Genomic DNA, 60,948 nt, shown 5'->3' on the forward strand with positions numbered 1-60,948 from the left:
AAGTCCTAAAACAGATCCAAGTGTATTTGGGAAACTTCGTAGATGACAAACTAGCATTTCAACTCAGAATGAATAAGGTGGTTTATTTGCTAAAACATGTTGGCATAACTGGCTATACATCTGGAAGGAAAACAGGTTAGATTCCCTGCCTCACCTCCCTCCTCTACAAACACACCACAGACAAACACACACTCACACACACACACACCCCTCCACGAATACCACACACCACATACATGCATACACCTCCGCCCCACACACATTTCATTTGAATTAAATATCTGAATATAAAAATTAACACAATAGAAAGCTAGAAGAAAATTCGGAGGACAGCTATCTGTATTTTATTTTATTTTATATTTTATTTTTTCCTTATTGCCTTTGTTGTTCTTTTTCTCACAGTGTTACCCCATATCACTCTCTTTCCTACAGCCATATGAAGGCTGGCAGCCCCTGGGATCTTTTCCCAAATAAATACTGATTAGTTACTGGGCTGTAAACTACCATTAATCTCACTTTTGTCCTGAGTGTGTTCGTTCATAGTTTGATATTTCTTTGATGATGCAGGAGTTGTATCAGGAATTTGCAGTGCCTTATACTTGCTCTCATGACTATCTGTTGTGGTGCATTAAGATGTACTTAAGCCCAGGTTAAAAATTTTAGGGACTTCCCTGGTGGTTCAGTGGTTAAGACTTCATATTCCAATGCAGGGAGTACAGGTTTGATACTTGGTTGGGGAGCTAAGATCCCGCGTGCCTCACAGCCCCCCAAAAAACCCTAAAGCATAAAACAGAAGCAATATTGTAAAAAAAATTCAATAAAGACTTTAAAAATGGTCCACATCAAAAAAAAGAAAACTTAAAAAAAATTTTTTTAAAAAGTGTCTTTCGGAAGAATGCTAGTGACAGCATCACTTCCTAATATTATTCTGTAGCTTTTAATATTTCCATTTCTGTTATATTTTTGCTTTTCCTTCCCCATCACATCATTACCATTTCATTTAGGCTAAGGCCCTATCTATCATCTATCTATCCATCTATTTCTGTTTATCATCTACCTATCATCCACTATCTATTCTATCAATCATCTATCATCTATTATATCTATCATCTATCTATATGTATCTATCTCTAACTCTATATCTATCTATCTGTCTACCTTCTGTTTATCTATTATCCATTATGTATTGTACCTATCACCTATATTACCTATCTATCTGACATCTGTCTGTCTATATCTAACTATGCCCAATCTACACTAGGCAATATTGGGGCATGTAATACACAACAGACATCTACCTAAGGATTTTTTTATTTTAATTTTTATTTTTTGTTGAAGTATAGTTGATTTACAATATTATGCTAGCTTCAGGTGTATAGCATAGTGATACAGTATTTTTTTTAACTGTCTATATTTTAGTGAGAGGAAGACATTCTTAAGCAAGACAGCAAACCTAGAAACTATAAAAGAAAAGATAAACTTCACTACAGAAAAGTTTCTAAGAGCCTCCACAATCAAAGGTAAAAGACATAGGACAGCTTGGTAAAAACATTTGCAACACACATAGGATCATGTCATTTATTTAAAGAGCGCCTATACATTGGTAGAAAAAAAGGATGCATTGTAAATCAACTATACTTCAATTTAAAAAAAGGATGAATAACCCAATAGAGTGAGCAAACAATGTGAATAAGCAAGTCACAGAAAAGGAAACTTTATTTAATGAATAGCTGAAAACAATAAACAGGCAAGGAGATTAAGGGAGCAAAATGTCATTTTCATCCACCAGAGTGGCAAAAATTCAAAAGGACAACAACATCCAGCCTGATGGTCACATAGGAATTGGGTTTTCCCAGACAGTGGGAGTTGCTACTGCCTTTTGGGGAAATCATCAGCCTGTATATATTAACATTAAGACGACACATTCTCTTTCACCCTACCATGTCAATTTAAGAATCTCTTATACCAATAAAGACACCAACATATTAGGATATATGCAGAAGTCTGTTTATTGCGGCACAGCTATATAGTGACAGATAAAGTTGGAATGGGAGAATGGCTGAATAAAATATGTAGCTACTGAAAAGATCTATCTATGCATTGACTTGGAGGGCTAGCCATAATATTTTATTAAGTTGAAAGAACATGTGGCAAAGCAACATATACAATCTGATTTTATATTTATTTTAAGGAGAAAAGAAAAAAGTTCCTTATACATTTATGTGTGTAATGTACGTTATGCATATATATTATATATACACACACTTTCCAAATATAAATGTAAATAGACATCCATTATTTTAGAAGCATGAGATTTAGAGAGGAACTGAAAAAAGACAGGAAGAGAAAAGAAAGAAAAAAAGAGAGAAGGAAGATGGATTACTCACTAAATATAAACTTTTCTCTCTAAATCTTTGAGTAAAACTAGAATCACTTGCTTCTGTGTCTTTGTGTACAGCCAGCACACCATAGCCTGCCTGGGCTGGGGTCAGTGTAAAACAGTTTGAGAAGCACAGTTTGTTAAAATGTAACATAGAAGTAAGCAGAGAGTGCCTTGGGGGTGGCCGGGAACTTCATATCAAATCACATGCAGTGGGAGTCTTGCTGGCTGCACCCTCAGCTGGCCAACCAAAGCTGGTGTCTTCCGTTTGTTCCTAAAACCAGGCTAGGGGACATTGACAGGATGGAATGCCCTAGGGGCAAGGACAAGCAGAGCGAGGGCCTGGTGACCTCACTCTATGAGAAGGAAGTACATTTAAGTTAAGATAGAATATTTGTTTTCAAATACTTAGAGGGCCGTCTTGCAGAGGACAGAGAAGTTGCAAGGAGACAGATTGCAACTCAGTGTAAAAAGCTAAGATTCCTTTGACCCCCAGTTTTCTATTCTATAAAATGAGAGTAATACCACACACTCTGGGACTTTCCTGGTGGCACAGTGGTTGAGGATCCGCCTGCCAGTGCAGGGGACAAGGGTTCAATCCCTGGTCTGGGAAGATCCCATGTGCCGTGGAGCAACTAAACCCATGTGCCACAACTACTGACCCTGCACTCTAGAGCCAGCGAGCCACAACTACTGAGCCCATGCGCCTAGGGCCCGTGCTCCACAACAACAGAAGCCACGGCAATGAGTAGCCCACGCACCACAACAAAGAGTGGCCCACCCCCGCTCACCACAACTAGAGAAAGCCAGTGTGCAGCAACAAAGACCCAGTGCAGCCAAGAAAAACAAAAAACCACACTCTCTAATGATGACATAGAGATGCAGTAAGGATCAGATGGGGCAAATTGTACGCCAAAATTCATTAACTGGAAAGCAGCAGTCCTCAACATTGGCTGTGCATTAAAATGACCTGGAGGCTTTAGGAAATCCTGCTGCAGTCTCGGGCTGCACCCAGATTACTTCAGTCATGACCTCTGGAGGTGGAATTTAGGTGTGGTTAATTTTTAAAGCTCCCAGGTAATTATATTGTACAGCTCCATTGAGAACCACTGACCTAAAATAATTATCTGTTGGATTCCAGGTGGCTGCGGAAAAAGTACATTTGATCAGAAGCAGATATGGGGGCCAATATTGAAAAATGCCCATTAGTCTAAATTGGAACTAAAGGTTAGCGTTGACCAATGCTGGAGTGAGATGCCGTTGGCCCTCAGTATCTGTAGATTCCAAATCTGTAAATTCGACCAACCAGGGATGGAAAAAAAAAAAATTCCAGAAAGTCTCAAAGAGCAAAGCTTGAATTTATTGAGATTCTGACAGCTATTTACATAGCATTTACATTATATTTACAAGTATTTACATATCATTACAGTGTATTACATATTATAAGCAATCTAGAGATGATTGCTTATATTATAAGCTGTAAGTATATGGATGTGAATAGATCATATGCAAATACGATGCCATTTTCTATATGGGACTTGAGCATCCTCGGATTTTGGTCAATAGCATGATTAACAGTGAAGATAGTTTAAGTAATATTTGTCTACTTATATGTCCATGATAAGCAACTCAGGAGAGATTAGCCTCAGGTCTTTTCCCAAAGAGATCCTATTTGGGAAGACAAAGGAAACACATCTAATGGAGTGAATGTTTCTGGGCTTTAGGGAAGCCCTGAAAAAGCAGTCAGGATGCCTCTGCATCAGCTGTAGCCTAAATTTATCTCACATGATTTTATTATCCATGATTTTTTATGAGCCTGTAATTGATGGAATACACACAAATAATAATTAGAGTCTGGAGAGTGAGTCTTAATTACAGGCCATGGGGTACTTACTGCTCTTGTTCATTTCTAGTCTGTTCCACTGCTATCAGTGGTGGTTAAGCTGCCACGTTGGTGGTGCAGAGCTGGACCATGGTGGTGGCGGTGGAGGTGGTAGGCAAGGCATAAAGAGATGAACAGATAAATGTGAAGCTCTTTACTTTCCTCCCTCCCCCTCCCTGATGGTCCCCCACTTCAAGAAAGAAATTCAAGCCCAAAACCCCAAACTCGGCCACCTAAATCCATGATGGGAGAAAAATGATTAAACAGCAACCTCTGCCAAAATGATTTTGAATTCTATATGAATCAGCCAAGTGACTCAGCAGCTAAATAAAAGCTCATCTCAAGTGTTTGGGCAAGGGAGCAGGTGGTCCTGCTCTGCCCTGTGGTCAGTCCTCAATACCTCACTGGTATTGGCAGCCTCGGGGTTCAAGAGAGGTCAGGTCCTGAAGCCCAAAGGATGGGGAAGAATCTTGCAAACAATGACAGAGCAGGCAGCAACAAGCCTGGGGAACCACTGGGAGAAGTGACTAGCTGCCTTCAAATATCTAAAGGGCTAGCAGTGGAAAGGTGGATTGGGTTTTCTCTGGGTGATTATAGGGGACAGAGCTGGGCTTGGGGCTGTCCCTTGCAGGAACCAGAGTCTGACTCAACAAACTCTACAGACAGCTGACTCTAAAGACAGTTTTATTAGACAATTGCTTGCATGGAGGTAGTGAACTCCCAGTTATTGAGGGCATTCAAACAGAGGCAGGATGACCACCTGATGGGAATGTGGCCATGGTCAGGAAGGGCACTTGAGAATCAAGTAGTAGAATCTAAAAAGCAGGTATAAATGAACTTATCTACAAAACGGAAATAGAGTTACAGATGTAGACAACAAACTCCTGGTTACTGGGGGGAAAGTGGGGGAGGGATAAATTGCGAGATTGGGATTGACATATACACACTACTATATATAAAATAAAGACCTAATAAGGACCTACTGTATAGCACAGGGAACTCTGCTCAATACACTGTCATGACCTATATGGAAAAAGAATCTTTAAAAGAGTGGATATATGTATATGTATAACTGATTTTCTTTGCTGTACACCTGAAACTAACACAACATTGTAAATCAACTAGACTCCAATTAAAAAAAAAAAGAATTAAGTATTGGGTGAGAGCTGTACAAATTGTCCTCTATGATCTACTTATACTATTTAAAATCCAGTGATGCATTTATGGAGCACTCTTTTCCTTAAAGTTTAATCTTCTGAGCCTTGTGTGTTTAGCAGCGAGCTGGAGTCATCAAGTAATCGTTCCCAGAGGACCGCAGTCATGGCTGCGAATCATGTTATTTTCTCCCCATCCCTTCTTCCTCTCCTCCCTTCCCCTCCTTCAGCTTACTAAGGCAGATCTCCTTGCCTTGTCCTCCAAAGTCCGATTTTTAAAAATATAATTATTACAGATTTGTGCCTCCTGTGCCGGATGCTGGGGGAGCCACAGAACAGAAAAGTTACAAGGAACACGCTCAGAAAGAATTCTTCTGGCCTTGGGCATTGATATGATGCTAAGGAGGAGGCAGTTTCCATAGCAAATGTAGCTGTGACTGATAATTCAATTTTCTAAGGGAGATAAAATGAAGCCTCGGGGAGAAATATTGTTCCCAATTCTCTCTGGATTTTTTTTTTCCCTGCTGAGCTGATGATCTTTTCACACTCACTTGGCATTACCTTGGGTTAAGTTAAAGGGGACCTCAGACATGACACATTCCAGATTCCTCATTGTTCAGAAGGAAGAAACTGAGAAACGAGGAGCTGGGGATGGGGCATAGGGCTTAAAGTTTTTGGTCCATCCAAGGTCACCCAGAGCCTGGGGACAGAGCTGAGACTGAGGTCAGAATTCCATGCACCCAGCTCTGGTCCCCTCCTCCCCAGTTTTTCACAGGCCTAGAAGTGCCCTCTGTGCTCTTTCCTGGAAAGGGTGTGGTCCTAGTTGCCCCTGGACCTTGGGGGACCAGGGACTGGGCCTTAAGCTCTAACTCAAAAGTTGTGAGCAGGAAAGCTCAGCCCATGGCCATACAGCTCTCCTCTGAGCCGTTCATCTTGCTGGTTTTCAGTCGGCTAGCAAACCAAGGTGCCTACCTGCCCTCCCCACCCATCTCCCCCAAACCAGCCTGAAAACCACCCTCCAGACCCTGGACCTTTCTCCTGGGGCTCAAACATCCTGGGGTTCAGAATGTGTGACCCTGTTTCTTCCCCAAGAAGTAGCTATGTCCGAGGGGCTTCTGGGTTGGTCCCCTCCCCACCAGGGGATGGTGTGCTGGGTCCCATTCCTCTGCCACATCAAAGCCCCCTGCCAAAGGGTGTCCTCTGGCAAGGTTCCTCCTGCGGAAAGAGGGAATTTGGGGTTGGTGAGGATCAGCGAGCCCCCTTGCAAAAAGGAGCAGCAGCATAATTTGGGTGGCCCCGTGCACAATGAAAATGCAGGGCCCCTTATTCAAAAACTCTTAAGAATTTCAAGACTTGGGCAGTAGCTCATCAAACCAAGTGTGGGGTGATAGGGGCCGTGTTCTCGAAGCCCACCCTGCTTGGCTCGGTCCAAAATGCATGGGAACAATTCTTGCTTAAAGTCCAGGAATCAAGGAGCCAGGGAGGCCTTCCAGTTCCCCAAATGGATGCTTTGTTCATCCCTAAAAACACATTTCTGTTTCCTCCTGGCCAGCAGGTCTGCCAAGGAACCACCAGGTCACTGTGGTGGTTTGGGAAGCCGGCATTTTGTACTTCCTGTGTTTTAGCAAGACATCCGTCTCCATCACACCCTCGTTATTTCTGATGCTGTTCTACTTAAATGGCGTCAGAGGAGTGGCGCACATCAAATATGAAAGATTAACTGGGCAGCGGAACTGTGAGGTTTTACCGGGGACTAGGCACAAGCCAGGGGCGCAGAGCATCCCTCCACCTCTGCGGAGGAGCCGGGCGCCAGCTGTGCATGCTAATTCAGGCTCTCCCCTCCTGAGGGCGCCGTACTCCAGCCCTGAGCCCCCGGGGAGCAGGGAGCGAGCAGCGGTGCGCGGCTGCACCCCAGGGTCTGTCTCCGCTGGAGCCTTTCGCGGTGCCCAGGCGCCCCCCGCCGGGTGCTGCACCGCACATCCCCCCGCCCCCCCTCCCGCGCCGGCTTCCAGAAAGCTCCCGGTGCTTTCTACGGCATTCTTTGCGCGTGAGTCATGCAGGTTTGCAGCCAGCCCCAAAGTGGGTGTATACGCAGCAGAACGCTATAAATACGGGCGCCTCACCACGCTCTGCACGCGGCGTCGGCAGGAGGAGCGCGCGGGCACCGCTGACCGGTGAGATGTCCCCACCTTTCCTGCCTCTGCGCAGAAGAGCCCCTCCAGGACCCGATGAGCGGGCCGGGGGTGGCAGCCAGGCGAGGAGAAGACGATCGCTAGTAGTTACAGGGCTGTCAGAGGGGCGCTTTAGATGGAGTCGGGGATCCAGGGAAGGGAGGTGGCCGGAGCCCCATCACCAGGCAGCCGAGCCGGGGACCGAATTGCTGGGGCGGCCCACAGGCCCCTAGGGATTCAGGAGGCCCTTTGCTCATTAGCTCCAACCACAATTCTGTGGGTAAACAGGATAGGAGTAATGATCCTCCTTTTGTAGAGATGTGGAAATTGACACCTGGAGGCTGATGCTGTTGCCAGAGGCCAAGCTAGTTAGAATGGCAGAGCTGGCCTGCACTTAGTCTTCCTGCAGTATCTTCCTCGGAAAGATACTGGTCTCCAGGGGTGGTTGTCAGCTTGTGTATGAGTCATCTTGTTTGTCCCCAAATTTTCTAGTTCTTTGGATAGTGTGTTTATAAGTAATGATGTTTTGATTTAAGTATATGTCGCAACCACTCAAATCCTACTCTTCCTGCTTCCTAATGCACCAGGGTACATCCGAGAAACATCACACAACCTCTGCCAGATTTCAGACATCTGATTCAGCTGTCTCATTTTATAGATCATAATCTGGAGAGGTTTAGGACTGTCTCCAAAGATAAACAGCAAATAGGTATCAGAATTGGGATTAGAACCCAAGCCTTGACCTGCCAGAATTTCTGGACCTAATGAAAAAAAGAAGCTGATCATTATTTTTTTTAAGAGCGAGGTTAGGAGTTTAAGAGTAAGTACCGATACTATAAAAGGATGCTCGCAAGAGTGTTCATTATAATAATAGTGGGAAATTGCAGACAATTTTAATGCCCAGCCTTGTAGGATGGCAAAATAAAATACATCAGAAAAAGGCCTATTACACAGCCACAAAAGTGTGCTTTTAGAGAATATTTGAAGACAGTGAATGTAAAGGATCCAAAGGTATGCAAATGCATAGAAAAGGGGAAATATACCACAGTGCTAATGTTTGCCTCTTGATGGTGTGAATTACAGGTGAATTATTTTCTCGTTTTTGTTTTTGGTTGAGATTTCTGCATTTGGGGAGGCAGTAGGAGAGGAGCGTGAGCTTTGGGCTTTAAACCCTGCAGCTTACTAGCTGCTTGACCATGTCCTCCCCATGGCGTCCTCTGGGGAAAGGAGGGCCTTGAAGTGGCTTGTTCAGTCAGAGCAGTTGGTAACCAGGCGCCCTGGCCAGGAGATGGGAGGGGAGGGGAGTCAGTGCAAAGGAAGGGCAGTTTGGCTGCACAGCGGCTGTTCTGGTACTGTCCTTGAACTAGTATCAGTAGCACCTATAAGGCTTATTAGGAAAGCAGTCTCTGAATCAGAATCGGAATTATAATAAGACTCCCGGGTAATTCCTAGGTATTTCAGAGGCACCGATCACTTCACTAAGTCAAAGCCTGCAGTCAGGGAGGGACCACAGGTGGCCTCTGTGTACCTGCCTCAGTTCCTCTGTACCTCTCCCAACATGCCACCCCCTCCCACTTCCCCGATAGATACTGCCAATGCCCATGATTGATTTCCTATGATTACATAAGATCCTTGTGTTTACAGAACACGTTCCCATCTCTGAGATCTACATTGTGTCCATTTCACATATGGAGAAACTGAGGTTCAGAGATTTAAGTGACTTGGCATCAAGGAAAGAACACTGGACTGGGGGTTGGGAGGGCCAGGTTCTCATTCTGGGGTTGCCACCTGCTTGCTGCAGACCTTGGGGAGCCCCATCCTGTCTCTGGGATTGGGCAGGAGATGGGTCTCTCTCCCAGCTCTGAGCTCGCTGGCTCCCGTGGTCCCCAGACTCCTGGTGGGAGATCCTGTACCGACCACTGGGTTTCCAGACTCCTCATCCAGTGCCCTTGCCTTTAGCTGCCCCGCCTCCCTTTTCCTCAGGACCCAATGCCCTGTCTTCTGGTCCCAACCTATTTCAGAGGCTTGTGTATGGATTTCTCAGAAGTCTTTGCTGTCGGGGGCCTCTGCTGGAGGGGTGTTTCTCACTGGCTTTCTCTTTCTGGCGTGACAAAGGCTCTGTCCCTGCTTGAGGCGTTTCAGGCCTCAGTGAGCAGCTAGGGCAGAGTCTGGCAGACCTGAAATAGTGCCCTGGCTCAGCTGCCCGCTCACCACCTCTGGGGAAGGCGCTGACCCACTCTCTTCTCCCACGCTGCTCGGGAACCACAGCCCGGCCGCCTTACTAATTATGTCTCAGGAGAGGCTTGCCTTAATAATGTTCTCCCGAGGGTCCAGGTGGGCCTGCTGAGCAGACGGCAGCTTCTGGAGGTGCATCATTTCAGGAAGGGGAGAGCCCTTTCCCATTCTGTTGTGGGAAGTGGATGAGATCAGTGGAGCGGTTGGGCAGGGGGTGGGGGGGAGGTGGGGTGCGTGGGGTGGGGTAGTGGGGGCGGGAGGTGCATGGGGAAGGGTTTCTGTGTTGCAACAACTTCAGCTTCTGGGAAAGGGTCCATTGTGTAAGACCAGCTGGTCTAGGGCTCAGGGCAGCCAGCCAGGTGGTGGTGGGAGGACCTTGGCAGACACCCTGCTGTGGGCTTAGAGGGACTGGCCCTGTGAAAGGGACCTCCTGCAGGGAGGGCCTCCCACAAGGACTTTTCCTGGGGAGACTCCTTGCCCTGTCCCCCTGCATTAATCCTTTGTCTTTGCCCCTCCCTCTCTACTCCGTGAAGACAGCTGTCCTCCCCACCTCGCTCTACTCCCATCCACGCATCCTGCCTCAAGTCTCACACTAGGGATGACAAATGGACTTATTTCCCTGTAGCGACCCAGAGGGTCTGAGGCTGTCACTGCCTCAGACCCTGGAAAAACAGTTTCAGGAGGTGTCAAGGCTTGGTGGGGGACAGTGCTGTGATTGATTGGTGATGCCTGCTGTAGACAGTATTGGTGATGCAGACAGCACCAGGCTGTCTGTGCTCTGGGCTTCAGTCTCCACTTTACAGGGGACAGGAGAGGCTGGATGAGTGACCTAAGAGAGGTGTCTTCAGGGTTTGTTTGATGTGAGGAGGTATCATCAGATAGATGCCCTTTCTGGATGCAGAAAGCACATGCGCCTTTTTCAGGCATAGTTAGCTATTGTGGGGGAGGAGGAGAAGGAAGAGAAGGAGAAGGAGAGGGAGGAGGAGATGGAAGATAAGGAGGAGAAGGAGGAGGGGGGAGGAGGAGAAGGAAGATAAGGAGGAGGAGGGGGAAGAGGGGGGAGGAGGAGAAGGAAGAGAAGGAGGAGGGGGAGGAGGAGATGGAAGATAAGGAGGAGGAGGAGGAGGTGGGGAGGAGGAGAAGGAAGAGAAGGAGGAGGAGGGGGAGGAGGAGGAGGAGAAGGAGGGCAGCTTGGACCTGAGCCCAGTGGCTCTGACTCGAGTTTCTTGTTTCTTCTGTACTAGGTTGCTGTCCTGTGGTTCCTCCCCATACCCACTTCCTCCACTTCCTTTTGAAGGTGCCCAGTGGCAAGTTTGATCCTTTCTTGTCACTTCCCCGGGATAAAAAGGCGGTGATGCCAGCTGAGGGGAGAGAGGAGGGCAAGGCCTCAGCAGGGCTCCTGGGAAGCTTGCAGGCAGCAGGCTGGGCCAGAAACCAGCAGGCTGTCTAGCTGTTACCATGACAGTTCCCTGTTCTCTACAAACAGAGACGTGCTAGGATTCCAGAACTGGGGAAGGAGGTGAGATGAAGACTCTGCTGCTGCTGGTGGGGCTGCTGCTGAGCTGGGAGGATGGCAGGGCAGTCTCGGACAAAGAGCTGCAGGGTAAGTGACCAGGCGTGCCCTCCTGGTGCTCTTTCCCTCTGTCAGGGCCCCAAGGGTTGGAGACCATCTTTGTCCCGTGCGTCAGGTCTGGTTTGCTCTGCCCAGACCCCTCTCTGAGCCCTCTCTCGCCGGCCTAGGCTCTTTGTGGTCAGGTCGGCTTCCAGGCAGTTTCAGGTGGACCCCAAGCCCTTTCTGGCTGCTGCATCTCGTCTGGCTGTTCCCCTTCCCATCTGCTCGGCCCGGCGTCCACACCTCCTCCGTGATGCTCCATGAAGCCTGGACCATTGGAGCCTTTGTGAATTTCCCCTTGAGTTTCCACAGCACTTACAACCTTTCCACCTAGAAAAGCGATGCTCTGCATTCAGGAAAGGGGAAATATCATTCACTACAAGAGCTTGTCATCCTTCAGAGCCTATCTGGTAGTTCCCCTCTTCTGCCAGGTCTTTCCTGAACCTGTCTTCCCTCTGCCCCACTCTTGTCCTGTGATGTGACCAACCCTCCAGGGTAGAGTTAACAACCCAAACGTTGAGGTCAGAGCTGGTGGGAGTCTGGCTCTGCCCTCCCCAGCTGTATAACCCTGGGTGAGTATCTTGATGTCACTGCTATTCTTTATCCTCTTTTGTGCAACGTGGTGAAGATGGCGTTAAGAGTACTAAATAAAATGCACAGGAAGTGTCCAGCTCAGTGCTGGCCCAGGATAAGCACAACAGAAGTGCTGGCTGTTGCTTTTGGTACTTCGGTGACATTGTCTCATTGTACTTGTCACACGGTGTGGTGTCTGATCACAGTCTCCTTGAGGGATGGTGCTGTTAAGTCACTTCTGTGTCCCTGTCACCTGACACCATGCATTGGAACAAAGAGGAAGAGCAGGTGTTTGCTTAAACTGCATTGCAGAAAAGACTTGTATCCAGAATAATACTATTTTATATTTTGATGTTTAAACAGTTATGCTTCCAGGATTTTTTTTTTCCCCTTGAAAATTTTCTTCTGCAGCTGGATAGGCTGCTTCCCCAGAGCCCCAGGGGCGGACTGGGCTGTCCCTCTGGGGCATGTCCGCATTGATGGTTTGTGTTTCTGAGCAGCTGGGTGTAATTGATTCTTGGGCCCTGGGTCTACAGTGAGCCCTGGGATGGAACCTGTGTCAGGGCAAAGCTGGGGCCCGAAGGCTGCCTGCCAGGGGGATCCCAGCCGTGGCAGCCCCTAGACCCACTGGCCTTTCTGAGCCTTCTAGCTGGTTCCAGTGTTACATCCCTAGCACCATCCCTTCCTCTTACCTCATATACCTCCCTGCCCTTTTCTTGCAGAAATGTCCACCGAGGGGAGTAAGTACGTTAATAAAGAAATCAAAAATGCCCTCAAGGAAGTGAAACAGATAAAGACCCAAATAGAACAAACCAACGAAGAGCGCAAATTGCTGCTTGGCTCCTTAGAGGAGGCCAAGAAGAAGAAAGAGGTAAGGAAGAGCCTGGTGACCCGTGCCTTGATCCTGTGTGCCGGAGGGAGGGAGTGGCCATCGCTCTTCCGAGTGTCCTGCCAGGTTACCATGGTGACCCGCAGTCCTTCCCTGGTTGTGTCAGCTGGTACTGGGGCTGTGGTTAACAAATAGGGAAGGTTTATTTGCTTTTGAAAGCTTCAAGGGGTGAGATCTTGGATCTGGTTTTGTTACAAGCCTGGCGCAGGGCCTGCTGCCCGGATTCACTTCAAAAGATTTTTCTAAACCGCAACTAGTGCAAGCTCCAAGGCAGGTTTTGGGTAGGGTCTGTCACTGTCACAGGTTAGGAGAGGGATGGCACCCTACCTTTGAGAAGCTTAACTAGTACGGGCAATACCTTTCGGGGTGCGGCAGCCACACACTGCGTTGCCCGAGTCTTTCTAGTGTTCCGGACTACATAGTAAAGAGACACCTAGGTCCAATGGTGAACATACAAAACTAAAACACTGTACTTCAATAAACAGCTTATTTAAAAAATCAGCAGTCTCCTTCAGGGTATCCTTAAATCCTGTTCCCATTGCCACCCTACCCCTGACGACAGAGATGCTCAGATGGGGCCCCTGCCACCTTCATGATCTCTAATGCATAGAGTAAAAGCAGAATGAAGACTCAGAGAAGTTCTGCAGTAAAGAAACATGTGTAACTTCATTTAACCCAAGTGTTTTCCAAATTGAATTGACCAGGGAATCCATTTATTTTTTCCCCCCGATAGCTTGTAACAATTCCATGGAAACCACTTAAGGAGACGTTGGTCTGGATGCAGCTGTAACTCTCTTTGAAACCTAATGCCCTTTCTTGGCATCAGTATTAGTTCTTGCCGTACAACGAGGAACCTCCTAGAGCCCACGTAGAAGGGGCACGTTTTGTTCTCGAATTTTTGCGCTTCTCATTGGAGTTTGCATTGGCATTTGCATCTCTTGGCATTTGGCAGTCTAGGTTCTGTGATAAAGCACATCAAGTTAGGAAAAGACTCCATGACTTCTTAGTTGAGGAATATGCAAACCGGAAAGAAAGGCGTTGATTGGCCCAGTAGGAGGTGTGGTGGCCTTCCCCATCTCGGAGCGGCGGGGCGGGGGGGGGGGGGGGGGGGGGCAGGGGACACGGGCTGGGGGGGCAGGGGACATGCTGCAGGAGAAGATCTCACATACCTCCTCCTGGTCAGATATTCATAGTGTAGTTTTGCTTTGGGGAATAGATGGTCTGCTTAATTCTTTGAAGAGTAGTACACTCATTTATCAAGATTTTAAAATAGAAAGGCAGAAGAGGAAAAGTTTTTCCATAACCCTTTTACCTAAGGACAAATCACTTAAGGTTTGATCTATTTCTTTCTACTCTTTCTCCTCTATACTTTTTGGACAGTGGCTATACTCAAACTCATGAATTTTTAACATAAAAATGCTTATTACAATATTTAAAATATATTACAAGCATCCCTTGTAATGCCGTCCTATCTACCTTTTGTAGGTACCACAGTTTCCTTAACTTGTCCCCTTAGTTTTGAGCATCTTGGTTGATTCCAGTATTTTTTTTTTTGCCATCCGTGAATATTGTAACAAGTATTTTCAGGCCTATAGATTTTTCCTTTATTGCAGGAATTCCTTGGGATGGATTCTTGTAGAATTACTAGGTCAAATGTCATGGGCATGTTTGAGAGTTTTGGTAGTAGTTGTGACTTTAATTTCGGAAGCTTACCTATTCCCGTGACATGCCAGGGACCATGGTTGCAAAAGAGAAATAAGATTCAGGGTAGCTTTGGAAGATGACATTTAAATTCCAGAAGTTGAGACTAGAAAGTGGGTATTAGTGAGAGGGAAGTCCTGGGGTAAAGACTGTAAGTTCAGTGGCAGAGAAAGGAGGTGTCCAGATGGGCTCTAGTGGCCGGAAAGGACAAGGGGATGTTTAAAGCCAGATGGGGAGGCACTTCCAGGAGGACAAATGTGGGAACGCGTGAGCCAGAGCAGGGATGGAAATAAGCACCCCTTGTGGCCAGGTTGGGCAAGGGCGAGGAGTGGGGTGGCACCACCGGGCCTGCTTGGGGAAGGGGAAGCTGTGGCGTCTGTGTCTAACCCAACCTGTGTCCTCCTGTAGGATGCCCTGAACGACACCAGGGATTCTGAAATAAAGCTGAAGGCGTCCCAGGGGGTGTGCAATGAGACCATGACGGCCCTCTGGGAGGAGTGTAAGCCCTGCCTGAAACAGACCTGCATGAAGTTCTATGCGCGCGTCTGCAGAAGCGGCTCGGGACTGGTTGGCCAACAGGTGACAAGGGGCCCCACTCCTTCAGCACAGCCTAGGCTCTGGTTGGGCAGTGAGAAGAACTGAATATGCTTCTTTGATTCTGCCCAATTCCAAGCGTGGGGGTTTCCCCATTGAGCATTTCTCCCACACCAGCTGAGTGTCCCGCAGTTCAACTCAGTTCTGACACTGTCTACCCGGAGACAGCGTCAGACCCCACAGGTTCAGGGCTCAGTCCCACAAGATGCCACCCCTCCCCCACCCCCAACTTCAGCCACCAATCACAAGTCCAGGTGGTTACCTGCGCTTCTGGCCAAGTGGCTGTAGGTTGGAAGGTGCCATGGCTGGGTTCAATTAATTTGCTGGAGAAACTCATAGAACTCGGAGAAACATTTTACCTACTAGGTTATTGGTTTGCTATAAAAGGATATAACTCAGGAACAGCCAGATGGAAGAGATGCACAGGGCGAGGGATGGGGAAAGGATGGGGAGCTTCCATGCCCTCTTCGAGTGCAACAGTCTCCTGCATCTCACTGGCATAGGTGTTCACCAACCCAGGAGCTCCCCAAGTCCATCCTTTTGGGTTTAAGGGAGGCATGATTACGTAGGTATGGTTGATTAAATCATTGGCCATTGGTGATTGATTGAACATCCAACCCCTCTCCCCTCCCTGGAAATCTGGGGGTGGGGCTGAAAGTTCCAAACCTCTAATCCTAGGGTTGACTCTCCTGGTGACCAGCTCCCATCTTTTGGTGCTTTCCAAAGGTCACCTCACTAACGTAAGACACCTTTATTGCTCTTATCACAGGAAATGCCAAGGACTTTAGGCCTCTTTGTCAAGAACCAGACCAAATATATATTTCTTATTATAAATCATGATATCACAGCTTCATTTCACACACCAGATGCAATTGATTAGTTCTGGCTACATTTGGGCCCAGAGCACTGTGATCAATTGGTAATGTCTGCTATGAGTGCAGTAATGCAGAGTCATGAAGAGCACCTATGCCAGGTATTTCCCATCTTAGAAGACTCATCCAGCAATTATTAGCTGCATAACGTAACAAATGGCTCCATGGTATGGCAGAGCCCTGTGTCCACTTAAACAGAAGGAATTAAGAATTTTTTTTTTTTTTTTGGTTGTGTTGGGTCTTTGTTCCTGCGCACAGGCTTTCTCTAGTTGTGGAGAGTAAGGGCTACTCTTTGTTGCCTTTGTTGTGGTGTGTAGGCTTCTCAGTGCAGTGGCTTCTCTTGTTGCAGAGCACAGGCTCTAGGCTAGTGGGCTTCAGTCATTGTGGCTCACGGGCTCTAGAGCACAGGTTCAGTAGTTGCGGTGCACAGGCTTCAGTAGTCGTGGCACGTGGGCTCATTATTTGTGGCTCACAGGCTCTAGAGCACAGGCTCAGTAGTTGTGGCGCACAGGCTTAGTTGCTCCGCAGCATGTGGGATCTTCCCAGACCAGGGATCAAACCTGTGTCCCCTGCATTGGCAGGCAGATTCTTAACCACTGCACCACCAGGGAAGTCCAGAAGGAATTCAGAATTTTTAGTATTCTAATATTGATCCGCCCTCCTCTGCAGGCTTTGCTCAGTTAGGATTCATGAATTTTGCCCTTCCCTGGAATCCTGTCAGTTGACCCTTGGCTGAAACAGGTGTGAGGATCATCGGTGGCCAAAGAGGACAGCAGACTGGTCTCATGTGACGGGCCTTGTGACTCTCTTGTCCTTGCAGGGCTTCCTAAACTCTTCCCTGTCGGGGTAGGTAGGATGGAAGGGCATTGGCCTGGACAGTTCAGAGGCAGGGAGCTAGTCCCAGCTGGGCCTTCTGCCACCTGCTGCAACTCTGAGTTGCCCCTGATGCAGCCAGGAGGGGCCGGACCTAGCCCATCTTGACAAGGGGGAGGTGCCCTGACTGTCCCCCGTCTCCTGTCGCAGCTCGAGGAGTTTCTGAACCAGAGCTCCCCCTTCTACTTGTGGATCAACGGTGACCGCATCGACTCCCTGCTGGAGAACGACCGACAGCAGAGCCACGTGATGGACGTCATGGAGGACAGCTTCACTCGGGCGTCCAGCATCATGGACGAGCTCTTCCAGGACCGGTTCTTTCCCCGCAAGTTCCAGGACACTCAGTACTACTCGCCCTTCGGCTCATTTCCGAGGGGATCGCTCTTCTTCAATCCCAAATCCCGCTTCGCCCGGAATGTCATGCCCTTCCCCATGTTGGAGCCCCTGAACGTCCACGACATGTTTCAGCCCTTCTTCGACATGATCCGCCAGGCCCAGCAGGCCATGGATGCCCACATGCATAGAACTCCCTACCGCTTCCCGATGCTGGAATTCCCAGGAGGTTAGAAGGACGGGATGGGAATCCACAGGTCATTGAGACGCTAGTCCTTTAGGTGCTCAGAACTGTGCCCGGGGATGGTGTGTGTCATCTGAATTCCCCCCCAGCAGCCTGGGGAGGGCGCTATCACCCCGGTTTGATGGGGACAAAACTATGACAGGGCAGTAAAGGAGCGTGTCCAAGGGTTCACAGCTGATAAAGTGGGAGCCGGTCCAATCTAGCCCTACGGGACTTGGAACCTGGATTCTTTTGAGCGTGCCAGTCTCCTTCCAGCAACTGGTGGGCATGACATGGACTGTTTCCTCCAGAGAACTAGATCCCTTTGTCTTGGGAACTCAGGTGGCTTTATGTGGACGCCATGCATATATTGGTGACAGATTGTATAAGCTCATGGTACAGTGAAGAAAGCTGTTCGTGGCTGTAACCTTAGGGTCTGGTAGAGAATGGGCACACAATGAATATCTTTTGAATGAATGAACTTCAGTGGGGACACAAAAACCCAAAACTTTGAGAAGTGATTTCCTCCTGTTGAATCAATAGACACTTGTTGGCCAATCCCATCTCCTAAATGCTACCGTTTGACCAGCACCGGGTTTGGCTCGAAATCGATTGGAAATACAGGAGCATGTTGAATTGAACGAGCAGTTACTGCATATCCATAATTGGGGGGCAGTGGGGGGTGCCTGCATTATCAGGACGTTCTAAGGTGGACCCTGTTCCTGCTTTCAAGGGGCTTGCTGCCTGGCCAGGGGAGAGAAGTGAGTCAGACAGAAGGAAGAGCAAAACAGGTTACGACACCGAAGAACAGCACGAACAGCGAGGGGAGTGTGGAGGCAGGAGGCGTGTCAGCAGGTGGGGGTGGGGGAGGGGGGCCGTAGCCAGCTCAGGGACCCCTGGGAGCCACCTCCTGGTCCTGCGGCAGGGAGCCCTGATCCGAGCCTGTGTCTGCAGGCAAACAGCCAGATTCTGCTTTGCCCGCAGAACCATCTCCAAGGGCCAGACAGTAGTGTGAAGGGCTCAGAGATCGGGGTGGCCCATCTCTGTGCGGCTTTGTGTGACTTTCCCTCCTGTGTCTCCAGGAAACAACAACGACCGCACTGTGTGCAAGGAAATCCGCCACAACTCCACGGGATGCCTGAGGATGAAGGACCAGTGTGAAAAGTGCCAGGAGATCTTGTCAGTGGGTGAGTCGGGGGGGGGGGGGGGGGGGGCGTGGTCTCCTGTGACTTCGGGTCACTGTGCCTCACTGGGGCTGCCTTAGGGGGTCAGAGGGATGGGAGTTCAAATGCCAGCTCTGCTGCCTTCCAGCGGGGTCTCTGGGGGAGGGGGGTCCTTTGCCCGGCTCTGCCTGGGTCCCCACCTGGGGTTGAGGGTTAAGATGTGGGGCTGTCTCTGATGTCAGGACATAGAATACCAAGTGCTTACCACATCATCCAGCTCACGGTTAACAGGCCGAGTGTGGGAGGGGCTGCTGTGCTTTTCTAAAAAGCTGTCATCCTTTGACTTGTCCCAGTTAGTCTGTTCCCAAGGGCCAAACCTAGTAGACATCCTCATGTTTTGCTGCAGACGATGAGAGTTTAGACAGTGTGGATTCTGTTAAACAGATCCTTACCATGTGTTTGTTACTAAACACTCTTCTAAACACTTTCCAGACATTTACTTTCTTCCCCAGAATAACCGGGGTGGCTACAGTTATCTTCCCTGTCTTACAGAGGAGGAAACTGAGTCAGGGAAGGTTCGGTGACCTGCCCAAGATTATATGACACCCCCTCCCTGGGGGTGTTTGCGATGTGTTCCCAACCAGTGCTGCTGTGTTCTCTCTCCTGAACACCCGGGTCTCTCCTAGTGGTACCTTAGCTTCCCAGCAACTTTACCTTTGGTCCCTGAGGCAAAGGAAATACCTCCCTTGCACTGTTTCCCTCTGTTTTATCAGGGGGACTAAATTCTTCCTCCTTGGAGATAACAGCTATAAAAGCAACAAAACGCTTCCTGGCCACAACAGTCTATGCTGAGAAAGAGTTAATTGTGTCCCTTGTACCGAGTGGATCAATCTGTGGCTTTGCTCTTTCTTAATACTTTTGGGTTTGCCCAGGCAGGCCTTTAGAGTCTAGTTAAATATTCCTAGTTTCATTTCTGTGATTTTAGAAGCCACTGCAAAAAAAATACAAATACGGTAAGAGGCTGAGCTGTGAAGAAGTGAGGTGAGAACACAACCAAGCCTCCTAGGTTTATCTCATAAAATATCATAATTAGAAGCGTGTAAATCACACAGCACCTCACTGTGAGGAAGTCATGTTAGGGCCATAAGAAGAGACCTGCAAATGCCCAGGCTCAGATTGGCATCCCTGGCACTGATCTTAACAGTCACTGATCACAACTTCCTGAAACAGTGGTTTTCTTCTCTACATTGAGGAAGACTTATGATCTCTTATCTAAGGTGCTTGCAACCATTTGAGTGTGTGCTGCCTGGGACCTCCAGGCTGGAACTTCGCAGTCTACTGGCATTTTGGACCAGGTCGTTCTTTGTGGTGGGGGGCCGCCCTGTGCACTGTGGGATGTTTAGCAACATCCCTGGCCTTTACCCGTTGGATGCCAGTAGCCTCCCACCCCCCACCCCAGGTGTGACACCAAAAATGTTTTCAGACCTTGTCAATATCCCTGGGGATAGCACCACCCCAGGTGAGAACCACTGCTTCTAGACTGCATCCAGGTTCTCAGTGACTGTCCTTATTTTCAATTATTCCCTGATAAGAAGCGTTAAGTTTAGTCATCATATATCTTTTTCAACCCAGCTTATTGTTAGTAATCCTATGTCTTGCCCCACCTGACATTTTATTTTACTTTAATAGAAATGATTACAGCCACATGGTGATGTGTACAGAGAGCTCCTCCTTTCCCCTGACTTGCTGGGGTTTGATGTGCTCCTTTGGGGATATTTTTCAAAAATCAGGGGAGAGAAAAACAGTAGTTTTTAAAGAGAGAGTGGGTCGTTTCCAGCTCTTACCCACCTGACAACCTGCAGTGGGGAGTTGGGGACCAAAAACAATGAACTCCCTGCTCTCTGGTGAACTTGGTGACCAGCCATGGTGGCAGCTGGGCTAGCCCGGCCCCCCAGCCCCAGGCTACTGTGCTTTGTGGCCTGAGGGCTCTGATTGGCTCTTCTGCCACCCAGGCTCTTGTGGCCAGAATTTCAAACTCTACAGCTACAGGCAAGCTTGCAGAATTTTCCAGAGCCACAGACTCAGAGTAGGGAGAGCTCACGTTTAGGAGTTAAAGCCCTGGGTTCAGCATCCTGGCCTCACAAATCGTTCATCCTATGACTTTAGGCAAGTGACTTACCTCCATGGTTCTCTGTTTCATTATTAGTAATATTTACATCAGAACACATCTGACTATTAGAGGTCACAGCTCTCCAAAGCACTTGGTGGTACCTGGTACACAGCAGGTACCACACAAATGGCAACTACAAGTAACATCCACTGTTTCTGGAAATGACTCATGGGGGGATGAGGGCAGTGAGAGGAGCTCCACGTGTGAGCACACGGAACACAGAGGTCCGTGCTTCCTGAGGTGTGGGCAGTGCCCTTCATTGCTGGTCTCCAAGGAGACAGGGTCTTGCTCCTAAAGAGAGATGAGTGATGTCACTAAGACAGTTTCGTTCAGCTGACACGGTCATCCAGAACAAGACTTTCTCGATGAAGGAAGCACATGCTGACTGACACTCGGAGCGAGCTCTCTGCTTTGTCTTGGGCTGACAGCAAACGCTTGGTGGACCGGCGCTTGGAGTAGCTCTGCCTTAGGTCCCGGCTGTGTGAACCAGTTGCCATTTGTTTTCATCCCTTTTTCGCTCTCCCTTCACATTTCTGTTGTTCGTTTTTGTTTTTCATCCCCGGGGCAGACTGTTCGGCCAACAACTCCTCTCAGATGCTGCTGCGCCAGCAGCTGAACATGTCCTTGCAGCTGGCAGAGAGGTTCAGCAAGCTGTACGACCAGCTGCTCCAGTCCTACCAGCAGAAGATGCTCAACACGTCCTCCCTGCTGAAGCAGCTGAACGAGCAGTTCAACTGGGTGTCCCAGCTGGCCAACCTCACGCAGGGTGATGACCAGTACTATCTCCAGGTCTCCACGGTGAGTCTGTCCTGGCCACACAGTGAAGCTGGGCTCAGGGTGCTGTCTGGAGGTCATGTGATCCTCCCCTGGGGGTGAAACAGGGTGAAGATGTTCAAGAGGGCACATCTGCTTTTCACTGAGCGTTTGTCATACGGCAGGAAACAGATTCAAGCACAGTGGTGCATGGAAACCTCATCACTCAGTGAGGCGGAATGGCATGACCCCATTTTACAGATGAGGAAACTTGAGAGGTTCAGCGGCTTACGCAAGGTCTCCTACCTGAGGGGTGATCACCTGGGCGTTTGTTTGAACCTGTCTGCCTGGCTGCAGAGCTTGTGCTGTTTCTGGGGAGCTGCCTTCCTGCCCTGTCCCATGTGGGATGGCTCATGAATTGGCCCAATGTTCTCCTCCCGTGATAAGAAGCTTCTCTCTAACTCTGGGAACCTTGACTTTTTCTTTCCCTGATTCCTCTTCTGCCATCGCGTGGCCAGTGGCTGCTCAAAGGAAACGTGGTGGCTTGGAAACCATGTTTTACACAGTGGGGCTTCCCCAGGCTGGTCCTTTGTGAATGACATTTACACCTACAAACGAGTGTCTCTGAATTAGGGTATTTCTGTTCATCGAATTGTACAGAAGCCCGAGGTTAGTAAAAAGCAAAGGGTTCAGAAAAAAAAAAAGAAAAGCGAAGGGGTCAACTGATCTGCAGTAAGCTTGACTCTAGCTGCCAGATGAGTCCGTGTTGACCATTGTTTCTGCCCCATCTTACCTTTTCTCCTTCTAGGTGAATTCCCACAGTTCTGACCCCAGCGTTCCCTCCGGCCTCACTAAGGTGGTTGTGAAGCTATTCGATTCCTTCCCCATCACTGTGACGGTCCCACAAGAAGTCTCCAATCCTAAGTTTATGGAGACCGTGGCAGAGAAAGCGCTACAACAATACCGCCAGAAGAGCCGGTGAGTGTGTGGGCCTCGCCTCTGGGCCCAACAGGTCCCTGGGGACTGAGAAAAGGGCAGAGGACCCGGCCTGGAAATCGCTGCTCCCAAAGCCAGAGCCCAGGCAGGAAGCCAGAAAATTACTGGGAATTTTCTTCTTCCTTTGGAGGATGTTCTTTCTGGTTGATAAGAATCAGAGCATTGGCTGCTGCCTCTCAGTGAATATCAGGCCTCACCTTCCCCTCCCTGCCTTCTTTTTCAGTGAGGAGTGAGATGTGAACGTTGCTCTTCCACGTATGGGGGTGTCTGCGTCCAGTCGCCGCTGAGATGAGCCACAGGCCCCCTCTAGAGAGCTCTGCACGTCACCAGCTGACCAGGCCCTGGGCTTGAGGCCCTCCTGACCCCACCCAGCTTCTCCTCCCTCTGGATTTGCACTCTAATGCCTGCGTTTGCTGATCACGGGAAGAACTTCCCCGCATGCCACTAACTCAATAAACCGCCTTGTAATCTGAATGCTCCGCTGTGTCCTCTTTATGCTGTTTTGTTGTTTTGTTTTGTTTTATGTCTCTCACACACCTTCATTTGGGTATGGGGGGAAAAGGAGAAAAGAAAGAGCAGTGGCTAAGATGGTATATTCTCATGTAGTTGAGAATAAAAGGAGTTGGACAATGAGGTTGACCCAGTTCAAGGATCTCTTGCTTTTAGGAAGAGAGATGTGTCTCTACAGCCAGCTAAAATACATTTCTGAAAAATGAATCTTTTCCACTCCATTATAAAGCAGATACATATTCTGATTTGGGGAGGGGGAGGGTGATATCCTGAAGGGACACATTGAAAATTAGGGTGCAGAAGGGGTAAAGATAAGGCATGCCAGTTATTTTAATACATAGTTGATATATTTCTTATGGAAAATGTAGTCCCCCCAGATCAAAATGAGCTAATTTCCTTTTAGTAGTAAGAGCTTAGAATCCCTGTGGTATCTTCTTGACTGTGGCATTGTTTGGCCACTGTCAGTCTCTGCAACCTTTACCTTATTCCCTCCAGCGCAGGAATTTCTCCTCTGTCTGGGTTTTTGCTGGCCTGCAGTACCCTGTGTTGCCAGCAGGTGGCACTGACTAATTGTGGTACTTGTCTCTATATTAAGAAGCCTTTCCAGTTATGAATCTTCTCTACAGAATTCTGTTCATCAAATACACTTCAAATGGAAATAAAAGCCATATGAATGCACCCCTGGTTTGTAACAAAGTCCACAGGTGAATTAAAAGCTTAAAATATTCTTAGTTTACCATTCCTTGTCTTTCCTTTCTAAGTTATAAGCACCCTTGCCACACAAACAACAAACTCTACAATTTAGCTTATGTCCACAGAAGCTAGTATTTTAGTACTGCTATCAAGGGAATGCAGAATAAAGTTAGTGTGAGTCACTTAAAGATATACATTAATTAGGGTTATGGGTTCAGAAGGCAATTACTAAAATGACCACAATTGTAAATTGTATATTACATTAATGTCACAGATTATGTTTCAAAAATTATTTTCTGTTTTCCATTATATTGCTGGATGGTGGCAGTCACTAGACCCAGTTGTTGCCTCTTTTGATGCAACCTCCTTTAAGCTTTCCTAGACCTGCCCCTTAAAAGTCAGAGCCTAAAGCTGACTCTGAGTTTCGCTGGGCCCCCTTTTCCCCATCCTATTCCCCTCTGCGCAGTGGCCTGGTTTGAGGGTCCTTGGATGTCCCTCATTCCTAACAGAAGTTCCAGCCTGAGGCCCTAGGAGGTCTGAGGCAGGAAAAGAGGCAGGAAATTCTGGCTGGAGGAGTGTGTGGATAATGAGCCCTTGATTTCCGGCTTCTAGGATCCTTGTGGCAGAGTGGGAGTGGAGCTTGATGTTCTGAGAAGATGGGGCTTGTCCTCCGCTTGGCAAGGGGGGATGGCACAAACCCTACTGCCAGGCTCTGTGTTGACACTTGACAGCCCTCTGTCAGAAAACTGTAATTAGATATCATTGTTGATGACTACCAGGTGAAATGACACCAGAGTTGTGCAGTGTGCAACCTGGGCAACTGTAATCAGGAGCCCTGAGCCAACCACAGTGCTCTAACCCCTGGGCCTACTGCTTTGTGTAATCCCACCGGGTCCCCACAATTACCCTCAGGACATGGGTTATTTCCCTGCACAGCACAAAGCTTCCAGGAGTAGCCTTCATTAGAGGAGTGCCCTGTGACTGGGAAGGCCTAGAGGAGAAAAGACCCCACCCCAGTTCCTTGTGGTCCACAGAGGCTGTAAAGAGAACCCCGGGTTGCGATCCTGCCCTGTCAAGTAATGGGGAATAGGGGAGCGGTGGGAGCCAGGAAGCCCCCCAGGAGTATGTGGAGCAGAGCTCGCCACCTAGTGGTAGGGGTGGGGGTGACAGGGGCCACTTGGCTCAGGTTTCCCTTTCCCAAAGGGCCTCCAGTTAGGCTCCTGGCATCATCTCCCCTGGGGTTACACAGTCACACAGGCAGAGTGACAAGGCTGGAGGAAGATGCTCACCATGTAAGAGAATCTTTGTCCCACCTGAGGGTGCTGAGGCTTGAATGCTGGCAGGGGTCTAGGGAGGACACAGGTGACAAGTTCAAGGCTGGCCCTAGGACACTGTCCACTTGTCTAGGAGGAGAGGAGACCACTTGGCAGTAGCAGCCCAGGTCAATAGACCAAGTAAGACCCCAGCCCACCTCAGAGGAGCTTGACCAGGAGAAAGGAGGAGGAGGGAGCCCAGCGCAGGGCCAGGCCCCTCCCTACTCTGCTCTGGGTTCTCAGACCAGGAGGAGGGCAGCCTGTGTGCCCCTCACCTCCTCCACCCCTCCTCTTCTGATGGGGGAGGGGAAGAGTGTTGCTTTGGATGGGAGGGTGACGTTCCAAAGTAAACTGATCGTTTTATTAACTGTGACCTTTTCAGGAAGGAGAAAACCCAATCCGATAGAGCTGTTAAGAGATGGGAACTGTGGTCAGAGTGCATCAAACTGTTTCATGTTTGTGTCTCCAAAGGAATAGAAACTCCACAGTAAACAGATTCCCTGTGTTACACCCACAGTTGAGCATGAGGTTCAGACAGGGAGTGGATTGGGGAGAGGAAACTGGGAGTGCGAGTGTAGACACAATAAGGACAATTTATTTGCAGTCATGCAGAATTGGGATCAAACCCAGGTCTGATTCCGGGGTCCATGGGGCCCTCGCTCCCAGGCTCCCATCTCCGTATCCTCTCCAGACCCATCATTTGCCCGGGGTTTTTCCTCTGTGACAGGATAACTTGGCAAACCCAGGAAGCATGAAATAGACCTAAAGACGACTTGAGAAGGACTTGGGTCTGCAGAATTTATTAATAGCACTGACGATTACCAAATCAGACGATATGGTAGCAGGTAAACGCCAGGCCACACATTTACAAGGCTGATAACGAACTCTCGTTTGCCTCCGACATATCTCAACCCCTTGATCAGAATCTTCCCAGAGGGTGACGTTGCTCAGGGTGGGGTGAGGGGCAGGCGATGGCAGTTTGTGCAGCGCCTCCTGCCCCACCCCCACCTCTCTGAGGCCTCTCTCACCAGTGGTCCACAGTGGCCTTCAGTCAGGTCACGTCCACTCCATGGCTGGGGAGGGGGTCTCAGGCCAGGAAAGGGAAAGGAGACAGGACAGCACCTGCCTCCAGCACCAAAGGAGTAACGATAGTGACCTTCGACTGGTACCAGACAGTCTCCAACAACCTCCTCTTGATCTCCAGACCCTTCAGTGCCCAATTCAATACAAACGAGCACCTGACCCAGCCTGACCGCCAAGCAGGCACATCCCGGCGGTGGGGGTGACAGGTGGACCGCTTACACCAGCCTCAGGTCCTTAAAGAGACTTTGCCCTCTTTGTGAAGGACTTCGTGTACGCACATAAAATCACAGAGATGCACTCACAGCATCAAAGAAGGTGTTCATTCCCCAAATTCAGGCCTGCGACCCCTCTCCAGCTCACCTGCCCAGAGTGCACAAGGTATCATTCTTTCTTTTTTTTAATTAAAAAAAAATTTTTTTTGGCTATGCCCCGTGGCATGTGGGATCTTAGTTCCCTGACCAGGGATAGAAACTGTACCCCCTTCAGTGTGTCTGGGCCTCTGTCGACCCTGCCACGTTGGGGAAGAAACCCAGGGTGAAAACTAAGATAAGCCAGGCTCGGGTATTTAGTGCAGCTTCACCCAGAGTGGCTTGTATTATTCCCCCTTAGTTCACAGGTTCCTCAAGGAAATATTCTTCACAGTTATTTTTTCATAGCTATTTTTCCAGCTTCCACTGCCCCATCCTTGGAATAGCTCCTGCTTTGGCGTCATTTGAGTGATTGGAGACCTACAGTTAAGATCTTCCTAGTAGCAGACACAGAGACATCCCTGCTAAATTTGAAACCTACTTTTGCAAAGAGAGCTCTTCCCTCTCGGCAGCGCTTCTCCTCCAGGGTGCCCCTCGGGGTTTGCTCCCTTCTCTGAGGCTTTCCTGGTGGCTTCAGAGTTTGGGACTAGCCAGCCTCACGCTTTTAGGTCCAAGGGGGAGGCTTTGTTCCTCTGTGCCTACACCTCGCAGGATCCGGCAGCTGCCGCCAGGGGGCACCATGAGTCCCTGTTCCTGGGCTGACAGTGGATGTTGACCTTGAGAGAAGGACCAGAGCTGTGCTCTGGCTCCCCTGATCCTGGGCTTCGCTGCCCCCGCCCCTTCAGTCAGCTGACCCACCCACCTCCCCTTATCTGTCCTCTGGGCCCAGCCCCTGCAGGTGGCCAAGTTGACTTGGCTGATTTGGGGTTATCCCCAGGCAGAGACACCTACAAGGGAAGTGAGGAGGTATCCGTCTTGGCTTTTAAATGTCCCACATCTTTGCATTTGGGGAGGCTTCCGGAGCGGTGATGCATCCTTCTGGGACCCTCAGCACTCACCTGGAGCCCTCCCTTCCTTGGCTGTGCACCTGTGCGGTGCGAGGGCCAGGAGGCCACCCTGAGGGGGGAAGCTGCCCACAGTTCACTCTCTCTGCTTGATGACATTTGCATGTTCCCTTTTGGCCCGTGACCACGCACCCCAAATTCAACTTTGAGAGCCACTTACGACCCAACAGCCCTGATGCTGTACTACGATCTAGCCTCACACTGGCCCAGGGGGACCCCCTTCCTCATCATTCCGGCCAATTTCTTAGCTGCTGCTGGCAGTCAGTGTTCACTGTTAGAAGTACAGGCTCTGAACCTCAGCACCCACAATTTCCTGAGTCCCCTGAGATGAAGAGAGTGTTTGCCACTGAGGCTCACGCTACGCGACGCTTGGACCTGAGGACAGTGCTGGGAGAGAGGGGAAGCCAGTTGGTGGAAACCTGGACCAGCAGTGGCCAGGTGGAGGTGAGGGAGGAGAGAAAAGGTGGATCTAGGTTAGTGATGCCTTCAGGAGCACAATTTATGACCTCAGCACACACTCGATATCAAAAGGATTCTGCAATGAGAATTTGGGGGAAAGGATAGTCTTTAGGCATCAAAAGATCTCAAATCAAACGAAGAGTAAATTATATTCATCAAAAGCCTGATCCAGAAAGGGGACCTGGGTTCTCTGGTAATTAGAAAATCTATTTCCAGAACATTCTTTTGCCTTAGCATTCCAGGAATTGAAGTTTTACTGAACCTCAGGGTTTTGGACTTAAGCCATTGCACTGTGTGTTCCTTAATGTTTGTACTTCTGTCCCTGGGGTAGATGTGAAGGACCATAAAAGCACACAGTAAACATGGCACTCCTTCCAAGAACAGAAATGTCATTTAAAATTTGGAAAATAAAACACTACTCAAAAATTTAAAACACAATTACATAATGGAATAGAATGCAAAATTCATAGATTTTAAAAATTAAATTTAGGACTTCCCTGGTGGCGCAGTGGTTAAGCACCCACCTGCCAATGCAGGGAACACAGGTTTGATCCCTGGTCCAGGAAGATCCCACATGCCACGGAGTAACTAAGCCCATGTGTCACAACTACTGAGCCCACGAGCCGCAAATACTGAAGTTCACACGCCTAGAGCCCCTGCTCTGCAACAAGAGAAGCCACCACAATGAGAAGCCCCGCATACCACAATGAAGAGTAGCCCCTGCTTGCCACAACTAGAGAAAACCCGTGCACAGTAATGAAGACCCAACACAGCCGAAAAAATAAAAAATAAAATGAAAAAAAAATTAAATTCAAGCTATTGAAAATATAGGCATGGAAGTACAAAAAGAAAGAAAGAAAGAAAAAAAATATAGGGCTTCAAGATGTACTTTGGTTGAAACATTTAAGGGCACTGCCTTTCCTAACTTGCTATGTGACATTGGACATCCTCACCTCTCTGAGCCTCTGTTTCCTCATCTGTAGGACATGGGAGTGACACGGACTCTGCCATTTCCCAAGCCTCGGGATTTAGCCTGCCACACTTTTCTGTGTATTCATGTCACCAATCCATCTCTTTCCTTATGTCAGGGTCGTCCAGAGAAACAGAACCAATGTATGTGTTTATGTTAGACTGATTTAAAAGAGTTGGCTCAAGCCTAAAATCTGTAGGGCAGCCCCACAGGCTGGAAATTCAGCCAGGAGCTCTGGAGATAGAATCTATTCTTCTCCCAGAAACCTCAGTTCTTGTTCTGAAGGCCTTTCAAATGGTTGCATGAGGCCCACGTACATTATCCAGCGTAATTTCCTTTACTTAAAGTCAACTCACTGTAGATGTTAAGTGCACCCACAAAATACCTTCAGAACCACACCTAGGTGAGTGTTCGATGACGCGATTCAGGCTGTAGTCCAGTAAGTTGACATGTAACTCCTGTCTACACCTGGTGGTGGTGAGCGGGGCTGGTTTCACGGGGGCTCGGCCTGTGCGGTGCTCAGAAGGCCCCCACGCTGGGTTCAATGCTCTGCTGTCACCCTCTTGACATTCTTTTTTTTTTTTTTAATTGAAGTATAGTCGCTGTCTTGAAATTCTTAATCGTTTTGCACTGGGCCCTGTGAATTACACAGCCGGCCCTGCTGAAGGAGCAGTTCTTGCCCTTGAGGCTGTAGACTTGGGTCCTGAGCCAGCCTCTTTGGGGAAGTTGAGTCCAAGTGGACTGGCCAGGTCTCTGTGGCCGTGCCATTTCCCTGACCCTTCATCACACACTTGCTGGTATTGCTATTTAATGTCCTGTGCACGTTAGTCCTGTCTCCCCGAATTAGAATATAAATTTCTTTGCTTTTATTGGGGTAAAAATATATATAACATAAAATGTACCATTTTAACCATTTTCAGTGTACAGTTCAGTGGCGTTAAGTACATTCACTTTATTGTGAAACCATCACCACCATCATCTCCAGAATTGTTCATCTTCCCCAGCTGAAACTCTGTACCAGTTAAACACTATTCCCCATTCTCCCTTCCTCCCAGCCCCCGGCACCCACGTTCTGTGACTCTGACTACTTTAGGTATCCCACATAATTGGAATTGTACAGCATTTGTCTTTTTGTCTTTTCACATAGCAGAATATTCTCAAGGTTCATTCACTGTAACATGTACGAGGGTGAGTCAAAAATTATCCGCACTCCGGCTATATTAAAACTTCTGTAAATTCTACAGCCAGAGTGTGGATAATTTTTGACTCACCCTTGTATCAAAGTTTCCTTCCTTCCTAAGGCTGAGTAATGTTCCATTGTATGTGTATCCACAACTGATTTATGCCATCATCTCTCAGTGGGCATTTGGGTTGCTTCTACTTTTTGGCAATTGTGAATAAAACTGCTGTGAACATGGGTGTGCGAATATCTGTTTTCTTTTCTTCTGCTTTCAGTTCTTCTGGGTATATGCTCAGAAGTGGAATTGCTGGATCATGTGGTAATTTTATGTTTAGTTTTTTGAGAAACTTCCATGCCATTTTCCATGGCAGGTACACCATTTTATTACATTTCCACCAGCTATACACAAGGATTCCAGTTTCTTCAAGTCCTCGACAAGGCAATACTTGTTATTTTCTGTCGTTGTTGTTTTGATAATAGTAATTCTAATGGGTGTAAAATGACACCTCATTGTGATTTTATTTTCATTTCCCTGATGGTTAGTGATGTGGAGCATCTTTTCATGTGCTTACTGACCATTTGTGTATCTTCTTCGAAGAAATGTGTATTCAAGTCCTTTGCCCATTTTTGACCTGTTGTTTGTTTTTGTGTTGTTGAATTGTAGGAGTTCTTTGCATATTCTGCCTTTTAATCTCTTATGAGTCATATGATTAGAATATAAATTTCTTGGTGCCAAGAACCTTTCTTAAGGTTCTTTTAATTCCCCCAAAACACTTGGCATCTGGTAAATATTCAACAAAAGCTTGGTGAAAGAAGAGCCACAAAATGCGGTAGGTCAGAGGCAACTTGAAACTACGTTTGCAAAAGGAGTATGAAGAGCATTTTCCAGGCAAGTCCAAGATCTGTTACCTCTGGAGGGAAGCCGGGGAATCGTGGAGTCTCCTGCTCTCAAAGGGTTACCTTGGAGATGAAGAGGAGGGAGCAGAGAGTGAATGAACTCTTGGCCTTTATTAAAAAGGAGGCAAGAAGAGTCTCACTCCCCAAATATTCCCTGGAATAGACACGCTGCAGGTTGGGCTATGGGAGGTCAGATGGACAGGTGGACCTCTGGAAGAGGTCAGTCTCAGGGCAGGGGGCATGCACCTGAGCATCTGAAAGACCCTCAAGAGTGAAAGAAAGCAGACCACAGCACATGCGACCTCTGTGCCCAAACACATGCCCGTGGGACCCCTCCCTGCAAGGGTGGGCGGGGGATCCCTGGAGCTCTGGACACCCAACCGGCAGGTGGAACCTGTGAGTAGCTGAATCCTGACTTCCAAGATATACAGAACGTTTGGGGGCTTCTCTGTCTCCTGGGAAACAGGATGTGGTGACTACAGGCTTGGGCTAAAAGGCTGGAGAGGTAAATGGGGCTTTGGTGCTCTTCCTTGTGCCGTAAGGATGGGGGGGGGGGCTGCCCAGATGCAGGCCCCTTGCTGTGGGTCAGAGCAGCTGTGGGTGCCGGGGCAGAGGGCCCGGGGGGAGAGGTCTGTTCCCCATCAGCTGGACACCGAGCCTTCAACCTCATGGGAAGTGGGCCTGGGGGATGGGAGGGGATGGGCTCGACTTGTTTTCTGTTTCTGCTTCAGTAGAACACCTTCTCCAGATACGCGTTCAGGAACATTCCTGTGGGGTCCAGCTTTTCTCGGATGGCACAGAACTTCGGAAAGGCAGGATACATTTTCTCAAAGTCCCTCCGGGTGCAGTTGTGGGCCTGAGGAAGCAACCAGATATAACAGGTCTCGTTCCCTGGAGCCGGCATCTCAGCTGGGCTGCAAACAGGCACCCGTGTCTGTGTGCCTGCATGTGTGACGCTCCTACCCCCCAAGGCACACACAGAGCACGAGCGTGACACGCACGTACTTACCGGCACCCCTGTGTGCACGCACACACATCACATGCCCACGCGTGCATGCAGGCCCATGCAGCTATAATGTAGAGACCCGCAGAGGAGGGAGGAGGGTTTTGGAGAGTAGGGAAGGAGGGTGTTAACAGGCAGCATTAAACTCCCATTCTCTCTGCCACCCGGCAGTGCGACAGTGGAGAGAGCTCTGGCCCCAGCTCTACTGCTAATAAGTAAGTAAGTCCCAGCACCTCTGACAGACCCCTCGTTTCCTGTCTGTTGAACGTACGCGCTGCCTTATCCTGCTTGTAGGGTTTCTATGAGAATTAAATAAAATGAAAGGTGAGGAATTTTTCTGAAAACTCTGAGAGCGTTACAATCACTGAGCTGTTGCAACACAAATGCAGAGGGGAGCTGGGTCTGGTTAGGGCAGTGGAGGCCCTCCTCCCTGGGACTTGCTTAGCCCACATTTCCCCACGTCTGAGCCTCGGGCAAGAAGGGCAACAGGGAAGAGAGGCGCCCTCTGGCGGAAGCCCCGGCTCACAGCAGCTGCCCGGCTGACATCTCGGTGAGGCTCCGCCTAGCGCATCCTACCTTGGCCCAGTGGGGCCTGCCCCCCACCTTCTTCATGATGGTCTCGTAGGCCAGCCAGTAGTCCAGGCGCGGCACGTCCTTGCCGTAAGGCCTGGGGAGGGGGCAGAAGGAGGTGAGGCCTTGTCCCTGCCCAGTCCCTCCCACAGTTACCAGGCGCCTTGCGCGTGCCGTGCCCAGCGCTCGGCTGTGCCCGCAGGACATGGATGGCGGTGACCCAGCACCTTGAGGGCTTTTGCGCAGAAGGATTTGAAAAAAGTTTACATCCTCTTGCATATTTTTTAATTGGCCACTGAAAGTTTTCATGATTTTAAATAATTTTAAAGATGTGTGTGTGTGTATTTATATATACGTATATATATATTTAGTTTAAAGATTTGAATTTTAAATTTAAATATTTTAAAATTTAAATTGAAAAAATTTAATGTAAAGATTATTTAAAAGATATATACACACGCAAATCTTTAAACTAAATAAATATATAAATATTTATATCAGAATCACCTCATTCGATGTATGGAAAGCATGGCCATATAACCTAGTTGGTCAGTCCTTGCTGTGAAGTCAGACTTACTGACAGAAAAAAAGTCTAAGTTAGAATTTGTAAAAACTCAAATGTTATGATGCAGCCCCATGACGACTTTCTCACTTCTGAATTTGCATTCACAGGTAGGAATAAGATAGACAGACAGATAGATGGATGAGGAGTGAGCCTGGCTGCAAGTCTGTCCTTACGGGAAATAAGCCACCTCCCCTACAATACGTGTTTCAGAAACTCTTTTTCCGGCTTCCGGACTCCCCTCCGCAACAGCGACTTCTTGAATTGTCCCTTGGGAGCACCTGAGTTTGGGAGTTTTTATGTGCTGCAGAAATACAGCCTAGTAAGATTCAGGCTGGAAGAGTGTATATTTGTCTTTTACAAAGTTAGAGAAGGGGGATGGGAAGGAAGGTAGACGTGTCTTAAGCAGGAAGTTTTAGAAAAGATGTGTTTCTTAAACTGTGCGTGTCCATAAGCCTCATACTGGAGACCACTGTGCAACTAACTAGGAAAAAATAATGCAGTCGTGAGCATAAGGTATCGGCACAAGGCCTGCTGGGGCTGGTTAAGATGGGCAAATGCATCCCGGTATGATTGTCTTTTCGGCTGAACTGAAACCTGGCCTCAGAATCCTTCTCAACACAGCGTTCCAGGCTCTTGGAATCATTGACTAGGGCAGGCACATGCGACAGCAGAAAGCTGTCATTCCTTCATGTTAACCTCACAAACGATAGCCGTGCATATTAACATTAACATTAATATTACATATTAATTAGTGACTGCATTAACACAACATAGGCTAAAAAGGGTAGCTGTTGGAACTCAAAGGAGAGAAAGATTATTTTCTGCTGCCAGGATTGGGGAAGCCTCCCTGGAGAAGGTGGCATCTGAACTGGCCTTGAAAGCTGGGGAAGGAGAGGGGTCCCTTTGAAGCAGAGGGACCCGTTTCCCCTCCTCCCCCGGCCACCCCCTCCACGGGCCGGTTACCTGTACATGATGATGTTCATGTAGCAGCTGTCCCTCTGGAAGCAGGGGCTCAGCAAGATGTCATCCCCCCGAGCGAAGCGCACCTCCACGGGGTAGTGGGCCACCACCTTGGGGTGCGCCTCCAGCATGGCCTTCAGCTCCAGCAGGGCCTCCTTGGTCTTCTCTCTGCACTCAGCCCGGGGCGGACAGAACCCAGACCTCAGGAAGGGGCCTCCCGAGCTCCCCCGAGGCTCTGCACAGTCTCCCAGCCAAGAGGGCGCCGGGGCTGCCGGTCCCCAGGAGGCCCCTTCCTCAAGGCTGCTCTCAAAGTCCTCCCCATGGACGTGGAGACCTACCTAATGCTCCTGGCCCCACCCCAGGGCCCCCGCACCACCAGGGGCTCCCCTCACGTCTCTGGCCACGGCTGTCTCGTGTCCCAGCTTCCTCTTCTTCAGACAGAGTCAAGTCACTCTGATTCCAAGATTTCTACTTTTTCTAATAGTCTTGCCCCGAGAATCTGGGGGCCCCAGCCCCTAAACATGGTAACAGAGACACCCCTTAAGCCCTGGGCACCATCCCCCCCTTCTCCTGAAAAGGGACAAAGATGGCAATTCAGAGAGACAGCTGCAGGGAGCTGGGCTACAGACCTAGCCTCGGTCCTGTAGGGTTCCCTCTCAATGCAGAGGATGGGCCCCCAGCCTGTCAGGTGGGCTCTGCCAGTCGAGGGACCAAAGGTAAGGGACGGTCTTTCAGAAAAAGAAGATGCCGGCCAGGAAGCCCTATGCTTCAAGCCCAAGCCGGCTGTTACCCCACCTCATGGCTGGAGAGGAGTCAACGGGGAGAGCAGAGGGGATCCCCTGGCTGGTTTCCCCAAGAGGCAAAATGGTACAAGGGAACGGGATGTGGATTCAGGGCCTCCGCTTTGCCCCCCACTAATAACGGGTAGGACTGGGAGCCTGGCTGGCAGTGTACGTGCTAGGGCTGTGGGAGGACCCAAGGGGATCTCTTTGCTGCTGATCTGCCCGCAGGCTAGCCCGCACAGCCCCTACCTGGGGATGGCCCAGTCCTGGACGTGCTGCTTGAAACGGCACTCATAGGTGAAGATCTTGTGGCTGACGTTGCAGTTTTCCTTCTTCCCATTGAACAGGAGCCAGAAGAAAAAGCGATTGATCCAGCCCACGAGGCTCGGAAGGAAGGTGCTGGGTGGGGTGGGCAGGGCAGAGCGGCACGTGACCATTGTATTATCTGGTGGTGAGTGAGTGCCGGCTGTGTTCTGGGCACTGGGCCGAGTCCTTTACAAACCAGGGCTTCATTGTCTATATACTCTGCCATGTATGCCTGGAAATGCCTCCAGGGAATGTGAATATCGCCCTCCACCACTCTCTCCATGACTGCAGGGTGATCCAGTTATGGATTTCAGCCCACATTGTATCCTTCTCTTCCCCTTTAATGACTAGGTTATTTTCAGAGTTTGGGTTTGATGAGAAGCCCAAATTGTGATTAAAAAAAAAAAAAACACGTAACATAAAATTTACCATCTTAACCATTGTTTAAGTGTACAGTTCAGTATGTTAAGAATATTCACATTGCTGTATGGTGCATCTCCAGAATCTTGCAGAACTGAAACTCTGTCCCCACTAAACAACTGCTCCCCATTGCGCCCTGCCTCCAGCCCCTGGCAACCCCCATTCTTTTTCCTGTCTCTATGAATTCGACTACTCTGGGTGCCTCATGTAAGTGGAATCACACAATATTTGTCCTTTTATGTCTGGCTTATTTCACTTAGTATAACATTTTCAAGATTCATTCACAGTGTAGCACGAGTCAGGATTTCCTCCCTTTTTAAGGCTGTATAGTATTCCATTGTGTGGATATACTCCATTTTGCTTATCCAGTCATCCATTGGATACCTGGGTTGCTTCCACCTTTGGCTGATGTAAATAATGTGGCTGCGAACACAAGCGTGCAAATATCTTTGAAACTGTGCTTTCAATTTTTTCTGACATATACTCAGAAGTGGATTTTCTGGTCAAATGGAAATTCTATTTTTAACTTTTTGAGGAACCTCCATACTGTTTTCCATAGTGGCTGCACCATTTTATACTCCCACCAACAGTGCACAAGTGTCCCATTTCTCCACATCCTCGCCAAAACCTATCATTTTCAGTGTTTTACCATCACACACACACCATAACAAACGTCTTTGTACTTATATCCTTACCAGATTGTTGGGGCAAAGGGCAGGCAGAGTTTTAACTTTAGCAGGTAGCTGCCAGTTTAATTTACATAAGGACTGTAGTAACTTGCCCTCCTTGCACACCTGGCCATCCTGGGAGGGCTTGATTGTTGTAAGTAGCCAATGGGGGCCAGTGTCATAGGATGGGGGCTGGGCGTGTGGATTCTTGTCTTTGGAAATGAGCTACCCAAGGAGTTGCAAAGGAGGACTCTGCGTTTCTTGGGCCATGAAGGAGCTGTTATCTGGCTTTTTGCTCTGGGAAACTCACTCACCAAGTCACATTCTTCTGAATCTATACTTAACACACAGATAGATTAAAGTTTACTTTTTTGTCTTTAAAAAAGAAGTAAATTTTCACTGTAGATGTGTTGGAAAGCCAAGAAAACAAAATTAGCCTTCTTCTTGCTTCTCCTTCTCCTGCAGGTTTGGGGGGGCAAGGAAGGGTACACGCTGCAGGGGTGGGAGGAGGAAGGGTATACCCTGAAAAGGTGGGTGGGGGGAGGAAGGGGTGGGGTGGGGAAAGGAAGGGTACACAGTGCAGGGTGGGGAGGAGGAAGGGTACATGCTGCATGGGATGTGGTGTTGGGGGAGGACACTGTCTCTCTCAAGGCAGATGCTCTCTGGTGTTTCAGGCCAGCCTGGCCATGGTGGGCTCCACTGGCCCCAGGGCCCCAGGCTGTTCTCAGCACAGGAGCTGCGCTTGACCCTGCCCTGGCTCACCCTCCAGGGATCTGTTCCCGAGAGAGCCTGTCTCTCCATGCTGGTCAGCCAGGGCCAACTCCATCATCCCTACAGTTGACTGCTACTGAATACCTCAAGGACAGGGAGCAAACTCTTCATTAGCATTTATTACACAAACGCTATGCGCCCCCTCTAGGCGCCGGGCGTTGTCTGGGGCTCTGAGGATTGAGAGTGACAGGACCGACAGCGTCCTTGCCCTCACGGGGGTACACTGACTCTGATCAAAATGCAGTCATTAAGTCACCAGGTACCTAATCCACGATGTAGTTTTCATTCCTACCTCCTTGGGCACAGAGCTCAGCGGGTGGCCCAGAGCTGCAGGGATGAGACCGGCTGGACGCAATTTCCAGAAGACACGAAAAGGCGGAGGGCGGGGCTGGGGGGTGCGGCACAGGGGCTGGGGTTAGAGGCCCTGGAGCTCCCTTGGAGCGTCTGCCCCAGCTGGGTTGTGGCAACTGTGATTTAGAGCCCAATTTATTTAGATGCTCTCTGGGCTCAGACTCCCCACACCCAGGCACATAAAGCTGCCAGGCTGCTGTGATGGAAGGGAGAGAAGCCTGGCTGGGCATTTTCCGCTCTCATCCCTGATCCATAATCTGATGGAGCAGCGGGCTCCAGGCTGGGCTCACTGTCTTTAACAAGACACCAAAGTCCCCAAGATGAAAGACTAGATGGCTACACTTAGCAATAAAATTGAATACATCTACACACCGTAAAACACCATAAAAGTGACAGATAAGACACCAACAGGGAGAAGATGATGCAACACACATAACCAGCAAAGGACGGGTGCTCAAAATACACGTAAATAGAACTGTACAAAACACTAAGGGAAAAAGAACCCGATTTTTTAAAAAAGCAAAATACATACATGGGCACTTCATAGAAGAGAAATCTGAAGGATCGATAAACTGAAAAGCTGGGCAACCTTATTAATAACCAGGGAAATAAGAATTAAAAACCATAATGAGATACCATTTAACACATATCACACAAAAAGGTAAAAGCCTGACAGTTCCAACTGAGTCCAGCTTACGGAGCACAGAGAATCTTACAGTGCTTGGCAGTTAACTTGGTATTACTACTTAGTAGAACAGTTTGATCTGATAAAACTAAACATGCTTGTACTTGGCTACCCAGGAATTCTACTCGTGCTTATATACTCAAGACATCCGGAGCAATATTCCAGAATGCTCACAGCAACGTTGTTTGTAATGAACAAAAAATTTCCTGGAAACAACTCAAATATCCATCAACAAGAGTGTGGATAAATACCTTGTGGTAAATGCATACGGTGAAAAATGAATAATTACAGCTATCTGAATCAACATGGAAAAATATCACTATCAAAGCCGAATCACCAGTTCATTATTTTCAGGATTCAGAAAACTACAGTATCAATAAAAGCAAGAGGACGGTAAGCATACAGTTCGATGTGGTGGTTTACGTTTTGGGGGAGATACTGTGACCTGGGACTTCCACCAAGAGGGCTCCAATTGTACTAGTGTTGTCTTGTTTCCTGAGCTGGTAGCACCTGTGTGGGTGCTCATTACAGCGAGTCCCCTACATCTGAACGAGTTCCATTCCGCGAGCACGTTCGTGAACCCGATTTGTTCCTAAGTCCAAAAAAGTTAGCCGAGGTACCCAACTAACACAATCAGCTATATACGGCTGCTTTTATCCTTGCTTCCGGACATCCTGAGCTTGAAACAAAGATACTGTACTACTACTCCATACAGTCCTGTACAGTACACAAAGCACAACCACTTGTAGAAGATGCACGCACGTGACAGTGTATGCCAGACACGTGAACAAACGTACGTGACTGGACATGAGAACCCACGGTCACATCATTGAAAGTTCACAACTTGAAGGTTTGTGTGTAGGGGACTTACTATATATTATTCTTTATACTTTAAATATGTGTTGCCTATATTATTGACATGTATGAAATATTTCAAAAATTTTTATCTGATGCTATTCCGTGTCTTGGCTGGATAGAGAATCACCACTCAAGGGCCCATAAAACCTGCCCCATCACTCATAGTTAGATGCCTGGTGGCAGACATGGGGACCGAGCCTGAGCACAGACTTTAGGCTGTGAAGGAGGTAAGAAACAGGACAGTATGAAGCTTCACATCACCTGTGAGCCAGGGAGAGGGGCGTGGGCATTGGTACTTTTTAAAAAGCTCCCCAGGGTTGAAAACCCCTGCTCTGGACCCAGGAGACAGAACTAGTTTGCACACCTAAAGGAAAGATGTCGTTCTGCTGATGGACCACATCCCCAACAGTATATGGCAGGTTCCGGGAAAAGATACGCTTGGATTCCTACCTGATCCAGAGCAGAAACTCCAGTAAATAGAATCCAATGGCGTAGTCCCAAAACCAGTTGGCTGAAGAGGAGGGAGGCTGGGAAGCAGAATTTGTGGTCAGTTTGGGGCCAGGGCTGAGTGTCCCCTTAGAGGGAGATGGGTCCCAGGAGAGGCTGTGTGTGCCGTGGGGGAGGGGTGGCCCATCTGCCAGGATGATTGAAATCCTCACTTCTTGGTGGCACCCCTGATTCCCATGCCTCATCCCCCTCTGTTTCCTGCTTACGTGTATGTTTACATATTTATGTATTTTGCACAAGACAAAGATGTGCCTCTGTCCCTCCTCTTCAGAGCCCATGAGCCGGGTGTCCAGTGATCGCCCGTTGTGAACCCTCCGCCAGCCCCTTACACACAGGCGGTGTCCTGGCCTTCGCCTGACTTGTCCCATCAACCTCATCCTACGTGGGGGCTTTGTTTTCTTCTGCTGAGAAGCAGCCTGCTTGCTAAGGACACGGGGGAGACAAAACCATGGGTTTCTTCACCTGTGTGAATGGGGGTAAGAAAGATGGAGGGAAGGAGGGATGCATTAGCTGGCTTCTGAGGTCTACCCCAGCTGCCTAGGACTTGTTATCCTATCTTGTCCTGCCCATACCTCTGTCCTCTGCACCCCTCCCCCACATCTAGGCTGTCCCTTGATCTCACCCCTATGCATCCCTCCCTGTGGACACATGGACCCATACTGGGCCCTCCTTCCTTCTCCCTTCCACCCTCCAGCCTTTTGAGCTTCTCTCCTCAGGCTCAGGGATGCTCACCCTTGCTTTTCCTCTCACCTCTCACTGACCATCGGGATGACAGCAGGTGTCAGGTGCCCTGAGAGCTGGGGGGTGGGGCGTGTGCGGATGGTGGACTGTGTGTGAGGATGGGGAAGATGACTGCGGCTACCTTGTTGGTGTGGTCCTGGTAGATGACGCTGACATTCTCGCTGTGCGGGAACCAGAGGAAGCGGAAATATTCCGATTTCTTCAGGTGGCTGTCCAAGTTGTCAAGAACCTGTCCACGGCAGGAGGAAGGAGCAGAGACTGTGTTGGTTACAGGGTGATGGTGGGGATGCTGGAAGTCAGGGCCCACCATCAAAAGAAAATACCAAAAATTGTCCTAATGTTGCCAAATGGCATGGAATGTGTCTTATAAGATGCTGGACATTAAAATGGTCCACTTACAGGCTGACTTCCTTGAGTAACTTAGAGCATAAAAATGAGTCCTCATTTGTCCTGGCTTGAAATATTACTAGTTATATAAGTTTGGGTAAGTGCCCCAGTTTCCTCATCAGGAAAATGGGGTTAATAACAGTATCTATGTCAGGATTGTTATGAAGATTAAATGCACTCATGCTTAGAAAGTGCTTAAAATGGTGTCACGAGCATGGTAAGTCCTGTACAGGTATAGGCTGCTGCTGCTATTGTTACTCGTATACTGTCCTTGTCGCCATCATCGTTGCCATCATCTCTTATGCCCTCCATGCCTGACATGTCAAGCATCCTCAATCACATGGACAGGAGAGCCCTGCTCTAATAGGGCTCATCATTTGCACACACGGAGATAACATCGCAGAGCAAATCATGTCTCCCTGACACCCATCAAGTGGAGACAGGACAAGTTCTGAGCCGAAGCAGAGGCAGACTTGGGGTTTGAAAGCAGCTGGGAGCTAGGGGGGGAGCACTGGTCTCGGAGGAAGTTCTGGATCCAAGTCCTGGCTCTGCAGCTTGCCAGCTGCACGCCCTTGCAGGAACCATGTCCCCTGAGCCTTGGTTTTCCCACCAACAACACGTGGGCACTTGCGCAGATGACATGAGATAATCTATGCTGAAGCTCCTGAGTCGAGTGCCTGGCAGGTGGCAAGTGTGCAGTGGAGAGTTTCGGTTCTGAATGTGAGCAATGCTGGCACACGTCTAGGGCCCCGGCCTCACCCCCCACCCCTCCCCGAGTTCTTAGCTGTGACCCTCAGGAAGCCCTCTGAGGCCTCTGGTCAGCATCTTTTCATCTGCAGAACCAAGACCACAATAGATTTCCCTCCTTCCTTCCAACACTGTTGTGAGGACCAAGGGAGATGATGGATGTGAAAGCAGCTTATAAGCTGTAAACACAACATGTGATTTCTGCATCTGACCAGGAAGGGAGGGGAAGCCAAGATGAAGCACTGAGGTGAGCCCACCTAAAACTTCAGTTTGGAGCATCTGGGAGCAGTGGAATTTTAGAATTCCGGATCCTTCTCATCACGTCGGGGAGGACCCCTGACTTGTTAACCCATGCTTGATGGGGCCCAGCGGATACAGGAATGGGTGGACCATTGTTGCCTTTCAGTGACCTGGCTGCCGTCCTAAACCTCCCCCGCCCCACACTGGCCCGAGGCTGTCTGGGACCCGGTTGCATCTCTGCACGTGTCTCTCTAGCCTTCCCTATCACCCGCTCCTGCCGCCGCCGTGACTTAGCTGCCTTCTTAGCTCTCACCAGCCCTTTTGCACTAGCCTCATAATTTGCTCCATTTTTCATCTTTCCAGACAACATCTACAGGGACGCATACCAAGACATAGCTCAAAAATCCCCAGTGGCACTCCATTTCCTATGGAATCAAGCCCAAACAACTTAGCTCAGCACTAAGAAGCCTCCTTCTACAGACACTGTCCAGTACCTTCCCACTGGCCACAAGGGACCACGGAGCACCCGGCAAGTGTGGGATCTGAATTGAGATGCGCTGTAATTTAAATGCTCAATTTAACCCTCCCCCAAAGCCGTCTCCTCCCATTCTGAGTGGTTTCTATTTATGTCACATCCAACCCAGAAGTATATTACAGGGACTGAAGCATACATCTATCTCTGAAATTCACCAAGTGTCTCCTATAGGTCAGTGACCATTTCATGCATATTTGGTTTCTCCCTGTGGGCAGAGATCAGCAAAAATTTTCTGTAAAGGGCCAGACAGTAAATATTTTAGGCTTTACCGTCTCTGTTGCAATTACACAGCACTGCCATGGTAGCGTGAAAGCAGCCACAGAGGCTACATTAACAAGAAGCGTGGCTGTGTGCCAATAAAACTTTATTTACAAAAGCAGGCAGTGAGCCAGCTCTTCTCTGTGGTCATGGTTTCCCACTCCCTTGCCCTAGAGCTGCAGGCATAGTGCCTTGGACACAGGAAACGCCATGATTCCTTATTTGAAGAGGACGGCCTTTTCTGCTGGGCTCTAGGCCTGGGAAACATTCGGGAAGAAACCCCAGGGTCCCGTCACAATCACTTCCGTGCTGACTGGGTGATGGACCCATGGCCCATCATTTCTGGGCAGAGCTGATTTTCTCCTCGGAGAGCCAGGAACACAGTCTAGGGCTTGGCCTGGAGGATGGGGCTGGGACACAAGAGAGCAGAAAAATCCCCCATTTCCTCGTGTCCCAGCATCCAGAATCTTAGCATCCGTTGCCCAGAATCTTAGCAGTAAATGTAATGGCTCCCCTTTCTCAGCTCTGGTGCCTGAGAGATGCATGTCTAGATTTCCAACCCCAACGGAATCACATCACATTTTTGTGCCTCTCTCCTGGCATCTGTCGTTTCTTTTCCTCCCTGCATTAGAGGGACAAGGCATATCTTTTGCCCCCGCACCTAACTCTAAGCCCCTGCAGGCATGCACCATGCGTGCTCCGGCTCTGTACCCTCTGTGGTCCCTAATTTTGCAGCAAGTGGTGGCTGAAGGATGGAGCCGCCCCAGGCCCCATCCGATTGTGAGCTTGACTCTCTCCCTTCAGGGCCTACAAACAATCCTATTTGGAAGAGGAGGCTTCCTGGAATCATGAGCTCCTTGGTCTGACTTGTGGTTCCTGGGAGCACCATCAAAGGGATTCGGGCCCCAGAGGAATGTCTTCCTTGGCATGTTATTGGCATGAAGGGTTCTAGAGGATTCAGTCCCCCAAAATTAGTACCCCTATTGAGTTGGTTCTTGGGAACTGGTTACCAGGCTCAAGGGCAGAAGCCAAGGGCTCCGTGTCCCTTGGCTGGGGGTTACCCAGTCCTCAGCGGACGGCCACCCAAGAGAGTGGCAGGCATCATTTGCGATGCTGCTGACATGGCTGGTGTGTCCCTGGGACCAATCCTGCTTCCCGGGGCGTTGGGAGGGGCGGTGATGCAGGCAGCCAGCTGTACTCCTCACATCTCTTTATGGTTTGCGTGGCATAAGGGGCAAAAGGTTGACCCCAATTTCTGAAATCCTCACGTCTTCTCTCTGGCTGTGGTTTCATATCAATTAGACTGCAAAATGCTGAGCCTTTGCCATAAAAAACCATGCTGCCCTCTTCTTGGCCCCGCTGCCCAGAAGCACTGATTCCAAACTCTCCTTTCCCTTCCTATGGCTTTGAATAGCCTCGGAAACCCTGTTGAGATGCAGTCAAGAGCATCAGTCATAGGAAGCGCGGAACTGCATCTGAGATGCACCACACACAGCACGCATGGGAGGAGACGAGGAACATCCTAGAAAGGGATGGATTTTTCATACATTCTTGACCAACTGACCTTGAGTTATCTGGTATCGAGGTCTGTATTTTGTGGACCCTGGGGAGGTAAAAAGACCTCAGATAACATCCCTGCTCTCCAGAAACTGACCACCAAGCAGGAAGGAGGAGGGAAAAAAATGTTAAGAGGTTCATGAGCAAATTAGGGCAACCAGCATGCGTGGCCTGGAGAGTGCAGTATAGATTCAGGTTCTAGAATCTACCCACAGAGCAGGTCTCAGTAGGTAGCATTCTCTTCAAATAAAGCCAGAGAGAGGATAGATTAAGGGTCCCTCTCTCGGAGGCTATAAAGGGCAGAGGACTCAAGTGCCGTGGTTCCTTGAGTCCCAACAGCAATCCCGTGGGGATGGTTGTGGTCTTATCCCCATTGGTGAGGAATCTGAGCTGGAGGTGGGGGGACTGAGGACTTGTGCAAAGTCTCAGCGAGTCAGTGGAGAGGGTGAGCTTCAAACCCAGTGGTCTGACTCTGAGAAGTGCCCCTGGCTCTGCACGGCACCCTCATGGTGGCTTTCCTGGGGATCTTCCAGAATTCACATTGGAAGCCCCAAGACAGGTATTCTATAAACACATGCTGGATGAGAGGAAGGGAATAGGAAAGGAAAGGAAAGGAAAGAGGAAAGGAAAGGAATACAGGGAAAGGAAAATGGCCGAGAAGCTGAATCTTCAAACCCGACTTTACAAGCCGGAAGCCATTGTCATACTCGTTTGTCCTGGCTACCTGACCTCTCCTCCAATGCTCCTCCCATGGCTCATAACCAGCCCACCTGCAGGCCTTGGCCATCAGGGATCCTACCCTTGTCTAGAGGGGACATGAGGCTGGGGGGCTGCGTGCATCTCAGAGCAGCTGCTACTTAGAGACAAACGCGCGGGGCAGAACGGTTTGCAGCCCCAGGGCAGGTGGGACAGCTTCCTAGACACCTGAATGGCAAGAAACCCAGAGCCAATATCAATGTATGAACCCTGGAAGGTTTACTGTCTTCCTATTGGTTCTTAGGAACCTGTGTGCTCCTGGAAATGAGGTCCCATTATTTTCCCTTTTGGATTAGAAGGGAAACATCCAGGCATCTCAAGAGTGAGGAGAAGCTGCTCTAGTGATGGTTTTCTGATTGATGTTCATTCCTTTACTGGCTTATTTCCTCTGAGGGGAGCAGCCTGGGTCTTGGATCCCACCTCCATCTTATTCTTCCTCCCAAGCATTCCCAGCCCCTTGAAGAGGCCCTTTGAAGGCTGCTCTGAGTGGAGAGGGCAAAAGCAGAATTGAAGGTAGGGCCATTGACTGTACATGTCCCTGGGAGTAAATCATAGGGCTGTAAATGCCACCCACCCTCTGTGCAGTCCTTGTCTGCGGCCGGTGCCTGGGGGGCAGGGAAGGCCGTCCGTGGGTGTGATGGAGGCTGATGGTGGGCCCGACCCTGCTGGGTCTGCAGCTCAGCTCGGGGCAGAATAGCAGCAGGAACCGCTCAGGGGGAAGGGAAAGAGGCCAAAGAGGAGCTGCCGACTCACAGAAGAGGGGGAGGAGCAGGATCTGGCCCCAGGAGTCCTCGCGGGATGGGCCGGGGTCACAGGGGGATGGCGGAGGCCTTCCCCCCAGGGTTTGTGCCCCTCCTTGGGGATAAGGCCCAAGAACATCACCAGATGCTCCAGCGGAGAGAAAGAATAATGCAGGAGGACCCCCCGTCTCCAGGGTGGGGCAACAGGGTGGGGGCAGAGCTTTGTACCCGAGTGCTACACTGGTTTACAGAACGTCACTGCTGGAAAAGACCTCTGGGTTCATTTAGTCTGACCCTACTTTTAAAAGACAAAGAAACTGGGGCTCCAAAAGTTTGAAGGACTTGGTCAAGGTCACACAGAGTGAGCTGCACAGTCAGGCTTGGGGGCCCTGCCTACTTCCCCAGAGCCCTTATAATATACTTGTTGAGCATTTATTGTTCTGTGTGTGTGTGTGTGTGTGTGTGTGTGTGTGTGTTGGGGTGGAGGGACAGCCTGAGATAACACTCTACAGGGACCAGGAATTGGCTCTGATCAATCTTAGCCAATCTCTACCAGGTCAAAGGAGGAGCAGGAAGAGGATGGGCCAGGTATCAGGAGACGGTCCATCCACTCAGTTCTAATGCCCTAGGAGGAGCCCGGGGGCCAGTCCTACTGGCAAAAAGGAAGCAATCTCTCTCTGGGTCAAAGTATTCAGCTTCAAAATGAACAAGTTCTGACCTAAGTGAGAGGCAGGAAAACAGATTCAACAACTAAGCGCGTTACAACCCCTTTCTGGTTGAAGGTGGTCTCTGCCCAGCTCCCTTCTTTGCCTGAGATGCCCACTCACCCCTTAACCTGCCCGCTGCCCCACTGAGACCAAGCTCACCGAGGTCGTCAGGTGTCCTCCTGATGACCAGACCCTGGGGTTGATCCCTGATTCCCCACATCATTGGACTCTGTTGATGGCTTTGCCCGCGACACTGAGCACTAAGGCTCCCTTCTCTCCTCATCCCAACCTTCTCTCTGTTGGTGATCACATCCACTCTCACGGTCAGTCGCCTATGTTCTGCTTCGGGCTGAATTGCGTCCACCCAAAATTCATACATCAAAGTCCTCATCCTCAGAATGTGACTATATTTGAAGCTAGGGCCTGCTTGGAGTGAACAAGAGGCTAGATCGACCCGTTCATACTGGTCTGGGGATTGTGGCTAGTCGAGGCAGGCCCGAGGTGGCCCCAAAGAGCTGAGTCTGGGGTGGCTCCAGGCAGTTGTGTGGACTAGCTCCACCCTCATGGGTCTCCCTGGCTTAGCCACGCTTTGTCACTGCCAAATGAGGCCATGAAATGTCCTTGTAATACTTTCTTGGGCCAAAGCATCAGGCAGTTCATTTGCCAATACTGGTCCATGCAGGCTCAGCATTGATACTCTAGGGATCCACGCTGCATCCTCTACAGCATCCCCAGAATCACTTTCTCAGCCACCAACTGGGTGTTCTGGGGATAAAGTTCCACAAACCACCATACCTCTGAGTAAAGAGCTTTCTTGGATTTAAATCCTTTGCCTCGAGGTTTAACGCATTAGAAATTCCAATGGTAAGGATTTTTAGACCAGATTCTAGAAAACAATATTTTTCATTTGTCACTGACTAGGCACCATGGGGAGCGTATTTTAACACTGAACTAGATACTTTACAGGTGCTGCCTGATTTAATCCTCAGATTCACTCCTTTAAGGTAGACATGGTTTACTCTGCTTTTAGATGAGGAAACTGAGGCTCAGCAAGGTTATATTGCTGGTTCAAGGTCACAGCTTGGATGTGGTACTGCCAGCATTCAAGGCTAGATCAATTTGATCCCAAATCATATCATAACCATATGGGGCCAGTAGTGCTCACACCACTGCCAACTCCATCTGTACAGAGGGTCTACTCATATTGAATGGTGAGGTGACTATGAAGGAACTCAAACGCCAAGGAGCTTGCAACCATAGATTTGAGTCCTATAGCTTAGTGATCACCAGGGATAGATCCATGCTTGCCAGGCATTTCAGGCCTGTTGCATGCTACCCATCCATGCATCCAGTCATCCATCTCATTCACACATCCATCCTCCAATCATCCATCCATCCACCCATCCATCCATCCATCCATCATCCATCATCTATCCATGTATCCATTCAGCTATCCATTCATCCATCCATCCATCCATCATCCATCCATCCATCCATTATCCATCCACCCATCCATCCAGTCATCCATCTGTCCATCTCTCCATCATCCATCCATTCATCCACTCAGTCATCCAGCCAGCCAGCCAGCCAGCCAGCCAGCCAGCCAGCCAGCCAGCCAGCCAGCCAGCAAGCTAACCAACATGGGTTTTCATTCATTCAAAAAACACTGCTATCAATCAGAAGCCATCCTTTCTGTCCCCTGTCATCCAGTTCCTCTGAGCTCCCCTGACCTGCTCACAAAGCGATACTGCCACAGAATTCTGGGGCCCAGGAAGGGCTGGTGAGGTCAGCCCACTGCCCCATTCAGGGGGCCTGCAGAGCCACGGGGGCTCTCAGTGGAGCATAACTTATTAATGACCTGTATTTATTTCCTGAGGCTGAGCGGCAGCGAAGGAGAGATAGTACCTCTTTCAAGGTTGAGGGGAAGGTTGTCTCCTGCAAGTAGAACTGGGGCACGCACTGCAGGGTGATGGTGAGGATGACTCCAAGGCAGCCCAGGTGCACCCGCGCAGCCTGGAACACCTCCGCATTGCTGGACTCCGAGCACTGGAGAACGGTCCCGTCGGCCGTCAGCAGGGTCAGCGCCACCACCTGGCAGTGGGAGAAGAGCCACACTTCAGAACCCCTAGACTCTGGGTGACGCCCTCACTTCCCCGTTTGTCCTTGGAAGTGAGGCCAGGTATCTCCTGTTTCCAAGAAGACCACCATCATCTGGCCACAGGGGGCTTTCCCAGCTGGATCTCCAGTCACAGCCCGAGGAAGCCTCAGTCTTAGGGAGGGAGGAAGGGGAAATGGGGAGAGGGAGGCAGTGTCTGGGTGGTATCAGCCCTCAGCAGGGTGGGGGGCCCATCCATCACATGCAGTTCCATGGGACCCCAGGGCTTGTCCTCCCACCACGGCCTTGCTTATTCTGCGGACCTCACAGTCAGGATGCAGCGAGCTTGTCCTCTGCCCAGAAGAGGGCTAAGATGAGACAGGCTCCAAAGAGCTGTGAGGCCCTGGGTGGAAGCAGCTCGTGAAGGCAAAGGGAGGATGTACGAGCATCCAGGGGAGACCTGGCCCTGCTGTCCCAACACACAGCCCAGGCAACAGTGTCCCCTGCGGGCTCTCTCTGCCTGCAGCCTTCCTGGGTACCATCTCAGCCAAGTCGAGTCCATCTTCTCATTCGGGAACCTCTCACTTGCCTCAGGAACTAGATTCCCCTACTTGGCCATGCTCACGGGGGAATCTCTGGTCTCTGCAAGGAGTGGGTTGCCCCGTTGGAGACAAGTGATTAATGTCAGTTTCCTTGCCCTTGGCCCCCATTTCCGGAGGAATCCTCTTTCATCGCCTGTTGGAGTACTTCTCCACACTCTGCTCCCTGCTCATTTAGGTGGAAATTGCTTTTGACATGTGCAGTTGGCAGCTGGGTGCTCAGGGTGAGAGAACAGATAAAGCTGAACTGATTCCGATTAACAGCGACCAAGACCAAAGAGGAGAAATTGGCAGAAATGGGGCACGGTGGCCCTCTGTGGGAGCGAGGGCATCAGAATGATTTTTAGAAAAACCAGACTTTGCCTGAGATCCAGGGCAGAGCATGAGAGCTGGCCAGTGAAACACTGCAGCAGGGTCCAGTGGCAACAAAGGTGGGCACTGATGCACCAGCTGTGTGACCTTGGGCATGTGATTTAACTTCTCTGTTCCCTCATCTGTGAAATGAGGCTCAGAGAGAGTGTGGGAAGCACCCAGCTAAGTGCCTGGGGTGCCGTGGATATTAAAGATGCCGGTGCCCTGCCCTTGCTCCTCGCCATCTCCATAAGGTGCAAAATTAAACAGAGGAGCCCGTCCCACTCAGCTGGGCTTCCTAAGGGAAGCGGCCAGTAAATCTTATTAGCGTTTTGATTTATGACTGCTCAGAATTCTTTTCCATACTCTGCCGACCATTTTGTAGAAACGGAGGCAACCAGCTTGACTTCATCTCTGGACAGTAGTAGACTAGGACCCTGGCCAACTCTTGGGGTGGGGGGGGTTCGGTTTATTGCCCTTCATCCCCAGTTACCACTGGGCTTTTTGGGGCTGTGAATCCCACTGTGAGGGGGTGATAACAGGTCTACAGAGGGCTGTCAGTACATGGGAATCGGGTCCCACACAACCTACCACACTTTGCTGCGGGGTCGAGTGCCCTCCCCCTTCCCCAGTTCACTGCATCCCCTCAGGATACCCCTCCCCTGACTGGTGATTCTCTGAGGCTTTTGTGTTTGAAAGAGGGAGGAGGAGAAGGACGGGGTCGCCGATGTGAGTGCACAGGCTGATGAGAAAGCCAAGTGCAGGGTTAAGGAACAGTGGCTCTGGAGCGGCTCCCCTCGGTGTGTGAGAAAACAAGGTGACTCCTTGGAAAGTGCTGTTGGCCTTATTCTTTCCACCCAGCGCGGCTCTGGCCTGGAGCACGCGGGACCAGCTCCCAGAAGCTGCAGGCAGACAGCGCTTGCTGGGACGTCTGTCTCCCTCAGAGCAGAGTGGCCGTGCTCCTGGCTGGTTGACTGGGGGACACATAAGTCATCAGTGTGGTGGCAGCCCCTCAATGCTGAAATTTCTTTGACAGCGCAAAGCGTGAGCTCTGAAAAGGGCCGTGTCCGATGTACAAAACCCATCGCAAACATGCACTGAGCACTAAGTGTGTACACACGTCTAAGCACCCGCACATACCGCTGTTGTGACCATGCCCATTCTCCAGGGGAGCAAACTGAGGCAGCCAGAGGTAGAGCCCTTCCCCCATCCCCCAGCTCACACAGACAATAGCAGTAATGCTGGGATGCAAAAGCCAAGCCCCAGCATTTAGCTGTGATGCTCTGGTGGCCAGAGGCCACTCCCCCCAGAGTGTAGATGCAGTTCTGCAGGGGAAACATGTCCAGAATGAGGGTCTCTCTCTCCTGAAGGTGAGTGGCCAGCCTCCGCAGGTACATCCCCCCAGCCTGCTTCACAGAGCCATAGCCTGGCCGGTTAGAAGCCCCTGCTAATACTGAAAGTTAAAGGAGTTTGCCCTCCAAGGGGGGACTCCTGACGCAGGGGTGACAAACTGTCAGCCAGCCCCGCAGTCATTTACACGCGCTGTCTCATTGACCGTACCCCCCCACCCCCGGGTTGAATATTCTCCCCAGGTGAGAGCTGAAAACAGGGATGTTCAGGTGAATTAAACAACCTGCGCACCTGTACACACTCAGTGTATGTCAGATGCAGGTTTTGGGCCCAACTCTGAGTCCCAAACCTGTGCCCTAAACTAGGTCCCCGTGAAGTTTAAGAAACACATTTTGGTGGTCAGGTGTGCATCCCAGGCCCACATGTGCTGGGCTCCTTCCTGGTTCCTCCCTGACTTGCTAACTTGGAAAGGCCCCTCACCCTTCCTGGTTCCCAGCTCAGAGCTTTCAATGGGATGGGAACCTTTGCTCTGCTTGCCCTCTTCCCCAGGGTGACCAGGAGGCTCCTGAGAGGCGGGGCTGCGTCAATGTGCAGGAGGGCACCTCCGTCACTTGTGTCTGCTGGGGATGGATGAGGTTTAGGGGAGATGATGTTTCTGGAGGCCCCAGCTGATTCTCTATCAGAGGGGAGACCCAGGTGGGTTCGAGGCCCCTGCAGAGCTGCGCTGACACCTCCCTGGAGTCCCTGCTTATCCAGGAGCCACAGTGCAAAGGGTGAAAGGGGCTCCGTCCCATCCTCTCCTCTCCCTGGCAGCCAGCAGTGAAGCAGGTGGACTCACCTGCGTGGCCAGGATGCCATGCTTGATCCCCGTATTGTGTGTTCCAGATCCCATGACACCGGCTGCAGTCACATCTGACACGGCTCCCAGGCTGGAGGGAGGGGGAGGGACATGGGGACCAGTTAGGCTTCCTGGAAAAATGCCCCCCAGGGTTGCAGTGTAAGACCCCTCAGAGCAGAATAGTTGATCCATCTCTTGCCTGAGACTCTCGTCCCTAATTTAGCACAAGTTGGCTCGCCTGACTCAAGCCAGCCCTTGTCTGTGAGCCACGTAGCCCATCAGATGAGCTGGTGAGGGGCGCAACTCAGCTCTGTGGGGAGGCCTACCTGCCTGCCTGCCTTGGGCTTTCTGCAACCTAGAACATCCCTCTCCTCCGACCTCCATCCACCAACGATCTTCACCAAACACAGGCCAAAGGCCCCTGCTAAGAGCACTCCAGACCCAGCCTACTGAGGCCTGCAGAGTCCCCACATCAGAATCTCACACAGAGCCGTCCCACAATGGTAGGAGGAAGTGGGAGAAGGAGACCAGGTCACCCCTGATCAAAAACCTCCAGGGTCCCCCAGGGCCTCCAGGATCAAGCCCATGTCCCTCAGCCCAGCATTCCAGTCCCTGGAGTGAATAATAAGAAGATGCTGTGTGCCCGAGGACCAGATTCCTAAAGAGGAACAGGACCCCTCCACCGGCGTGGGCTCTGAGGGCAGGAATTAGAAAGATGTGCCCAGATCTCAGGGTCCAGGAAAGATCTTACTTCTCAAGAGCTTTCTCTGAAACATCCCAGCTCCAGCTGAAAGGAGAAAGGAGCCAGCATTTACAGAAGGCCACTGGGAGCCAAGGAGATTGGCCTTTCACACGCTACATGACAGCTTCACAGGAGCCCAGATACCTTGGTTCACACTCGAGAAATGGGTCCAGCTGGGAAGGCAGGGGTCTGACCTGACCAGGCCCTCAGTGCAGACCCAGGGCCCCTGAGGCAGGCAGGCCCCGGCTCCCGAGACACAGGCTGACAATGATCAGAAAGAGGATGAAAGAAACTGAAGCCTCGTCCTTCCTCTGCCCTCACCCTTGCGCCTTTCTCGTCTCTTTGTCTACATTAGTTGGGTGACTTGGTGATATCGCCCCTTGTGAAAATACCAGAATGCTGGAGAAGACCACAGAAAGCCTGCCGCAGGGAAATGCCCAGCATGTGGAAAGGCAGACACGTGAAGCTGTTCATCACAGCGTCGTGAACGATAGCGGAGAACCGAGGACCCAACGTGCCCGTGAGCAGGGAGGAGATGGTTCACCCATCCACGAAGGTAAGTTTTCCCTTCTCCATGAAGCTCACAGAGACTAAAGAGCAACACAGAAATGGGCTTGGGACCACATTAAAAGAAATAGCTGACCAAGTGTCCATTGACAGATAAATGGATAAGGAAGATGTGGTATATATATACAATGGAATATTACTCAGCCATAAAATAGGGATGAAATAATGCCATTTGCAGCAACATGGATGGACCTAGGGCTTATCACACTAAGTGAAGTCAAAGACAAATATCATATGATATCACTTATACGTGGAATTTAAAATATGACACAAATGAACTTATTTACAAACCAGAAATGGACTCACAGACATAGAGAACAAACTTATGGGTACCAAAGGGGAAAGGGGGGAGGGATAAATCAGGAGTTTGTGATTAACAGATACACACTACTATGTATACAACAGATAAACAACAGGGACCTATTGTACAGCACGCGGAACTGTATGCAACATCTTATGATAACCTATAATGGAAAAGAATCTGAAAAAGAATATATATAAAACTGAATCATTTTGCTGTACACCAGAAACTAACACAACATTGCAAACCAACTATACTTCAATACAAATAAATAAATAAAAGAAATAAGTGGGATAAACGTGAGGCCCTCAGGGCAGAGGACCTAGGAAGGAAGGCTTAGGCTTTGGCCCCCGAGAGGATGGAGAGAACAATCAAAGGAGAAAGGTCACTTCCAGAGTCTGTGGAGAAAGACAGAGCCAGGAAATGAAGGCGAATGGACACACTGAGCACTTGCTACGTGGGGCACCTTTGACTCACCCAAGCCACTGAGTGCCCCTATTTTACAGACCCATCTTCTAGATGAGAACTCTGAGGCCCAGATGGGTCAAGGAACTTGACGGACAGCTGGTACAAGATAGAAGCAGGATTGGCACCCAGGCTGCCTGCTTCTGGAGCTGGGGTCTTCACCACGCGGCTGTTCCCCCTCTTAGGAATGATACCTGTGTTCTGCCCTCTCTGGCTCACCACCCACTAAGCACTACAGAGCTTTCCAGCTGCATGACTTGGATAAGCCCTTTTGCCTCAGACCTCACTTTCTTCATCCATAAATAGGGGTTCGATTCCTTCTTCCCAGGATGATGTTTTGATGAGAGGACGTCAAGCCCCCAGCATGCCACCTGACACAGCTCTGTGCTTCTCCCCATGCCTTCAGCCACAGCTACTCCTGAGGTCCCCAAGGCATCCTTGGAGCTGCAGACCCAGGCGGCCCCTGGGATACACAGGATGGGACATCCAAACCCCCTTTGAGGGGGCAGATGAGCCCCACGTCGGCAGCTCCTTGAGGAGGACTGGGTCCCCAGGGAGGACAGGGATACATCATGAAAAGAGATGCTCCAGGGCCCAGAAACTAAAGCCTGTAATTAACAGAACACATCCCTCCTGTAATCACTGGTCACAGAGATGTGTCCCACTGTCTGCATATAAACCTCTGCACACCTCCCTGCCCTATTTTCCCTCTCCTGGGCTTTTGCTCATGCTGTCCCCTCTGCCTGAATTCCTTTTCTCCTCTCTTTCTTCCGGTTCACACCTGGTCATCTTTTAGGCTTCAATCCCCTCCCACGTTCCCCTGCCTGCCAAGGCTGAACCTGGGCCCCTCAAGACCCCCACGGTGCCCTGAACCCTTCTCTGACATTGAACCTACTGCTCTGTAGCATGTTTGTCACTTCGCGGGACTATCTGCCCCCTTGCTGGGAGCTCCTTGTGAGTGGGTCTGGGTCTTATTCATCCTGGCCTTTTCTGGGCCTGAATGAAGCCTGCACAAGGTAGATACTCCATAAATGTTTGAGTTGCCATGACCCTCGGAGAGGCAGAAATAGAATGGTTTTCAGAGTGAAAAGGTGTAGTGATGCCTCAGGGCCTGCAATAAGAGAGCTGAGTGAATGGACCACCCCCACTTGAAGACCAACCACAGACTTCTATGGCTGCAATTTCCAGCTATGAAGAGATTGCTACCCCAATATCCAAAATATTTCCGTCACTTGTTTCTAATGGTTGAAACCCCACAGTTAGACATTCACTCCTTTGGCTGCATTCAGCCAAATTCACTCCTATTTCAATGAACACTCCTGATATTAAACTTGAGCACTCACTGATACCACGTTTAGAAGGAGAGACAGGTGAAACCAAATATAGGTATACCAGGAAGCCCTGTGTCTCAATCAGCATGCTCTTCTGTTCCTCTGAGTGCTGATTTTGCATATCCTTCTGTTTGGGTCCATAGAGTTTGGTTGCAAGTTATAAGAAAGAAAATGCATGGTTTTTCCACTTCTGTACAAGACCGTTTTTTAATGCCGGCCTATTTCTTCCTATTCTCACACGATAGGCCCTGAACCCTCGGGGGATGGGAAGACGGGTACTCTGTGGGGGAGGAACAGGGGTCCAGAGACACAGGTACATCCTGAGAAGTGCTCCTCTCTGACTCCTGCCAGATCCTTGAGCTTCCGTCCAAGGCCAGGGCAGGGAGCAGCCGCCATCACTGGCCCACCCAAGAATGGGGGAGGTGGCTCTTACTTGGACAAGGCCAGGCCATGCTTGTCCAGCTGCGGATGCAGGTCAGCCAGGAGGATGCCGGCCTCCACAGTCACCTGCTTTTTCTCCATGTCCACCTGCAAGAGACCAGCACAGGCTGGGATGAACTAGGTCATCACCCAGCCCTCGCTCTGCAGCCTTGCAGGGCTGTGCGTACAAGCATCTCTGTCCCAGCCCGTGGTCAGCCCAAGCCTCCTCCCGCTGCAGGCAGCCCAAAGGGGGTGCAGGCAGAGCCCTAGAGTGCTGGGGCTTTCGGATTATTCTGTGTAACCCTTATTTTCACAGGGGAAAGAAATAAAGAGCAGGGAAGAGAAGAGATTTGCCCAAGGTCACTGCAGGACTGGGAGTAGTGCTCAGGTCTCCTAAGCCACGTGCGAGAACAGTGCTATATCCTGAGACCCACCCCCCATCCCCTCCCCACCCCCATCCCCCACCCCATGGCTGCCCTGGGTGGGGAGGAGGATCAGTCTCTCTCCATGTCACAGCAAGGAGACTGAAGTTCAGGGAATTTAAGTCACTTGCCCAAGGTCACACAAACATGGGCGGCAGAACTGAGATGAGAATTCCATCTGTGTGACTCAGCACACATTCCTCTGACCCTGAACCCAGAGCCCAGCAAAATCAATTACTGGAGTGCATTCCTCACTAATTAGCAATCAGAGTTCATTTCTGCCATGACTGATGTTTTGACCGGAACATTTTCTACGGGGTGGAGACCGTCAGCCTGAGCAAATCAGGAAATAAACATTAGAAAGAAACCCAGAACCTCTGCTAGCAGGGCTGGAGAGGAGGGCACCTGGCAAAAATTACAGCTCAGAGGAGCTGGCCCCTTCAGGTGAGAACAGGAGCCTGCCTAATGGGCGACACACCTGCCTGTACTCTCACTCCCAGGCAGGCACCTTGCGGGGGGGCCGGGGGTGGGGGGGGTGCCTAAATTCATGGCTGAACTGAACAGACAGTATCCCATCTCAGGGCTGGAGTCAGACTCCTTAACCTGCACCAGCTCTGCTGATGATCAGCTGTGTGACCTTAGGCAAGTCACTCTCCCTCTCTGATCTTCAGTTTCCCCATACATCAACCAAGTTAAGTGCAAATCCTTTCAGCTTTGTCATTGTGAGTCCATCTCTGGGGGCCTGACTTGCCTTTCTTGTTCTAGAGAAGTGGAGAGGAGGCTCCAGCCAGAAGGGAGAGCGGACATCCTCTCTGTGGCCACAAGGGGGCGCGCAGACCAGCCCAGAGGCCTGAGCAAGCCCAGGGAGGGCCCTGGGGAGGGGTGATCACTGTGGACCGGGAATTGGGTGGTCACTTTGGGACTCAGGGGTGGGGAGGGGATGAGGCCTGAGGGCAAAGGCCAAGGAGCCTCCGCCCGGAGTCTGGGATGGAGGCGGTGGCTGCCCCCGGGGCTCGGAGTACCTTGAGGATGCGGTTCATCTTGCCCATGTGGATCATGAAGCCATCCGTGCAGGCGATGTCCGAGGGGGAGTGGCCGCCGCCCACCACCTTCACCCGCTTGTTCTGCTGCCTGGCCAGGGCCAGCACCTGCCGAGGCAATACCTGCATCAGCCCCGGCCTGGGCCTCTCGCCTCGAGGCAGCCGGGCCACCCAGGTTCTGTCTGGCTGGAGGCCGCTGTGCAGGCCACTCCGGGGAAAAGGCCAGAGAGTAGGGCCGGGAAGCCAGCGGGGCGGAGAACCAAGGAAGCACCCCTAAGTGGGGCTCCCGGGCATGCTCCCCGCGGCTGCTGGCAAACCTGACCACGTTCTTCTCCGGAACAAAACCTTTCAAGGGCAGCTGTGGCCTTCACAAGAAGGCCCATCTCCTTGTGTTGGTCCCCATGGGCCTCCGCTGCCTCCCAGGATGGGATGAAGGCTCCCAGGGCAGGGGCAGTGGCTTAATTTGACTCTGTAGCCCCATGTCTACCTTGGACCTGGCAGGAATAGGCCATCTCTGGAGATCTTGAATGAATAAAGAAATGAAAGCATGGTGTCACTTAAACGCATCCATTCCCTTTCACCCTTGTGTCTGGGCACGGAACACCAGTCTCACGATTTATATACCTCGAGGCGTTGCAGGGTAAAGGAAGACTGGGAAATTCTCCATAGCGCTTGTCTTCCCTGCCCACCCGCACCCATGAAGCACGTTCAAGGCTGTGGGTCCCACTGAACGTCAGTACAATGCAGACATGTGTGTAACACCATCTCCCTGGCACTCCCTTGACTACACAACTATTTTTATTCCCCCCACCCCACCCCACCCTACCAGCCCTCCAGGGAAACATGGGCCTGCAGTAGCCTCCTCCTGTTTGTAATCCACAACCGCGAAGGCCACTGTGGCTAGGAACTGCCTTTGTATGCAGGACGTCAGCACCCCTCCACGCTCTCCCCTCAGCTCCGAATGAAGTTTCCTCGGCATTCAAGGCCCTTGGATCCATTCAAAACCACTCTGCCTCCCAGCCTTCCTCTTCTGCCCTTCCCTGCCCCGACGCACCCTCCCGCACCCTCCCGCAGCCACGTCTAATGACTCTCCAGGTTCCTCCTCCCCTCCCCTCCCCTCCCCTCCCCTCACACTGCCCTTCCCCAGTTCCCTGTTGAGCTTCTTTGCATCCTCCAGGGCCCGGCTCAATGACCACTTTCCCTCATTCTCCTGCAGGAGAAGTTGGGGGTTTTGAATCCTGGTTTGAATCCTGACTCTGACACTTACTAATAAAGGAAAATTACAAAGCCTCTCTGAGCCTCAGTTTGCTGATCTGTAAAATGGGGATAATAACTAGTGCCTCACAGGGGGTTGTGGGGATGGATGAGATGACAGATATGAAACAGGTGGTGCTGATCACTTAGCAGTGACCGTGTCATTCCTACCGTTTTCTTCTGTCTGCCCTCACACACACCCGTGCACAGACTCACACCCATGCACACACAAGCAGAGTGAATTTCTCCCCTCACTGTGCTCTGCTAGTGCTAGTGAAACGTTTGCATGCTCTGGGGTTAGTCGTATGCAACCTGTCTTGGGGGAAGCCTTTTAAGGGCAGGAAGTTGCGTATTGTCCATTCATTCACTCACTCATTCATTCATTCATTCCACAAATATTCAATAAATGCTTCCTGTGTTCCTGGCATGGGGCTGGTGCTGAGGATAAAATGGAAAACAGGACAAGTGTGGTCTTACAGCCTCATGAGGGAGAGAGACAAAAGCATGCAAATGTTCACATCAATGAAATAACTGCAGGTTTTGAATATGCAAAGAAAGAAATAAGCAAGAGCTGAGATGCAGAAGATAGGGACATACTCAGATAAGATGGTCTGGGAAGCCTCTGAGGAGCTGATTTACCCTGCAACCTAAAGGATGAAAAGGAGTCGGTCCCGTGAAAAGTGAAGGGACAGGCATCCCAGGCAGCGGGAACAGCAAGGGCTAAGGCACAGAGGTAGGAACAAGCTTGGTTTGTCCTGTGATCAAAAGGAAGAACCATGTGTTGGGGAGGTAGTGAGCCAGGGAGAGAGGGGCCTTAGGGAGGCCAGAGAGACAGGCCCAGAGGATGCATGGCCTTGGAGTCAGGAGTTGGGGTTTTATTCCACAAACAATGAAAGCCTCTGAAGGGCAAGGAAGTAGCCCAATTCAACTTACATTTTGAGAAAATTACTTTTGCTGATTGTGAAAAGTGCATTTGAGGGAGGTAAGAATTGAAGCCAGCAGATCAGGGGTGAGGCCATCACAGGCCACAGCAGGTGAGGAAGTGATGGTGGCCTGGGCTTAGTGACAACGGTGCCGGAGAGAGGGAAGTGGGTTCTAGAAACTTCCACAGCAGGACTTGCTGAAGTCAGATAAGGGTAAAGAAGGGACAGTGACCTACTTCCTGGCTTCTAGTTTGAGCAACCATGTGGTTGGTACAGAGTTAGGGAAGACTACACTAGGACAGGTTGAAAGCAAACAAACATCAAAAACATCATTTGGGGCATCTAAGCTTGTGATGCCTTTGATGAAAGGAGTCATAGGTGAATCTGAAGTTCAGAGAAGAGACCTGAACCAGAAATAAAAATCTGGCAGTGGACACCACAAGTGGTCACGCCACCGCAGAGTTCAGCTGGAGCTGACCTCATGGAGCTGTCCCCCTACCAGCAATTCTGGGGTGAGGATGAGAGTCTTAGCTGAGAAGTCCATTTCCCTGCCTCCTCTCTGGGGCTGGCCCGGTCCACAGGGCCCAGATGGAGCTGGAGGTCCAGTAGCTGGACCACCGGGTGCTGTGCTGAGGTGGACACTCACCTCTCTGATCTCCTCCACGGACGTGGGCTGATAGTACATCTCCGGGCAACATCCATAGGTCCTTGCCCAGTTTTGGAATTTGACTCCTTTATACCCATGGACCTGTGATAGGAAAAACGCCGGGTCACCACCCGTACGTGATCTAGGGCTGTCCCAGCACTGTAGAGATGGGGGACTGGGGCCATGGCGCTGAGCCACTGGGAAGCTCAAACACACAGTGGAAGCTCTAAAGCCGTGCGGCCACGTGGGGGCTTCCCGCAATGATCTCCCTTGATCCCCACGGTCAGGGCAGCAGATCACGCAGAAAACTCAGCCACTTTTAGGAGAAGGGGGCCAGATGAGGTCAGGGGTGCAGCCCGAGAAAGCAGGATTGGGGCTCCTGCCCCCTCTCCGAGGGGCCCAGTAGAAGGTATACTGGGCTGAGTCGGATGATCAGGGAAAGGGCTGTGTGAGCTGGCCTGTGGCCCAAGAAGGAATGGAACTGGCTTTCAGCTTTCCCACCAGACTTCTCTTGCAGGAAGGGGCACGTCTGGGAGACACCATGGCAGCCTTTCCTGGCCTGGAGACCACAGCAGAAAAAAAGACCCCCGTTTGTGGGACCCCGCCCCGCCGTTGTGTGCCAGGCACTGTTCTGCGGTTCTCCCCATGTCATATCTCTCCACATGTCATACCTTATTTAGGCCTTACAATTACTCCCTGAAATAGGTAGTGTTACTCTCGTTTTCAGGAGCAGAAACGGAGGCCCAGAGAGGTAGAGTAACGTCCCCCAAGCTCACACAGCAACCAAGGAAAAACAAAGGAGTCCAACCCAGGCCCTCCTCTTTCTTCCCTTCCCCAGCACCCCAGTGACTCCCCAGAGCCTCGAGTCCAATTCAAGAGCTTCCCCATGGCCTCCCCTTGGCCCCAGACCCGCTCTAGTTTTGCCCTCCCGAGCCGGGTTCACGGTCTGAGCCCCGACACAGACCGGCGGGGCGGACCGGCCAGCCACGCAGCCCTACCATGGCTCCGGCGGTGACCGGTCCGTGGCCTTGGCGGACTCTGGCTTCCCCCGGGAACGGAGCACCTGTGACGGCAGGATGGTGGAGGCAAGGCAGAGGGCTGGAAGCAGCAGCGCGGTGACAGGAGCCGCGGACGCACAGGGCCGACGCTGCGGCAGCCGCACGCAGAGGGGCTTGGGGCCCCGGCCGAGGCGGATAAACAGCGTGATGGCAGGCTCCACCCAGACAAACAGCAGCTCGGCCTGCCCCCTGCCCCAGGGCCCCTCTCAGGCAGGGTGGAAAGGCAGCCTTTACAAGGCGGCTGTTCTGCTGAAAGCTGTTGAGCTCTGACCCCAGGGATAGGCATTCTGGAGCCGAAGGACCCCTGGCCTTGAAACTGCATCCTTAATGCCATAGGTCAGGGGAGGCTGTGGCGTGGGAGCCCGTGTGTGAGTTCATTTGTCAGAGCTGGGGCAGGAATACACCAGGCTGCCCACCGCTATAGGGAGACAGAACGCGATG

The 60,948-nt window shown here is 50.3% G+C and overlaps 2 protein-coding genes across 5 annotated transcripts; one reads left to right on the forward strand and one right to left on the reverse strand.

The window, feature by feature from the left end:
* Window positions 1-7,442: 7,442 nt before the first annotated feature.
* Window positions 7,443-23,048, forward strand: CLU (clusterin). 3 transcript variants are annotated; one of them, XM_057724708.1, is made up of 9 exons: window positions 7,443-7,590; window positions 11,309-11,425; window positions 12,730-12,878; window positions 15,006-15,176; window positions 17,087-17,498; window positions 18,575-18,679; window positions 21,394-21,623; window positions 22,387-22,556; window positions 22,798-23,048. In XM_057724708.1, exons 2-9 carry the CDS (start codon window positions 11,347-11,349, stop codon window positions 22,805-22,807), a joined length of 1,326 nt encoding a protein of 441 aa, XP_057580691.1. In that variant the 5' UTR covers window positions 7,443-7,590; window positions 11,309-11,346; the 3' UTR covers window positions 22,808-23,048. The 3 variants fall into 3 exon arrangements, with proteins under 3 accessions (XP_057580691.1, XP_057580693.1, XP_057580692.1); XM_057724710.1 differs by lacking the exon at window positions 7,443-7,590 and adding an exon at window positions 11,083-11,119; XM_057724709.1 differs by lacking the exon at window positions 7,443-7,590 and adding an exon at window positions 11,092-11,129.
* Window positions 23,049-31,083: 8,035 nt separating this feature from the next.
* Window positions 31,084-60,554, reverse strand: LOC130845437 (L-gulonolactone oxidase). 2 transcript variants are annotated; one of them, XM_057722642.1, is made up of 12 exons: window positions 60,448-60,554; window positions 59,450-59,551; window positions 56,609-56,734; window positions 55,178-55,272; window positions 51,339-51,429; window positions 48,011-48,196; window positions 40,300-40,407; window positions 39,381-39,457; window positions 35,121-35,270; window positions 34,093-34,257; window positions 32,571-32,661; window positions 31,084-31,847 (listed from the first exon to the last, which is right to left on the reverse strand). In XM_057722642.1, exons 1-12 carry the CDS (start codon window positions 60,448-60,450, stop codon window positions 31,719-31,721), a joined length of 1,323 nt encoding a protein of 440 aa, XP_057578625.1. In that variant the 5' UTR covers window positions 60,451-60,554; the 3' UTR covers window positions 31,084-31,718. The 2 variants fall into 2 exon arrangements, with proteins under 2 accessions (XP_057578625.1, XP_057578627.1); XM_057722644.1 differs by lacking the exon at window positions 56,609-56,734 and having other exon boundaries at window positions 31,511-31,847; window positions 60,448-60,513.
* Window positions 60,555-60,948: the final 394 nt, after the last annotated feature.

The sequence above is a fragment of the Hippopotamus amphibius genome, chromosome 2 (genome assembly GCF_030028045.1).
Source record: "Hippopotamus amphibius kiboko isolate mHipAmp2 chromosome 2, mHipAmp2.hap2, whole genome shotgun sequence".
In the NCBI taxonomy this organism is placed as follows: domain Eukaryota; kingdom Metazoa; phylum Chordata; class Mammalia; order Artiodactyla; family Hippopotamidae; genus Hippopotamus; species Hippopotamus amphibius.

Excerpts from the sequence above, each read along its gene's own strand:
- LOC130845437 (XM_057722642.1), bottom strand. Across the intron at positions 40,408-48,010 it reads TCCCCTCAACCTTGAAAGAG|GTTCTTGACAACTTGGACAG; the intron begins GTACTATCTCTC and ends TGCCGTGGACAG. Across the intron at positions 39,458-40,299 it reads ACCAGGACCACACCAACAAG|CCTCCCTCCTCTTCAGCCAA; the intron begins GTAGCCGCAGTC and ends TCTGCTTCCCAG.
- CLU (XM_057724708.1), top strand. The coding sequence starts at position 11,347 with ATGAAGACTCTGCTGCTGCTGGTGGGGCTGCTGCTGAGCTGGGAGGAT. Across the intron at positions 17,499-18,574 it reads GATGCTGGAATTCCCAGGAG|GAAACAACAACGACCGCACT; the intron begins GTTAGAAGGACG and ends CTGTGTCTCCAG. Across the intron at positions 18,680-21,393 it reads CCAGGAGATCTTGTCAGTGG|ACTGTTCGGCCAACAACTCC; the intron begins GTGAGTCGGGGG and ends TCCCCGGGGCAG.